The sequence below is a fragment of the Erigeron canadensis genome, chromosome 7 (assembly GCF_010389155.1).
Source record: "Erigeron canadensis isolate Cc75 chromosome 7, C_canadensis_v1, whole genome shotgun sequence".
Lineage (NCBI taxonomy): Eukaryota > Viridiplantae > Streptophyta > Magnoliopsida > Asterales > Asteraceae > Erigeron > Erigeron canadensis.
In genome coordinates, this window is record NC_057767.1 from 7,121,183 (window position 1) to 7,189,615 (window position 68,433).

The 68,433-nt window shown below is 32.6% G+C and overlaps 6 protein-coding genes across 8 annotated transcripts; 2 read left to right on the top strand and 4 right to left on the bottom strand.

Annotated features, from left to right (window-relative positions):
- Nucleotides 1-351: 351 nt before the first annotated feature.
- Nucleotides 352-1,519, bottom strand: LOC122608875. Its single transcript, XM_043781949.1, has 5 exons — nucleotides 1,422-1,519; nucleotides 1,097-1,335; nucleotides 666-1,013; nucleotides 429-567; nucleotides 352-365 (listed from the first exon to the last, which is right to left on the bottom strand). Exons 1-5 carry the CDS (start codon nucleotides 1,504-1,506, stop codon nucleotides 352-354), a joined length of 825 nt encoding a protein of 274 aa, XP_043637884.1. The 5' UTR covers nucleotides 1,507-1,519.
- A 7,262-nt stretch (nucleotides 1,520-8,781) lies between these two features.
- On the bottom strand, nucleotides 8,782-10,367 carry LOC122608876 (transcription factor bHLH84-like). Its single transcript, XM_043781950.1, has 4 exons — nucleotides 9,678-10,367; nucleotides 9,341-9,562; nucleotides 9,027-9,158; nucleotides 8,782-8,874 (listed from the first exon to the last, which is right to left on the bottom strand). The coding sequence occupies exons 1-4, from the start codon at nucleotides 10,365-10,367 to the stop codon at nucleotides 8,782-8,784; spliced, it is 1,137 nt and encodes a 378-aa protein (XP_043637885.1).
- Nucleotides 10,368-20,963: 10,596 nt separating this feature from the next.
- Nucleotides 20,964-25,631, bottom strand: LOC122608319 (adenine phosphoribosyltransferase 1-like). 3 transcript variants are annotated; one of them, XR_006325208.1, is made up of 7 exons: nucleotides 25,240-25,560; nucleotides 25,063-25,173; nucleotides 24,396-24,488; nucleotides 23,527-23,676; nucleotides 22,394-22,452; nucleotides 21,494-21,635; nucleotides 20,964-21,411 (listed from the first exon to the last, which is right to left on the bottom strand). XR_006325208.1 is itself a non-coding variant. In XM_043781413.1 (6 exons), exons 1-6 carry the CDS (start codon nucleotides 25,505-25,507, stop codon nucleotides 21,582-21,584), a joined length of 735 nt encoding a protein of 244 aa, XP_043637348.1. In that variant the 5' UTR covers nucleotides 25,508-25,560; the 3' UTR covers nucleotides 20,964-21,581. The 3 variants fall into 3 exon arrangements, 2 of the variants coding, with proteins under 2 accessions (XP_043637348.1, XP_043637350.1); XM_043781413.1 differs by having other exon boundaries at nucleotides 20,964-21,635; XM_043781415.1 differs by lacking the exons at nucleotides 20,964-21,411; nucleotides 21,494-21,635; nucleotides 22,394-22,452 and having other exon boundaries at nucleotides 23,596-23,851; nucleotides 25,240-25,631.
- Nucleotides 25,632-38,758: 13,127 nt separating this feature from the next.
- LOC122607395 (zinc finger protein ZAT10) lies at nucleotides 38,759-39,816 on the top strand. Its single transcript, XM_043780361.1, has one exon. The coding sequence runs from the start codon at nucleotides 38,866-38,868 to the stop codon at nucleotides 39,607-39,609; it is 744 nt and encodes a 247-aa protein (XP_043636296.1). The 5' UTR covers nucleotides 38,759-38,865; the 3' UTR covers nucleotides 39,610-39,816.
- Nucleotides 39,817-42,631: 2,815 nt separating this feature from the next.
- LOC122608877 (LOB domain-containing protein 38-like) lies at nucleotides 42,632-45,466 on the top strand. Its single transcript, XM_043781951.1, has 2 exons — nucleotides 42,632-42,818; nucleotides 45,123-45,466. The coding sequence occupies exons 1-2, from the start codon at nucleotides 42,632-42,634 to the stop codon at nucleotides 45,464-45,466; spliced, it is 531 nt and encodes a 176-aa protein (XP_043637886.1).
- Nucleotides 45,467-54,710: 9,244 nt separating this feature from the next.
- On the bottom strand, nucleotides 54,711-56,503 carry LOC122608527 (benzoate carboxyl methyltransferase-like). Its single transcript, XM_043781630.1, has 4 exons — nucleotides 56,418-56,503; nucleotides 55,787-56,200; nucleotides 55,259-55,516; nucleotides 54,711-55,164 (listed from the first exon to the last, which is right to left on the bottom strand). Exons 1-4 carry the CDS (start codon nucleotides 56,490-56,492, stop codon nucleotides 54,796-54,798), a joined length of 1,116 nt encoding a protein of 371 aa, XP_043637565.1. The 5' UTR covers nucleotides 56,493-56,503; the 3' UTR covers nucleotides 54,711-54,795.
- Nucleotides 56,504-68,433: the final 11,930 nt, after the last annotated feature.

A 68,433-nucleotide genomic window follows, 5' to 3' on the forward strand; every position in this document is an offset into this window, starting at 1 on the left:
AAAAGGGAAAACTAATCACTTTCATCATCACTATCACTATCACTACCCAACCGCTGTGTGGGGGCCCGTGACGTGCTAGGCCCAGCATGGGATGATGACGTGCTAGGTCCGGCCTCGAATGATGACTGGCTCCAAGGGCTACCCTGCGCGAACATATCATTGACGTTAAAGGACGGTGACTGCTGGGCTGGCAAGGGTTGCTCTATATCCTCGGGGAGGGGAACATTCAGTCCACGTGTTCCCCTAACCACACGCCCAACCACACGAGTATGTCCCGATCGGGTCCTTAAAGCGTCCACATATGTCTGCGTAGGCGGGGTATTGGGCACTTGGGAAAGTCTTTGGTGGGTATCAAGAAACCGCTCCTGTAGCACATGAAAATTAAGTTAATAATAACTAAAAATTAGTTATACTTAATATAAATATACCAATAAAATATCTTTTTTCCGGATTTGTGCAAGATTTTACATAAATGGGCCTAACTGCGTCCTGCACCATCCCATCTCGTCTCGTGTGGGCCCGCAAATAAAACTCAGGCGGCTCCTCACGTCGCCCATCATTATCTTCCTGTATATACATTAATCAAAGTTATATATATTTGTATGTGTATCTCTGTATAGATATATGTTTACATACGTGGATATAAATAATTACGTATAACTTACAGCGTAACGCCATTCACGCTGAGCGTAAGACTGCCGACCGTGAGTACTGACAAAATTATTTTGTTGCTGCCTGTTTGTCGTGTTTCTTTGAGCAGCAATCATCCGGGGCTCGCTGGTCCAGTAACCCAGTAGATAACTCCACACCTGTGGAGGCATCCCGTATGGAGGTTGACCCTCCAGTTCTGCCAGCCTTTGGGACCCACCCTTGTCAGTGAACCAAGTCTTCTTGAATTTTGCTTTTTTATCCCTGTAGATCTTCAGGGCATCCTGACGAATCATCCTGGTCACGGCCTCTCGTAACGGGTGATTTTCTGGGTGACCTAGATATTGTTCTAAGTAGAACCGTCTCTGCAATAGTACCAAGTAATAGTTAGCATCTACCATATTTTTTAAATGACGTATTTAAATAGTAAAAAAAGATAGTTTTATACCATAAGCCAGTCAGTAAGTCCATCCTTGATGGGCTGCGGCACCTGATCCCACGACTCGTAATTATGTGGGACGGTAGCGACATAGGTCTCCAAATAGCTCTTGTACCACTTGGCGTGGTCCCCGATTGCCTGCCACCTACTAAGATCGTTATTTAACATAAGCGAGATTCGGCGTCCCGAATTCTGAAACTCGCGCTCCAGATCGTTGTTAGCGGCAACAGCTCTCCCTGTGCTAATACCTGCAAAACAAAATAAAATAACAAATATATATATATATACATATGTAACATATATTTATATGCAACGTACATTAATATATACTTACCACCCGTACGCCTACAACCCCATTCGGGATTCCACCCCCAATTTGGAGGGTCGTTGCCACCATCTCCGCCGTGAAGTGCAGCCATTGTAACCTACATCAGCCGTCCCAATTTATAAAATAACATAAACAAACATAAAAGTCATAAAAAAGGTGCGACCTAAATTAACATATATTAAATACAAAATTGTTTTCCAAAATTATTATACCTAAAATGACCACTTTTTTGCAACTTTTTTTAAAACCTTCGTTTATAACATTAATACTAACCTAATAACAACTATATTAACAATTACAATCATACTAAAAAGTGTTTTCTAAGAATCATATTTTGAACTATAATAAACAATAATTATAACTACAAATGTTTTCTTAAAAATTTATGAATTTCTAAAAATCATATTATTCCTAACTATAATAACATAAGTAATATTTCCTAACTATAATACTATAACATTTCTATAACTAATACTTTCTAACATATATTTACTAACACTTGTTCCTAACATATATTTTATATAACATTAAACTATAACATTTATATAACTAATAGTTTCTAACATGTATTTTCTAACACATATTTTTTCTAACTTTTTTTTTCAACATATATTTTATAACAAAAATATATAACAATTCTATAACTAATAATTTCTATAAGAAATAAATATTTGATAACATTATTATATATTAAAATAGAAACAAGTATTTAAAAGGTAAATGAGTGTTAGCTCGTCTGAAAAATGGTTTACTGGAAAAAAGAGTAGAACAAATAACGGATGGCTGGCCGGAAAAAAAATTAGTCGCCGGAAAACGATATCGCCGGAGTAAACCGGAAAACTTTCAAATCTGTTTTCCCGTATATCAGTGGTGGAAAATAGGTTTCCTACAAAACTGGTACGCCGGAAAATATAATCGCCGGAAAAATGTCGCCGCTAAAAAAACGCCTGAAAATGGACTCCGGGAGGCCGGAAAAGGTAGGTCGTGTAAAAAAGAACGTTGATAACGATGATGAGGGGATAGATGGCCGGATTTGTGAGTTATACTAATGGAGAAGAAATGATTTTCTGGATAAATTAAAAGTTTTTACGGAGGAGAAGTAAAACGGAGAAGACGAATGGAACGAAAGAAGAGAAAGCTGCCTTGTTTATATCGACAATCGGTAGTGGGGGACCCACTATTTGCGGCGACGTCGCCGCTAATAGTGGGGTCCACACCCACGTGATTCGGTCTACTTACAGACGTTGACTGACAGAGGGGGCCCACTATTTGCGGCGACGTCGCCGCTAATAGTGGGTGGTCGGGTAACTACTTTTGTTACGCGCTTCGTTCTTAAAAGGAACGGATATTTGTACATCATTTTTGATAAATATATCACTACGTACAAACTATATAACTTATCATATCTCTTATTAATTGTTATAACATCATCTTTTGCTTACATGGCTTCTTAATATTTTATTACATGAATCCTTGATATATACTAATTTTGTTAATGTGATGTCATCTCTCTATTAATAAGGTTTAACTAAATTCATGTTTTTATATGTTACTCTTTTAACCCTATATTTTCAATATCTAAACAAAGTGTTATCATTGGAGTTTTTTAAACAAAGGGTGTATGAACAAATAATATAGATAATTATGTATTTCTATTTGTAAAGTTTTCAATTAGATGACTCGGGTTAAACCCGAGTTTAATTAGCTAGTAAGTCAATAATACACAATTGTGGTACATATATTAAAATAAATTGTATGAATATCATTTCCCTTCTTAAAACTCTTAAGTTTTGACTATTGGATTAAAATTAAGATCAAGATATAAAAATGATCTTTTAATATTATTGTTTAATAAAATCTAATAGTTAAGGTGTTTTCAACTTGACTCCTCAAGTTAAAAACAACTTAAGGGATGCATTTAAATGGTGTGTAAAAACTTCTTGGCCTTTTAGCTTGGAAAGTATTTCAACTTGTCACTTTTTACTTTATTGGGGTCTCAACAAAAAAGTGTCATATTTTGGAGTAAAAACCGGCTAAACTAACTATGTTGGGATTTTACCGGCCGAGACATGACATGTAGCAGGTAAAACACTTACTTGGCAGTCATGTGTACATTAGCACTCCACCTAACCCTATCTTTTTAATTATAGATATAGATATACATATATATAAATCAAAGCCAATAAAAACCACAAACCCAGATTTCAAAATCAAATCTTTATATGAATAACATCCTTTTCTTGAACACCCAGATCCAAAAAACACAACTCGCAGTCCAAAGCATTCAACTTTATGATACAAATCTTCAATTGTGATTATAATTTTTGGGCAAGAATCTTTGATTTGCAAAAAAGATGAAGAACAACTCGGCGGCCGGAAATGTAACCACCTTGCAGGAAAACTTATAATCCAGATTATTTCTTCTTTATATCAAAATAAAAAACGAGATTAACACCAAAACGCTCAGAATCAAACTGCAAACAAACCCTGACCATAAATTAATCCAATTGAAACTCGTCGAAAAATTTTGAATCTCGCTGGAAAAATTAAACTTACGATAGCTTTGTTGTTTCTTCGAGTTATGACTTAAAATTTGGATCAAAGTTCTCAGTTTCTCAATCTGCACAACCCTTAGCTAACAAAAATCGATTATGACATTGGCCGGAAAACTCAACAGCTCACTGGAAAAGTTAACCGTCACTAAAACTTGTCCTATCAGAAAATTGAAAACATGATTTTCTTCAGAGTACGATCGTGAGTACAACCTGACAATTTTCAGATCAATTTGATGAACAACGAAGAAGATACCGAAGAGAGAAGTTATGGAAGATTTTTGTTGATTTTTTTTCTTTTTCCTTTGGTTAACAGAGTACGATCTTGTACACTTTGGTTGTGTCGAGATTATCCGCGGTGTAGCAAGCCACCTACATCACCATCACTACCATCACCTCTTCCATATCCGCTACCATCATCACTTTCTTTCTTGATCCCATGTTCTTTTTCTTGATAAACGAAAAAATTATAGATATGGTGATGATTATGCTGCTTAGTGAGAAAAAAGTATAAAAAGGAAAAGAGAATCCAGATGTTAAATATATAGACAAAACTAGGGATGTGCACGGGTCGAAACCCGGCCCGATCCACGACCCGCGAAAGCATGAAAAATGGAACCGTGACCCAGTCCGTGAAGGTTCGGGTTGGGTCGGGTTCGGACGGGTCACGGGCGGGTTACGGGTTTCCTTAACAATTTTTTGGTTTTTTGGCTTCACCCGACCTCGCCCGGCCCAAACTGTCCAACCCGTGACCTGCGAATGTACTAAAAACGTGACCCGCAACCCGGTAAGTTAGTGTTTCAAGCGGGCCGGTTAGGGCCGGTTCCGGGTCAGGTCACGGGTTTTGGTCCAAATGCTCATCCCTAAACAAAACTATATAAAATAGATTTAGGTATACAGGAGAGAAGTTTTTTTTTTAGTATATATAGAAAATTAAAAATAAGTTGGAAAATCCATATAATTAATATGACTAAATATAAAAACTCGAAATGAAATTAAAAAGAAAAAATGACTGGCAACTTGATGGTAGACCCAACATAGTTGGTTTAGCTGGGGTTTTTTTTTATCCCAAAATAGGACTTTTTTTTGTTCGATCCTCGATAAAGTAAAAAGTGACAAGCAGAGACATTTTCCAAGTTAAAGCCCAAACTTCTTTTTAATGATATAAGAGTGTGTAAGAGGCTTTATAAAAAAAAACTATTCTCCAATAAAATTTTGAAAGAAATTTGAAAGCTTAAATTTAATTAAAATAAAATACTTTAAATGAAAGAGTTAATGAAAAGCTCAATTTTTATCAATCTATAACTTATGTATTAAACTTATTTTTATACTAATTTAATGTATTATATTCGACTTGGAGCTTTAAAAAGCTTTTTGTCTTTTTTTTTTTTTGAATGAAAACCTCAAAAATCTTTAAAAGAAAAAAAAAAAAACTTTTACATACACACTATTGGAGATGCTTTTAGTGGTGGAGTTTAAAAAATAATTAGACAGGCAATAGTAATTATGTTGTCAGATATAAAATAAATTTAATATTTCCAAACTACATAAATCTACATCATTGAAAAAAAACATGAAAGTTGTGAACTACTTGTGATCCTCAAGCCCGAACTAAGCTTTGCATTTGGTACACCAATACACCATACAAGTTAACTTAACAATTTCATCATTTAAATGATATTAGGCAAATGACGTTAACGGGTAAATGTATCTTAATTTTTTCTTATAGGTCTTCTACTATTTGAAGTGACAAATTTATAGGATTTTCTCCTTAACTGTAATGGTTCATGGTCTACATTTCGTAGTTTAAAGTACTGCAGGGATTAACTATTACTTGTATATTATAAGGTGCCTTATGATATTGAATACCGGCTAATTGTTAAAAAAAAAAAAGATTTTGAAGTATACATGAGATAATTGATGCTTAATGCAAGGTACGATATGATCTATTACTCATTTTGAAAATCAAAAAACAATAATTATGAAATCACGAAGAGATAATTCTAATATACTTTAGCATCAATTAGAAATCAACATACGTAAAAGCTAAATGACGTGTTTGGCATGTTGATATTTAGTTTAACTACTTCAATTTATATTAGTTTCATTGCATTTTAATTATCATTTTCTTGAGAAACATGTCAATTAGCTCTAACAAAGTCACTTTTGACAATAATTGTTTGATTGATAGTGATAAGAAACACACTATTTTTGAAGGTATGAAATTTTTCTCCAAATTATAATTAGCAGAATGACTCGTTGACATCATATTTGATATTAGTAATCTTATCAAAGGCTCTGGATGAGCCTATATAAACCTAACTTCGAGCTCTCAAATTTTTCTTCAAGTTCTCTTCAACAGAATGACTTGTTAACACCATATTTGATATTAGTAATCTTATCAAAGGCCCCGAATGAGCCTATATAAACCTAACTTCGAGTACTTAACTAATAATCAATTTTGCATTATATTTTAGTAAAAGCAAAAAAAATTACAAATCTCAAAGATATTTTAAAAAATGATTTTCAATTAAAGAAGATATCGATGAATATATTGTATGTCTTCAAATTATTGCACACAAAAATGGTGAAGAAATGGGTTATCTTGCGCTAAAATCAATCCTATGAATCATATATGGCGCATAACCAAAAAAAAAAAGTTTAGTTAAAAGATAAAGATACATTCTACATATTACATGACGGTTTTAGGTAATCCTCATAGCAAAATGGTGCGAGACAAATAAAGTTTTGCTACCAAAAGATTTATCATGTGCAACATGCTCTCTAGAGAAATTCATTGTCGGACCTTCACAAACTAAACTCATACAAAAAAATCCATCATTTTTAGAAAAACAATTTAACATGATATATATGGTATTTCGTAACCATTCACCTATTTCCCCTACACTTTTGCTTGCCATGTCAAGTCCACCTTCTCATTTCTTTCACCTTTTGTTTTCTCTTTAACCATTCACTTATCATGTGTACGACGCATTATTCAAATTTGATAAAACAAATAGCCAATCAAAATAAAACAACAATAAAAACCTTTAAAAAAAATAGAATGTGAAGTAAGTGAAAGCTTTCACCTATCTAAGCATCGCCCACCTTTTCACCATGTCATCTTTAACAATTTCACCTATCTATATTGGTGATCACCTATTCTCTTTTCACTTAGTCTTTAAGAATGGTCATGTGAGCCTGTTGACTACACAAATGTTACATTTGACGTACTTATGGCGCAAATCATACAATTGAGAACGAATTTCCTGAAAAATTTCTTGAAATGAGCATTTGAGGAGGTCACTTTGTCAAATAAGTTTTTGTTCCACAAAATTTGTAAAACAAGGTAATCCGGTAGTGCCACTACCGGACTCGCTAATCCACTTCGAATCCGGTAGTGGCACAACTGGTCTCGCGGGTTGTACACAGAGCACAGTAAGAGCAGCAGGAGCAGTAGGGTGATTTGACAATTCACTTCGAAACCGGGTATCCCACTACCGGTCTCGAAGGCTAGGTCACGACAAAAGACACATGCAACCTTCTAAACGAAGTGTATATATATATATATTATATATGTATATACATACATCATCATCATTCACCATGATATTCTCATTGTTTTCTCTCATTTTAAGATCACAAACCAGTTCCAAATCAGTGTCAAACTCATTCCCTAAAGTTACAGAAGCTTTCGTGAAGTAGTTTTCAAGTTACCATTAACGTCTACGAAGCTCTCGTTTCATTTTCCGTTCATATTTCCGATCACCAACACCTCAAATCACTTTGTATCACTTAATTACTTCATTTGTAGTATATTGCAAGTTACAACAAGTTGTTTCGTTAACTATAGCTCTCGTTTGAAGTTTATGTAGAAATATTGTTCATAAATTTCAGTTTAAGTTTGCGTGAAATATATATACACTTCGAGACCTGTAGTGGGAATACCGGTCTCGGACTCTTGCCTTTGTCTTCCTACCACTCGTCTGTCACACTTTGTCGGATGCACACGAGACCGGTATTCCCACTACCGGTCTCGATATTTGATTTTGACACCGGTTGTGCCACTACCAGATTCGAAGTGGATTAACAAGTCCGGTAGTACCACCACCGGATTACCTTGTATTTCAAATTTTTTGGAACAAAAACTTATTTGGCAAAGTGACCTCCTCAAATGTCCATTTCAAGAAATTTTTCCTAATTTCCTAGATAAACAAATTAAAAACGTGTGTACGGATAATGCATGAGATCGACTCGATCTACATCCCAACCATCAAACGACTATTATATATCAATTGGGATAAATGTAGAGCTTCATGTACCATATGTCCATATACAAGACGTAATCCATTATAATTCATTGCGATAGTGTTGTTACAATCACAATTAAAGGCTTATAATTCATGAACTTATTATGAATGGGGTGATTTTTATAGAGTTTGTCACAACATATATAACTTAGCTAGTCACTTGATGTAGAGATTAGCTAGAGACGTTGTTAACAAGTCTGCTGAGAGATGAGTTTAAAGTTCCCAAAAAGATTAACATCTATATTTACAACCATTATATATATATATCGAAAATTGTACACCCGCGCGCATCTGACAATTATTACGAGTATCATTTTGGATATATATCAGAATTCCATTTTAAGTTATAAACTAATCTTGTGATGATCCTGAGACATTCATCTTCTAGGTACATAAAGAATTAATTCCATGGACATAATTATAGATTTTTCATATTTCTCGCTTTAGTCTATGCTATGGTTATAAAATTCTTAATAAACTAAAGTTCAAAAATACTGATCAGATTTATAGAGTCTGGGCAATATTTTGGTAAAGACCCATGTCCATTCCATTGTAAGCAATGGGAGCATACATCCATTTATCATCAGAGCTCAACAACTGCAATCAATACAATATTAAAAAAAGTTATTAGTTGATGGTAGATACTAAGCAAGAAAAACATAAGAATTTTTTGTTGTTAGCTAGAGTATCATTTATCAATGGAGTAATATATATAGTTATTTCAAAAATAATGGATCTTAATTATGTACCTGAATTTGAAGCTTTAAGAACTTCACATATTCAACTGCTTCCTCAAGCATTGTGCTAATGTCAACCTTTGTACCATTTGGTACAAGGTTTTGAAGGATCCTTAGTCTCTCATTAATCCTTTCTCTTCTTTTCTACAAAATCATCAAATTTCATTGACGTTTAATTGCTAAATTGAGGAAAAGTAACTACTAATTAACGTTACATCAATGTGTTTGACATTTGTTCAAATTTTATTTTATTTTTTGTTCTTGCAATGTGGTTGTTTTTTTTTTTTTTGTCTCTTTTTGTTATTTGTGAGATCAATAGTACTTACTCTTGCATAGAGACTTTGAGGATCAGTCGCGGCTCCTCGACCAGCCCTTGTTTTCCCATTCGGGTTAAGTGTGACATCCACTTCTTGGGATTCATTTAAATCATCATTGGAGCTCCAATAACTTGAACTTTGCCCATTTCGTTCCACATTGTTGTCGTCGTTTTTAGCTTCTGTGTCGATCATCTTTTGCTTCTTCTTTGGTTGCACATTCTTCTTGTTTTTCTATATATATAATATACTAAATACATGAAGATTTTGTTCAATGGAGATAATATTTTATATGTTGTAACATGTTCTTGACCATAAACAATTAAATTTCATGTTCTCACGATTGCACATAAAATAATACACTTACGGTTCGAATTCTTTTCTTGAGGTTCTTATCAGTTTTCCCAATGTTGGCTTCAACATCCGTTGCATCGTGCATTTCAAGCTTCCTCTCGAGAGGTGATTCCTTGCTCGAAACAGGTGAATTCTTCGTTGTTATATCCTTCTCCGTCACATCGTGTGTTACATAGAGACTTCCTTGAGAAAAAACATGAGTTTTTGGTAGCGATGAGTTGTTTATCTCATCCATCATACAATATTGGATGGACATATCACACACATCATTTGATGATGAAGTAACATCATTATTAGAAAGAAAAAAAGACAAATTCTCATGATATGGGTACGAAAGTGAACTAGTATCGTCAGTAGCATCACTATTGACGAGATTGGGTATTGTTGTTATTTGAGCAACTTCGCTGCTACAAATACTATTTTCTTGGGAGAAAAAATGGTAAAAATTAGGATTACAATGCCCAGAGACACCGACAAAAGGTTCACGATCAACGAATGAGTCAGCATTGCTCGAATCATCACTAGCACACATGAAAGTGTTAGGAGTTTCGAAGTTAAACCCAATATCACATGGACTTGACATTAGCCCTTGTTTGTAAAACTGTTCGGTCGAATTTTCATCGCCATAGATCATTTTGCTCAAATTGTGCCATTCATTCTCAAAAAAGTTACTAAAAGACTCCATCTTCTTTTCTTGAAGGTTAGATGATGATCAGAAAAAAGATTTTGAAATGATTGAGAGTTTAAGGAGTAATAGAACCTATATTTATACCCATGATGATGAGGTAGAAGAATGTTAAGTGAGGATTGACTTCATTAATTATTAATTAATGAATTGCTAGTCATAAAATAATATTTATAATACAGGCAAATTCCAACCCATTAGTAGGACGAATCATATGTGCAACAGTGCAGGGGAGGCCCGGAGAGAGGAGAGGAGCAAACCCGACCTCCAACCTGGACACATTTTTGACAAAACATATATTAAATAAAATGATTTTATTATTGTTATAAAATCTCAATTGCTTATATATATATATATATTTAAATTCGCTAAGATCTAAGGACATCTCTTTTTACCTGTCTCGGCAAAGACATTTGAACTTTCAAGCCGCCACTGTTTTTTATGTGGAATACAAATCGATTTAGATTAGTATTGAGATAGAGTAGCTTGAAAATGCCTGATTGGCTTGATGAAATGTAGGTTGAGATTGTAGTTTCGTGGGCATGTCCAATTTACTACGAGTAATAAGTTGTGATTGTAAATTAGAATTGAAGCTCACTCACACAGAACTAAAAATTAGTTACTTAAATCCAACTATCTTGACAATATGCGATCTTAGTTTAGGTTGGTAGGAAATGATGGGAGGCCTCATCGTGGATTAAGTTTGACATTCTATTTTGTTTAATAAAGTTAGAAAGCCGCCATATGTCACCATGAAGTGAGTTTAAGTCTCCTCACATGCCCATAACCAATGTCATAAGATAGTGGTGGTAGCGACGGGTGCTCGCATGCTGCGTCGGTGATGGTAATGGTGATGGTGTGTCGGCGGTGGCAGTGGTGGTGGCGTGGTAGTGAATGTAAATTAATTGATTTAAAAAGGGTTAATATGGTTATTTAAGGGTTGGAGGATCTCCTCACATGCCCATAACCAATGTTATAAGATTGTTTCTTTTATATTAGACAGGTGCCCGCACGATGCAGTGGTGATTGTGGTAGCGACGATGGTGTGCCGGTGGTGGCAGTGGTGGTGAATGTAAATTAATTGATTTAAGAGAGGTTAATATGGTTATTTAAGGGTTGGAGGATCTATGTTGTAAGTTATTTCATTAAGGGTATTATAAGTATATAGGTGAATATGTTTAAATTAGTGAATAAAGAAAAGGGATAATATGGTCATTTTAAAGTCTTAATTACTTAAAGAGAATGGACTAGTTTGCTTTATATAATAATATAGATATAGATAGATATGGATATAGAAGTATAGATACAGATAATTAAACTACTTTCAATTCGTTGTTGAAATCAATTGAACCGATGGATCAGTTTTAAATTTACTAGTTAAACTTGCGTACCTTGAAAAAAAAAAGAGTTACTTTTGTTTAAAATCTAAACAATGTTACAAAAATTAAACTATAGTCTCCCATATACAAACTTTATATCTTCATAAAATAATCATAAACTTTTCTTAATTAAAAAAAAAACATTAAGCTTATATTTGATCTTTTAATTTTCATGGAAAATATCCCACAAGACCAATCAGGTTATAGACCCTGATTAGTGTTCTATGTTACAAAAATATATAAGTTTAAAAAATATATATTTATTATATATGTAATAATCATTTTTTTTGAACATATAAGTAATAATTAGTGAATGATACTTAGTTTTTATCATTCACAGTTAATTATGCTATAAAGTCTTTTTTTATGTTAAGGTAAATTTTAGACATGTGTATATATAAAGACTGACGCAAAACATGATATGTAAAAGCATTTCGAACATTGTTATTTGGTCATGAAATACATTTATGAATTAAATTTGTTAAATTTCAGTTAATATTAATACTAATCGACTACAAGAGCCACTACATATTTAAATTTATTTACATTATGATAGATATATATATATATATCTTTTTTAAAGGTACGGATTAAATATCACAACCAGAGAGTCCACGCTAGAGAGTCTGCTCACCCAACATCTAATAGGAGGAAAAACTCCTTGATAGTCTACCCAAAGGCACAACAACATATTGTAAAAATATCTTGCTTTCTAAAACTTGAACTTGAATCTCCCCAAATTGAAGCTTTTAATTATGGAGGGAATTCCTTACCATTGAGCTATATATTAACCCAATTGTTAAATATAGGATACATCATATATAATACTGGAAATGTACATGTGTAATATATCAACCCAATTGTTAAATATAGGATATATCATATATAATACTGGAAATGTACATGTGTAATGCGACAGTCTAAAACCTTTAAATTCGGCTTTATTGAATTACAGTATTACTTTTCAATGCATTCAATGAGTATTCTAATGAAAACGATTGTGTGTAACGAGTTAACACAACGATCATATTTATTCGGTGTATATAGATACATGATTAAGTTTAGCTGGTTAATGGGCTGAATAATCTTTTTATTGTATGTTTGTAATGTATGGTATCATGTTTTATCTTTTTTTTAAGGTGAATTTCGCTTGAAGTTTTGTGTCGCGATTCGACAGCGAGAGATTTAGCATACGTTATTTTAACCGTATCTGTTTTAGACTGCTCCCTCAAAGCGGAAATATCTATTTCAAATACCCATTGGACGGAAAAGCCCCCTACTAATCCAACCAAAAGCACGACGATTAATAGGGGTAAATTCTGACATCTCAAACCTGAAACTAGAAAAACCTAGGCCAAATCATCATATAGGGACACCTATATTTTAAAATTGGCTGAAATGAGATTTGAACCTCAAACCTAAAAGTCACACGAATTTCAAAACCATTACGCCATTTTTTATCTAGCTCCTAATTTTTATTTTTATTTTTTGTCTAGCTCCTAATCAGTTGTTTAACAGAATTTGTTATACTAGCAAAACTCAAAAGTTATTTATTTAATAGCTTTACGCGTTTACATTTTGTGGTTAAAAGCATCTGTACGGCTGTAAAAATATTCTGCTTCTCTTGGGGTTTGCACCGCCCATTGCACGATGACCCTTTAAATAATAAAATGATTTTATTCGATTATAACATAGTATAATAGATGTTCAATTCTTTGTATAGTTATAGCATCTCCATACTATGCTTACAATTATTTCATACACAGTGAAATATTTTATAGTGTTAGGGAGAGATGAAGAATGATGAAATGGATGATTATGTTTATTGATATATATAATATAAATGATTATAATTATAAATAATGGCCATGTAACTTAGGAATGGCCGAATGGGTAACACTATCTGAACGGGTAACACTATCGGTTTTGGGCATTACTACTACTCTACTAGCTATTACCGAGTCGTATTTTAATTTCAACACTCTTTCACAGCTTAGCTTACAACTTGTTTTTTGCACCATTTACAGCTTCTTTCTACGCGTTTTTCCATCTATATATATTTCACATCCATTTTTCACAGATTTATTTTATAGGTTAATTCCAACCAGTTTCTGGTCTTTTCCTGGTTAATTAATTGCAGCGTTTAAATGGCTTTTTTTTTTGATCGAAAAACAATGATCTTGAATGTGAACTCGTTAAACTTAGCGGCTTAATTATATGAACTCGAGCGTTAAACTTAAAGAGACAATGAATAGATGTTACATGCATATGGATAAAACATTTGCATAAAACTTATGTGGATAGCTATAAAAGTTTCTTTTAGACATTGACATTTCATAGTGTAAATATTATATGTTTGGTGTTAATAGGTGAAACTGTGAGAGGGATGTGGTGATGGTTAAGAAACATATAGACGTTGGCATTTCATAGTGTAAATATTATATGTTTGGTGTTAATAGGTGAAACTGTGAGAGGGATGTGGTGATGGTTAAGAAACATATAGACGTTGGCATTTCATAGTGTAAATATTATATGTCAAGTAGGGATGTGTACGGGTCGAAACTTGGCCCGACCCGGCCCGATCCGCGACCCGCGAAGCATGAAAATGTGACCAGTGACCCGGCCCGTGAAGGTTCGGGTCGGGTTCGAACGGGTCACGGGTTTCTTTCACAATTTTTCGGTTTTTGCCTTCACCCGACCCGTGACCACGAAAGCACTAAAAACATGACCCGACCCGTTAGGGCTTCGGGCGGGTCGGTTCGGGCTGGTTACGGGTCGGGCGCAAATCAACGCATCTTTTGCTCATCCCTAATGTCAAGTAAGAGCATCTCTAATGGTGAGCTTTTTCCAAAAGCTTTTTACTATTCTATCAAACATTTGATTCAAATTAAAAGCTTTTTACTCATTGGAAGTAAAAACTTTTTGTCAATGACTTATTTTTCCTCAAGTCATTACACTCTCTTTCTTATCTAATTTATTTCTTTTTAAAGGATTTTAAGTTTTTTAAAGACTTGATCCATTAGACCAAAAGTTTTTTATGAATTAATCTTTCATAAAGAGCTTTTGAAAAAATTTTCATTGTGAATGCTCTAAGATAGGGTGTGTGTATCGCATATATTTCGTAATCATGTCACATCCGTTATAAATTGGAGTAACACTTCTACCTAGCCCACCCTAGTACCTTACGCCTACATACAATGATGGTAGTTAGATATGTCACATAATCACATTTTTCAATAGTTATGGAGTTATGTGATAATCAAGGGTAGTGGAGTTATATGTGGTGGTCAAAGCTGGTCATAATAACCCCATAATGTTTATAAAATTCTATAGTTTTAGTACTATTTTTATATATTTATTTAGTTTAATGGTAATTGGCAATCCTAGACTGATGTAATTTAAATTTGTAGCTTAATATCATACTTGTATATATCATGAAAACAATTTGACGACCACAAACTAGAAATCCTGGCTCTGCTACTACTTTTCAAGGCATCTTATAAACGTCACAATGTCTAATAAATTTTAGGCAATTGCAACATCGAGACAAATGTGGTCACGTGGACTTAGGAGAGGCATCTAAAGAAATGCGAAGAATAGAATGTTTCGATGGTGGTGGCCGGTGGGTGTATGAGATAAGAGGTCGTGGCGCAGAAGAAATATTGTTAAGTGAAGGCGGCTCCATGTATTTTGGTAGACATGAAAATCCTCTTTTACTAATAAAGTTGAAAGAATTTTGACTCTTAAATTAAAATTAAAAAAAATGATTAAAAATTATTTTTAAATTTTAACATTTGATTTTAATATAATGGTCAAAATCCAATCTAATAAAAGTTAACATTATCTTTGGGATATCTTAATCCTTTTGTTAAACATATACACCACCAAAAGCTCCAATTACAACTAGTTCATGCGACAAGCTAATTTTAACAAAAATAACCAGTGATAATAATTAAACTAAAGGTCGTATATGTTCAAAACTAAATGTTAATTATTTTCAAAACAAACATCATAACGAGAGGTCTACACTATATTATCTTAACCGGGTTCATGCTAGAGAGTTCTCATGCCTAATAATTTATAGGAGGACAAACTCTCTATAAATCTGCCCAAAGGCGACAATTAATAGAAGTAAAACTCTGGCCTCCTCCTGTCTTGAACCCGAGTCTTCCAAAGAATAAACCGTATTGAAAGGCTTCGTGTGCCATTATGTTATCAACCCAATGATAAAACTAATTAATAATTAGCTTCATGAACCACGCTTTCATATTAGTTTAAGCATATCAAAATTATTCTTCAATTTGTTGGATAAAACCCAAATTTATTATTTGAGAAGACTCGTGTTGACCTTTATTAGTCAAAATAATGGAATAATGGTTAGTAAGTTGTTCACTTTGTGGTTTCTTATCAGGAGGTTATGGGTTCAAATCCTACGACATGTAAATATGGTGATGAGCCTTAACAATGTTATACCTATCTATACATGAAAGAGCAAACTCTTTAAAAAATCGCCAGGATTCGAAACCAACATGGGTGCATCAAAATTAAGGGTGTTAGCAATTTATCTGCTCTGCTTTTCAAAATAATGGAATAACAATAGACGAATTCATTAACTAAGCGACAGGCCGGTTAACAGAAGGATATAACCTTTTTATTATACAGAGCTTCCTACGCATTTTGAGCTGTCATTTAACTCAAGCTAAAAAACGCGACAAATCAAAGTCAATGAAGAAATAATACCCTTTTTTTAAGATGAAAAAAACCCCATGCAATACTAATTAATTCGCCTGACCATATTATTGTTCAAGATTCACAACTCTTATCCTATAATTAATTAATAAGTGTTATAACCTAATAAAAATAATTTATGTTATCTTAATTCTGTAACATGATTATGTTGTCTGATTAGGGAAGATTATGATATAGTTAACTATTATTTAAATATATCAATTAGGTTTATATATCTCTTCTCCACAACAAATTGCAGGGATGTATATGTAATTGTAGTCATTTTACCATATGTTGAAAGGGAATCCCCTTGAATATTTAATCCGAATGCACAAAATAACAACTTCAACGCGATCAATTGTTGTCTAGGTTATTTACATGTCATGATTCAAGATATAATGTGTCTTCAAGCTTCTTTTCTCTTGCAAGATACATGTTACATAGTGTTTAAAGAGATGATAATATTTTTAACCCGAAACCTATTTACAGGACATGACATGATCGAAGTTAACAGTTTTCGTGAGTCTTCGTGTTTGGAAGAACTGACACTATAAAAATTCATGTCTTATCGTGTCACATGTTAAGACCCGTTATGAAATATGTTACGACACAAATTGATCTGTTAAAACCCGTTAACCCGTTAGGAACATGTTAAAACCCAAATTGACCTATTTAAATATACATTAACAAATTTCTTAATGGGTTTTATCGTGTAACCTGTTAAAAATTGTGTCATGTTTATATATGGAAAAAATGACATGGTAGTTATCATGTTGTGTTCGATTTTAACCTAACGGGTTCGTGTCTTTAAAACAGGTTCGTCTCTTTAACAACTTATATATAACTTGTTATGTTAGATCTAATTTGGTGCACAACACCACTTAGGGTTGTAAAACCAACTGAACGTTCACCGAACATTTCATGTGCCAGTTGGCGGGAAGTTCGTTCGTTTAGTTAAATGAACAAACATGGAGATAGCCCTCGTTTGTTGATTAATAAATAAATGTTTCATCATATATCCCTAAACATTATGTTCATTTATTATAAAATGGAAGGGAATATGAGGCTGTTAGGCACCTAAGTTGGGTGAAAAACCCCTCACATACTTTTTTCTAAACTATAAAAATCATGGGGGCAAGCATTTATTCAAAAAATATTAGTATGTGAGGGGGTTTTCACCCAAGTTGGGTGCATAACAAATATTCATTTTTCTCTTACTATATATATATATATATATATATATCAATAACTTCAAAAAATAAATTCAGTATAGCTAATTCTTTTAACTCAAAACCTAAAATATTTTTCATTTTCAAAAGTTTTCATCCAACCTATTTTCTGCCTCCCAAGTTAATTTAGCCTGCTTGCTTTTGATTTCATTAATTAGTAAGTTTCTTGCTTTTAACCATTAAGAATGAATTTTTGGGATATTAACTTCTTCTTATTCGATTAAACGAATGTTTAATATATCATAACTGGAAACGTTCGGTAAAAAGGTTTAAGTGATGGATCTTTTTTTATATTGAATTTGAATTCTTATATGGTTCTTCATGAGTGTTCGTTTATTTGTATTTCGTTTGGTTACTATGAACATAAACGAGCAAACATGAAAAAGCCAATTTGCTAAATGAACAAACATTAACATAACTTTATGTTTGATTATTCATTCGTTAACAGTTCGTTTATTCATTCGTAAATCTTTCGTTAAGTTAAACGAGCAAACATAAACAAGGGTCGGTTCACATTCCTTAAATTCGTTTAGAGGCCTAACACCACTATGTCTAATGTTACATCACAACGTCACATGAACCCGTTTAAAAACAAACACAACATGAACCCAATACGTAGTAGGAGGAAAAACCCCCTAATAGCCCGTCGAAAAGCATAACACATTAGGGAAATCATTGACGTCTTAAACTCGAACTTGGATTTATCCAAATCCAAGCTCTCGCGGAGGGACTTTCTTACTAATGGGCTATTAATTTGTGGATTAGTGCATATTTAAATACCAAAGGTCGGTATTGTGTTCATTTTAATCTGTTAGAAACAACTTTTGCAATGGGATTGATGATCGATTGATAAGGTCTTTAATCTTGGAAGGATCCACCTAGGTTCGATCTCTACTTTCCATATTTGTGGAGGTAGATTAATAGGGAATTTTTCAAGAGTCATAGGTTTCATCCTAGACATACATATTATTTAGGAGTAGATTTAGATTAATGTTAAAAAAAAAAAATGAAAACAATAAAATCTATACCCGTTAGACATGAGTTTTGACCAACTAAAATATAGTGTTTGTAGTTTATAAATGATAAAATAAGTCAAACGACACAAAAGTCAACCACTTATATAAGTAACACATGAAGATAAGAAATATGTAGAGGGCATATGTCAACTCATAATGAGTTTTGACTCGCAAAATTTTAGTTATATTAGTTCAAATTAAAAATGTCAAATATTTTTTATTGTGATTTTGTCAACCAAATCTCATAATGTTGTGATGTCAAACGAATTTGAAATTCATTCCATTTTGCTTGAGCAAATATATATTCTATGTTATAGAATTGTCATACGTTCGTTGTGTTTGAAAGGGGAAAACATATACGCTAGTGGTGCATATTTTTCTTTCTATAATCCAGTTATTATATATATAACAAAAATCTTAACTTTAGTTTTTTTTTTTAAAGGTGTGAATTACTTACGAATATCGAGAGGTTTAGCTTACGTCGGACTAAAGAGTCCCCTCGCTGAATAAATCCCTAACTTAAACTCTCGATGAGAAATCCTATCATCCAAAGATTTGGAAGGGAAAACTCACCCCAGCCCATCAACATCAACTTTAGTTAAGTAATGATATATTTGACTTATTTGTTAGGTAAAAAAACATACATAAAAGTCTCGTACTAAGGCCTTCTCCGTGAATAAAACAAAAATAGTAATAATAAAACTGAAGGTTAAAGGCAAGAGGGAAAGAAAAAAATGCATATCAGCCAAATTTTGGAGTATATTCATTCACTATTGGAGGGCTGGTCGTTTACTTCATTCCTCATACTTAATCAGTTCTGAAATCATTTATTCATAGAGTCGCCTGATTAGTTAGTAGGACAACAAAGAGGGCTTAAAACCTTAAATGAGTGAAATTCCCTTGGTTACCCAAAACGTTTTCATACAATTTCTATAAAAATTGAAGGCATAATGTACAACTGTAACAAGGTAAGCAGCTAGTGTTAATCTGGTGTCTAAAATACTGTTGTTATAATCACAAACAAAGTATCTTCCCAACACATCTTATGATCTTGTTCATGTTGTGAAGATTTCATTCTTTTTTCAAGTCAAACTTATATAATTTAATATTTAATATCACTAATATTATACAATATGTGTTGACTTGTAGCCTTGTAGGGTATGTTTGGTTGATAGAATGTAATGGACAAACCATATGGAATGAATATGGTAATTGAACAAGTTATTACTAGTATTTTCATTATCATATTTTAAATTTTATTATTATATTTGAATTGAATGAACCATTAGTTGAGCAGCGTCAAAGTTTTGAACTAAAAGTTTTGGGCGCAATTATATGGACTGAGTATAATTTGTTGGTTTTCAAAAATTGTCTAACGATAATACAAACTAATAAATGGACAAATATACAATCACTCATATATCAAGTATAACCCCTTAGAAATAAACGTTTACATCACTGAACATAAGGTCTATAAAACAAAATTAATTGAAAATTGTTCATCGCAAAAGGTTATCCTAAAACTTAGCCAAACATCTTCATTTGAGGGAAAAAAAAGTAACTCCCAATATCAAGAAAAATAAACATAAAAAAACCCTATTTGTTCTAGTTGTTCGTGTCTATTTATTTGTTAGGCTAACGAACTAGAGTTAACATACCCTTTGTTCGTTTAATTCGTTTGTAAGTTGTAACAAAGGATTTTGAATACACAAGCTAATGGGAATGAATAAACTAATAGGAATGAATCATAATCTCACTTACATTAGTTACTCCGCATTACTTTTAAGCTAAGCCCAATGGGTTAGCCAGTTTAGAATTTCAACCCACCAACAATGATTAGTCCTCCAGCAGCTCATGCTCATTTGGGTTAGAATATGACCACATCACCACAACAATAATACTTAAAATTCAAAATTTTGATCCTTTGTAATGCTAAATTGCTAACACACTTTTACCATTCTAGTCTAGTCGTATGATATAATCACACATTGAAGAAACTAGCACCTTAAAAGAACGAAACAGAAACTGGTCAAAACCGGGTTTGACCAAAATCGGCGTTTGAACCCGGTTTGGGTATCCTACTATTGGGAACCGGTTTGAACCCGGTTTGGCGAAACTGGCTTGGTAAAATTCTTTAACAATGTATTGGATACAAGTGTGGGCACCTAAGTGATAATATGATAATGCCATCTGAATCAAGGTTGACAAGATTTATTTACAAGATTGAAGTCACAAGAACAAATGAAAATCAAATAATAAACATGCTATATCAAAAACTTAACCATAATGAGGTGTTCAGTTATAAACATCAACAATGGAGCAAATACAAAATGGATTTAAATGGTACGAGTTGAGTGATTGATAGATTTAAGTTTTATGAATAACACTGTTATAGCAATATACATACGTAAGAAAACTAACTGATTGTTACCTAAGGACATGGCCAACAATGGTGAATATTGGTCGGTGACTCGGTGGTACTGGTGATGACACAGGGAGATGGAAGGTGATACATCACTTCCTTATTTGATGAGAAAAAGAAAGTGATGTAACAATTGTTGGAGATCTTTAATCATGAAAACGAATTTGCAATTCAGAATGAACCAAATCCACCAAACATACCCGATAGACTTTCTTACACCAGTAAATAAACTCTTCAATGTCTAAGGAAGAAAAACCTTTAACTTACAGCCTAAGAATAGTAAACTCAGTTTATAATCATCAACAGAATGTAACAAACTCGGTTAATGAAATTCTTTGATAGGAAACTTAACTGTGAAAAGGATTTCTCTCGACCCAAGGATATCATCCACAGAATCATTAGTCTAATATCAGTTGAAGCTTCTGAGAAAGAATGGAAGATCATGTTGAGCTTACGAGCACAAATAATGGCTTGCCTCCTAACCGGTCCCGGCCCTGAATTTGACAGATATTAGTACATTACAGTAGAAGAGTGAGTAACCTTTTGCAGTCGAACATGCAGTTTTATAAAAAACCACCAATGACAGCGAATGGAATGGTTTGTTGGTGTAATCTTGCACTTCATAATAGATGTGGCAAATCGAATAGGTCAGATGAGGTGAGTAATAGGTCACGAGACAGGGTAGGTAATGGATCACAACTACTTACTTCTATTATTGGTTCAAATGGGTCAGGTAATAAGGTTATGCTATCCATGATTTTCTTTTAGGAGGTTTTGTATGCATAAAAATTCACTTATTGTTGGCTGTGGTCTTCCTCAACCCATTTAAGCCTTTTCCTTTTAGCTATATTTAATCAACCCATCGGGATAACGGGTCATAAGACATGGTGGCTAACATGTCATAACAAGTTGATTTTAGTATTGGTTGAAACTGACAAGCTTATTGGGTTATGTTGGCCAGCAAACAATCTGTTTTTCTTTTAGAAAGTTTTGTATGCAATAAAATTCACTTTTGTTGACTTCAGAGACATTAGACAAGACATAAGCCATTCATAGGTTCGCCGAAGATACCATTTTGGAATACAATTCAGATCAATATATTCCGTTATTGGAATTGACGGCCATGACTCCACGTATGTATCAAGTTGCTTGGAGCTATATCAGAGTTATGTAGACTTTAAATTGAATCTCGCACTTGTAGGATACCACATCAAAATATCTTTTAAAATGTAATTATTACAAGAGGTTGTACCTTCAGATCAGGTAATTCAATGACACAAGCACACTCGACTACATTCGCTCCAACCCGTTCTGCAGTATAAAACCAAAGCATCGGAAAAGTAATATAAACAGTATACTACAACTTAATCATATCAACTAACTCAACTTTCTTCACAACAAAACAAGTAATTTCTTCGCAACAAAACAAGTAAATGTCATCCCAAGATTTTATTCCATCTCCTCCTATTAGTATTGAACTTGACCCTGTTTTATGGGTGCTTAAGACCAGGTTCATGCACTTTTCCTACATTTATAATTTCTTCGGCCACAACTAGCCGTAGATTACTTCGGGTTACGTAACGGTAATAGACAAACGTTTTTTAAAAAAGTTCTTATGAAAACAATGTAAATATGTGGTCTTAAAGGTAGAGAGTCACCAAATGTGTACTTTTAGGGCATAACTCTTAAATCATCTTTATTCAAGAAATTTAATTTTCATTGAAAATGATAGAATTCTGTAATAACATATGATGAAGAAATTTGTTATAAAAATTCCAAAAACTTTAGGCCAACAGTAAGGCTATCTCCAATGGGGTGCCCTTGGATATCCTTTGCCATTGAAGTTTGTTCAAAACTAAGAACTTTTTGAAGGATGCCCTCACCTAAGGGCATGCTCTTACCTAATATATTTTTGTTTTTAGTGGAAATAAAAGGATATGTAAGGATACGTAAGAATGTTTGTATGGTTAGAGATAAAATTATAAGATTTGAAGGATTTGTCAGGATGTATAAGGATTTGTAAGGATATGATGTGCCTAAGGGCGTCCTTAGCATTGGAGATAGCCTAATTTGAGTCAATCTGAACAGTTTTGACTATATGAAAGATCACTCCTTTTAATTTGAGAAATTACCCAACCACCCCATTCATTCCATCCTAGTCATAACTCAACCATGCGAATATGAGACATCAACAGCCTAAACCCTTAACGGTGAGGGGCCGATGGCCGATGGATCTGCTAAACTTCTAAAACATGCTAGAAGGAGATCTTAGTAATTGATATTTTCTCTTTTCAATATTAAACTTGACCTTAATAGAAGACCCGGAAAGCCTAGGGTGGATGAAATGCTAGAAAATTAAATCACTGATCAAAGGCTTAAACTTACCAAGTAGCTTAATTGCAGCTGCCAAAGTTCCGCCAGTTGCAATTAAATCATCTATAACAAGTACACGTTCTCCGGCCTCTACAGCTCCAACATGCATCTCCATTATATCCGTTCCATACTCCAAGGAATACTCTTCCGATATAACAGCTCCTGAGAAGACAATAAAAGCTCATGGCATATTACGATACCTTGATCTTAGAGAGTCTACCACAGATCCGTGATGGAACAAGTTATAGTTGATCGTGCTCTATCGAAAATTTTAACCACGGATGATATATACATCTCAGCATACATGGAGGAGTCACAGATGGCAATATGTGAAAACCTTCAAGAACATCAGAAGAAGACTAAAACAAAGGCAACGATCATCATTTGTTTTCACAAACTTAATTCACACGGAATTAAGAAACCTAATAAAAGCAATGATGTTTGTATATGGATGTCATGATAAACGGCAATTGCAACAGGTCAAATATAAAAATTCAGATTACCATAGTAATAATGTTGTATTTGTATAATATACGCATAATAGATTAGAACTTTAGCAAACTTTTGAAATGGAAAGAAAGTGTTTGTGGGTCAAACTGACCAGGCTTGGACCGTTTCAACCACCCATATCAGAAAACTAGGTTAAATGTGTTTGTGTGTTTTCAGAATTCAAATAAATCCTGTACTTTGTTTTTAACTATTTTTTTATGTTCATCGGCATAAATCCAAAAGTACAGTTGCAAGTTTGCAACTTACAAGGCTCTAATCAGATGTATGAGGGTATTCTATAATGTTTAACACAACAAAGCCAATAGACTTATATATAAATTATCATACTTATATTGAGCTGTTGAGGTGCTTCGAAGGATCTAACGACGTACCGGGTAACTTGTTGGGTTTTCTCATGGGAACAAACTTTGCACCAATAGCCAATGCAATTGGAGGACCAAATATGAACCCTCTTGCTTCAACACCTGAGCATTATGTCACCAAAATCAGCGAATACTAAAGATTTCTCAGGGGGAAATCAGCTAAACATCAAGCAACATAATGATATAATGTTATAGACTAATTCGACGCTTGCGTAAGCAACATATAATGAGGACCGAGGAATCTATGGCAGCCATCAAACAGGAACATATTACATTGTCATAGTATATCTACTGCCTACCTACGTTTCTAATCTATGACATTTGCCCTATACAAAAAGTAACAGGTTTGAACTTATCAAAACAAGCACAAACGAGAGGTGATCTGTACACCATCTTTTTTAGCCGTTCACCACCAAACATCTTCATATTATAGTACAATGCTACATCCTAAAGAATATTTGGTGGTGTACGACAAAATAATAAAAATAAAAAATTGTTGTACAGGTCATCACCCAGCGTCCCAGCTCAAAAGCATAACAATAAATAAATAAACAACTATACAAATGAAAAACCAAGATTCAAATTCAAATACTAGTATTTACAAAATCTCACATAAAAGAAAAAAGTTAACAAAATATTGACTAGACATTAATTAAATTAGTAAGTATTGCCTTACCAGCAACAACAGAGATGTTTTTGTGTTTGTATCTTTCAACGAACAAATCAATCGTTGACTTAAATGCAACAGGATCAAGCAACATCGTAGTTATGTCCTGAAACATTATCCCTATACACACACATAACAATGATTAGTATATATCTTTAAAAAGAAAGTGCGAGTGTGTGAGATTACCTGGTTTAGGGAAGTCAGGAATGACGCGAATTGAAGATGAAATGCGAGAAATACGGTCGTCCTTGATGATGGTGACGTCATGTTCGGGACTAGATGACATCATGTTTGTGATCGTACGGGCGGCGGTGGTGGTGGGAGAATGGTAGCAGAAAGAGTGGATTGAGGGTGGTTTTGGTAAAATGACATAATTGCCACTGGATAAATGTCTACTTATTTGAAGGAGAGATGAATTTTTGTTAATGGTGTTGAAAATGGTTTTCTTAAGCATCTTTGAAAGTCGATTGGTAGGTGGGTAAGTGGGTTTGTCTCAAGAAAGTAGAGTTGGATGCTCATGTTATAGGGGGTAATTTGGTCAGTTTCATTTTTATTTAATCTCGATGCCAAATTTTCATAACATTATGTATTAGTCAAATAGTCACCCTCTAGGTATAGATCTCTTCCACTTATCTCAACTTGAGGGTTAAAGACTTAAAGTTAGGAGAATCTTGTCTTTTAAATCAAAATCAAGAGTTAAGATAAAAAATTAAATATTGAATCTTCCTAACTTTGATTTTAATTTAAAGGTTTTGATCTTATCTTAGGTAAAACTAGATTTTAGACTCGTGTCCAACATTAAACATGGGGTTTACGATATTTTCAATATTAAATTTTCATATATTTAAACCATAAAAGCTTATAATTTGAAGATATATGGTTCCAAGTGTTTTACTTTGTAAGTTGTAGTACAATAATCACGTAGTTATTCCATAAGGCAAATGCTATAATAATTTCTCTACTATAAATATTTTTGAAACCAATTATACTCCTAATGTTATATTATTATGAAAAATAAGCAACAATTAAAATATAAACAAACTTGTGATCATGTACATGACTTTTAAGTATACGTATTTGATCATGATGCGGGCCCTTAACACGAATAGGTTTATTCTCAATCACTTATCATATGATAACTATTGGTGGCTAAAAATATATATAAATTAAGTATTCAGGGCTAAAAAGTGTAAATTAATGATGGAAAACGATTAATAAGTCGGAGTCAATTTGATAAATTTGAGCGATTTGATTAGTTAATAAGTCGTTAGGTTTTGAAATAATTTTTTGTAAACAATATTTCATATGTTGAAATTGTTTTAATATAAATTTAAAAAAATTCTCTCAAATTAATAACTAAAAATAAATATAAATCAAGTATTCGAGGTTAAAAAGTGTAAATTAGTTATTGAAAACAAAAAAGTGTAAATTAATGAGACTTTTTCTACAAATTAATATAAATACTAATATATTAATGTATTTGGATAATGAATATTAGGATTTTTAACTTATAGTTAATCTAAATGATGACATAAGCGAAAATCAATTTGATAAAGTTGAGTAGTTTGATTGATTAATAAGTCATTAGTTCAACTGTCTTATAGTATATATATATTAAGATTAAGATATGTTATTTAAAGGGTGATTATGTATATATATATTAAGATTAAGATATGTTATTTAAAGGGTGATTATGTGAAATTCAAGAAGAGTTATGTATATTAAATTTAAATGTTTAATTTATAACTTTTTTAACATTACAGTACCTAAGAAAGGGGCGGACGCAGTGGGTAATGCCCCCAATAAACCAATGTGAAATACTTGAGATGTGAATTATTTTCTAACTGATTTTGGCCCAAAATGGATTATGCCCTCAGCCCAATTTGTGAATGCCCTCCCTGAGTAAGGATAAAGAGTAAGGATAAAGCTAGCAAAGGAGGGAAGTAGAGATATTAATATGATGGTTTATTTATAGCTCTTAAGTCTTTTTAAATGTTTTACTAAAGAGCGATGTGGGAGACATGACAAATTCATTGTTTTCTTTTTGTTGTTGTTGACCACAATTTAACTTTAACTATATATGAATAAATTTATCTTAAGATAAAGATTACAAAATTTATGTTTTTTCAATTACCTGCAAATAAAACGATATAAAGATTACATAAATATTTATATTATTTTTTTGGGTTATTGGCAGATGTATTGATTCGTGTAAAACAATAACTAACATAAAACAATTTAAAAGATTGTTCGGAAAATCATTGTGTTTCATGGTTCTATACCAATAAATAATAATTTCATCATAATATTTGATTTTATCTCATAAGTTTTATATACTTGTTTTGTAAACTCTTGAACTTAGAACGGCGGTGGCAGGGGAAATGCAAGGTCACATCCTGCCGTCATAGCTTGCCTCCCATTGCTTCGTACGTGACAACCCTTAAATATTATTGATAACTTATTATCTTTTTTCTACTTGATGAGTTTATTATTAATAAAATAAAAAATTATCTTTTATTACTGTTGTTGCAGTTTTTTTCAACGTAGTAACATTACCGCTCTTTTTGTACCGCTATTAACAAATTGTTTAGCTGATATTATATCGGTATATTTAGCCATTTGTCGGCTACTAAAATTTTTTTGCCCCCTGTATATCAATATTTTGGATCCGCCACTGACCTAAGATATGTTAAGTCATGCAGTACGGATCATTTTCTTTTATTTAATTTTTAGGTAATTAGTAACCTTATAATGTAATTTAAATTTATAGTTTAAATTTACGTTTTTTAAGTATCAATTATGGCTTTTTTTTCAAACATGAATCAATTATGACTTAATTAACTTTTATGAAATTAAGAAAAAAAGTTTCACTTAATTCATTTGTAGTTTATTTTGATATATTCACATTTTTCAGATTGAAATTGTTAATAAATACTTCAGAAATATGGGTTCACTTGATTTCCAGTAATATGGTTCTGTTGGAACATATTATGCATTGGAACCAATGCATAGTTTTTAGTAAGCAAAGTTTTTTTTATCAACTTTTGTAATATTTGAACAGTAGAAAAACGTGATACCACAAGTCGACAACCATAACTAAAAGGATATTATAAAAACCATTGGGTGTTTGGTACGACGGAATCAAAGAAGATGAAAATGTAATAAAGAATAAATATAGTGAGAAAGAGATTGAATTACGTCATTTGGTACAAGCGGAAAATGAAAAATACAAAATTTTAAATAAATATTAAATTTAATACATATAACATCATTAAAACAAAAAAAAAATTTAATTCTCATCCTATTCTCTACAATTTATAAAGAATGGAGGGAATAGAATCGATTTTCACTTTTCGATTTTCTTTCCACCATTTCTATTCCATTATACCAAATATTCCCTTAAATTAGTATGAGCCCTTTTTGAGATTTCTTCTGCCTTCACATCAAAGTGACTTTCGTGTGTGTTTTTCTGAAGTATTTCACACGTTTATTAAATGACTTTAAAATACATTTGTTGTAAACGAATATTTTACGTACTATGTAAGCCATGACCTTATTTGCAATTTCTTCTAGATCTACCATTGTGATATCTCGAATCGACAATTTCTTGTATAGTTGTATACTTATTACTAGTCTTAATACAGATAATGTACGGATTCACTATATATAATTGAATTTTTTGTTAAGAAAATGGAAATTAACATGCTTTGTCGGATCTTTTCAATGATGATAATTTAATAAGAGACATAATCATAATAGTAATAATATTGAAGGTTACTACAAAGTAGAGATAAGAAAAAGAAAAACCGGTACTAATACCAATAGCGGTTTCGATATGAGTTTGATTTTGAGGCAAATCGATGATGATTTTAGCTTAATATTAGATTTTTGACCCGTGTCCGATACTGGACACGGGGTTTATGATATTATTAATATTAGATTTTCATACATATAGTTTACAAAAGCTTATAATTTTGAAGATATCCGGTTTTAAGTGTTTACTTTGAAAGATGTAATACAACAACCACATGTTCGTCATTATTAGCTGAAACATCTTGATGAAATAGTTTGTCGTAGTCATTTCACAAGGCACATGCTACAATATTTTCTTTATTATATAATTTTTTGAAATCAGTTGTACTCATAATGTGATATTATTATGAAAAATAATTAAGAACTAAAATATAAACATACATGTGATCTTGTACATGACATTCAAGTATATGTGTTTGATCATGATACGACCCATAACATGATTATGTTTATTTTCAATCATTGTTCTATGATAATTAAATAACAATTAGGATTGTTTTCATATTCATTGATAATGATTGACACTCTTGATTTGAGTGACAATTGTAACTTTAAAAAATTAAATATAAATAATTTCTGTAACTTTTTTTAAAAATTAAAAAAAAAAAAATCGTCTCAAGTTGATGGCTAAAAATAAGTTAAGTATTTAGGGTTAAAAAGTGTAAATTATTGATGGAAAACAAAAAGTGTAAATTAGTGAGACTTTTTCTACAAATTAATATAAACATTAATATAATAATAAATTTGGATAATGATTAATAGGATTTTTAATTTATGGTTAATCTAAATGATGACATAAGTGAGAGTCAATTTGATAAAATTAAGCGATTTGATTGGTTAATAAGTCATTAGTTCAACTGTTTTCTATAGTATATATTAAGATTAAGATATAACATGACACACACTTAGATAGTTAGATTTATAATAGAATACTAGTTTTTAGACCCGTGTCCAACACTGGACACGGGGTTTACGATATTATCAATATTAAGATGTTCATACATTTAATTCATAAAATCTTATGATTTTGAAGATATATGGTTATCAGTGTTATACTTTGCAAGTAGTAATACAATAATCACATGTTCTTCACTGTCATTATTAACTAAGACATATTGATGATATTGTTTGCCGTAGTTATTTTAGAAGGCACGTGCTACAATAAATTCTCTATTATAAGATTTTTTTAAACCAATTATACTCATAATGTGATTTTGTTATGAAAGATGATTAAGAATTAAAATATAAACATACTTGTGATCATGTACTTAACATTCAAGATTTCAAGTATATGTATTTGATCATGATGCGGGTCCATAACACGAATAGGTTTATTATCAATCACCTGTCCTATGATAATAAGATAACAATTAGGATTGTTAACGACACAAGCACCCGTACGAACTCACCACAATTAGAATATGTATCCTTGACTCCTATGTGGCTAAGTAGCATGGTACTAAGTATACGCAATCATGATTTTCCAACATATAACGTTTCTCCGAGTATCCAATCATGTCTACTAATTTCCATAAATAACAAGCTTGATTACCATATATAGATTGCACAGATAGGATGCACACATAATACCTATTATGTATGCTATATGAGGTTCTTAGGTTATAGTCTAGGCAAATCCACCTAATTCTCTATAACCATGGCTCTGATACCGATCAGTCACACCCCGACTAAGGCGGAAAACTCGGGTGCGACGCATAGTACACGCGTCATGGATGTTACGTAGAGTGACGAAATGAATGCTCAAATTAACTCACATTTCATTTAAATTGAAACATAAACATACAACATAAAATCAATATCCAACACGCATAACTAAACTCCCGCGCAGGGGATAGATCACTTAGACATAATGCCATTGTCTAAACATATAGCAACAATAATAGTCACATAAGATATGCAGCTCCAATTCTGGGTCTGCTAAAGGCCACCATGCTATCCTCCTTAACCACTTTTAACTTGATTAACTTGCACACCTGAAAGGATACTAAAAAGCGTCAACACAATGGTTAGTGAGTTTGTAAGTTTGAAATCATGCTTGTTTACTTGAAACCGTTTGTTTGAATTAGTTTGTGCCGTTAAGTATGAATACGAGAGTAACAATGTACTAATACGTGTAAGTGTGCCCTTACAGTCATAAACATGACCTGGCTAGATTGAATAACAATGCGTGCCCTTACAATCATAAACATGACATGGCTTGGTTGAATAACAATGCGTGCCCTTACAGTCATAAACATGACCTGACTAGTGTGAATACCAATGCGTGCCCTTACATTCATATAAATGACCTGGCTAGAATCCTTTTAGAATGTATACAATATCATACAGTAATCTAATAGCCATCGAATAATAGTAGTGAAAGCAGTTATGCCATTATCAACAAGGAACACACAGGATATCATGTAGTACAGTCTATAATCGGCAATATAACAGAGAATCCATAGTATAACCGAATATGAAATCAAATGTATGCCCAAAAAGTGAAACCGATTTGTATCCAAAATAAGTAATAATAAGCGTTTCCAAAATATGTAATCATAAGCGTTTTCCAAAATATGAGATTTCACAAAGTCATATCATATAGTACCAAAGTATATACGTTTTACTATAAAAATGATTTGTATCCTTTCAGCCCCATGAAAACATGTGAAAAGGGGATTACGAAACTCACCAGAGTGCTAGCAACAAGATTAAGCTACGCAAGATATCAGAAGCAAGTAATCGGCACACAACAATCTGTTTCAAGTTATCAAAATTAAGTATGTGTTCATCATAGGTAAACGTGCTCATAACGTGCCGCCAAGTGTTGACTAAGTTATCCAAAAGCGTACTAGTTTGACTTTGACCAGATTTTACAAGTTTGACCAAAGTTGACCAAATCGACTAAAGTTGACCAAAGTTGACTAAACCGACCAAGGTTGACCAAAGTTGACTAAATCGAGGTAGTAATCAAAATCCGAGGTCTTAATTGAAAGTTGAAGTCTTATATTGGTTTCAGGGTCTTTTTGCAAATTTAGGGTCTTAATTGAGAGGCTGATGTTGAGAGGCTAAACTGAGAGGCTACAATTGAGAGGCTAGTAAATCTTGGGTAGTATTTCACTAAAAGACAAACTGAAATTGGAATAGTGAACGGGGTCGCAGATACGGGGTCGCAAATACGGGGTTGCGAATTACGAGGTCGCAAATACGGGGTCGCGATCTACGAGGTCGCGAATCACGAGGTCGCAAATACAGGGTCGCGAATTACGAGGTCGCAAATACGGGGTCGCGATCTACGAGGTCGCAAATACGGGGTTGCGAATCACGAGGTCGCAAATACGGGGTCGCGAATCACGAGGTCGCAAATACGGGGTCGCGAATCACGAGGTCGCAAATACGTGGTCGCGAATCACGAGGTCGCAAATACGGGGTCGCGAATTACGAGGTCGCAAATACGGGGTCGCGAATTACGAGGTCGCAAATACGGGGTCGCGAATCACGAGGTCGCAAATACGGGGTCGCGAATCACGAGGTCGCAAAATACGGGGTCGTGAATCACGAGGTCGCAAATACGGGGTCGCGAATCACGAGGTCGCAAATACGGGGTCGCGAATCACGAGGTCGCAAATACGGGGTTGCGAATTACGAGGTTGCAAGTAAATAAAAAGTTATGATTGATCAATAAGCTATTAGGTTAGTTGTTTTTTAATATATATAAAGATAATGATTAAGATTAAGATATATGATCGTTCATATTGTTGGATATACATTAGTTATTATTTAACTGGATAAATATTAGACATTATTCTATCGGATATATATTAGTTATTATTATTTACTTATTATATTAAAATTATTAGGTAAAACGTGTAAATTTGTGATGAAAAACAAAAAAATATAAATTAAAGTCAAAATTGGAAACAAAAGTCAACATTAAAAAATCAAGAGCTGTGATTGGTCGATAAGTTATTAAAGCAATTGTGCTTTAGTATAATAAAAAGATGCTAATTTAGATCATGATAGCTATCATATCGTTAAAATAGTGATAAAAAATTATATAGGCAAGAGTATATATTTTTAAGATCACGTAGAATATTTTTTTATAATATTTTATATTTAATAGATAAATATATGGCAACAATACTTATGATAATACTCCGTAATATAATAATAAGAGTTTAATGAAATTAGATATATATATTTTTATCTACTAAATAAATAATAGTTTTTAATTATATATATGGTATCCTAAAAAAAGGTTTATTAACATAGATTAAGAGACCACATGTCGTTTAAATAGCGTGCCACGTGTCTTTTAAAAAAAGTTACAATCCTGTTTTAGTTTATTAGTAGATACTGTTATATTTATCTCACATGGTATATAATAAAAACAGAAAAATAATTACAAAACTACGTATTTTCTTAGGAGTATGATGCACATCATTTTTTTGCATTCATATGAATTATAACTACCAATTTATTATATCACATCAGAACACATAAAACACAACTAATAATATAAATAAGTAAAAAATTTTATTACATGTGTAAAATTTTAGTGGTGTAGATATGGAAGATGTCCTATAAGATTGATGGTTATTGTGACTGTTTCTAACCATGCCAAATACGCACGAGTGGAAAATGAAAAAATTCACTCTAAATAAATCATTGTTTACTTCTCTTTTAAAAATGTCACATGTGGCTAAATTGACACTATACCTCACCACCAACTAGTGAAGTCTATGAATATTTAATAACATTAAAAAGAGTGGTCCAATTTACAGTTTTACACAACCCCACAAAATATAAAAACAACTAGATACATGAATCTAAACATATATGGCTTGTTGGTTGGTGCCGGCTTTGCTCTATCGGCCTGGCGTCGGCTAACTCGGTTTCAAGTATTTGACTTCGACCCGGTCTTAAGTCAAGGTCCACCAACAATCCTGCCTTCCTCGAAATGCTTGTGATTCTCTTGTACTTGTACATGTTTGTTACTCATTTTGGGTGTGGTCGAATGAATTATACTAAATTTAAAAATTGTTTTTTCACATTATTTATAACTTTCATTTAATTTGGCCAAACAAAATGAGGAGTGATATTTATACAACAAAATTTAGCAATCTACAACAAAAATACAAATTATTTTACGCAGTGTACAACTGTACTATGCATAATTTGTTATAGACTGCTAAAATTTGTTGCAACAATATCACTTTCCAAGCAAAATATAATGAATTCTGACTTTCTATTTAGATGCTTGACTTTAACTTGTTTTACTAGCTAGGTAATGATGACGTGAAATATTGTCATCCCGATATGATTAAAGTTATTACTCCGTATTAAACATATGAATTTAATTATAGGTATAAAATTTCCCTCTAAACATATAATTCATTTAGGTAAATGATTGATCTTTTTAAATACTAACTTAAAAATCTTTCTAAAATTTTATGGATGTAACAAGTGTATTCCACTTAATTTTTTTGTAATCTTCCCTTTGAATTTTCACAAGTCATCATCCAAAAAATTAAAACGATTTTTAAGCTAATAAATTAAGAAGATTAATCATCCCCATTCATTTAACTTTGGTATCTACACTTTTTAGATTTTTCTTAATTGTCAATAATTAATTGTTAGTAATAAATTTTTAAATTAGTAATTAAACGCATCGGGTCGGGTTTCAACCCTTACACATCCCTACTTGAAACTTGTTTGGATGTGGACCCTAAAATGTGTGTGTCTTGAATTCGGCAAGTGATGAATGTTATATTTTCTTGTGCATTACATGTTGAAAAACAATGTTAATGTTACACTAATATGACACATGAGAGAATGATGGATAGGTAGTACGAGACATGAGAGGTGCACGAAGAGGAAAGAAAGCGTCGTGACGATATAGTAAAGGGGCAGAGTATGGTGACTACGGCCACGACTGGCCGGATAGATAGATGCACGGTGGCATTGTAGTAGTAAGTGTAAAATTTGGGAGATGAGGTTAAGAGAGTGTAGTCTTTGGTTTGGCTGTCTAAAGAAAATTGTGATGCTTTGAATTGGTTCGGTTATATGCATATACCAAAATAAAAGTCCACTACTGTACCTTTAGCGACGTTGACTTTTGGTTCACATTTACAAAAATCAAAGATATATACATGTTCATTCACACACAAATTGACAAATGTTACTTTTTAAATCTCAACTCATCTAGATAAAATCTTGATTACCAACTTATTGGCAATGCAGAGTTTGTTGGTCAAACTCATTGTTCGACTTCACTTAATTAATATCCTTAAAATATAGTAGACTTTTCCAGCACGCTTTAGAACTTTCTTTGAATTGGTCTTTCACAAACTTTTCCAAAGCTATTTACAAAGCTATAAAAGAAGTAAAAAAATTACTAAATGAATATATATGAAGCCACAATACTAAAGTGAATACAAGAATATATAAATGATGGTCTCCATATAATTAATTGATTTTTTAGAGATACACAAATTACAAAAAAATTTATTTAATTTTTGTAGACCTTATTTTTTACCTTGTATAAATGTCGAATTTTTGTAGACCTTTTTTTTTTTACCTTGTAAAACTATTTATGTTATAAATAACAATTTAATCAACCATAACCTTTAATATTATGATTAACACGTTGTAATATATTAGGTATAAAATAACAAATATACTTTTAAATAATTGTTACTATATATTAATATTAATTATTTATGAAATATTATTGTCAAAATATATATAAAAAAAATACAAATTAGTTATAACTTCACATTTATAACCTATGTAATCAGTTAGGAGTATATAATAATCCCATACAATATATATATATATATAAAATACAATTTACTTATAACTTCACATTTATAACCTATGTACACAGTTAGGCTATCTCCAATATTAAGGATGTCCTTAAGCATCCTTTAGCTGTCACATCATATCCTTACAAATTTTTAAAATCCTTACAAATCCTTAAAATCCTTTAATTTTACCCCCAACCATACAAACATCCTTACATCTTTCACATCATTACCCATTAATATAGGTAGAAGGTTATGGACATCCAAAACCATATCCTTGGTGAAAGATAAATAGGCTATGGACAAAGAATGACAAACATGCTTCAATGTTATGGACAAGAAAGGACAAGAATGGATCTCAACAGATGTGCACAAACTTCTCAATTGGAGATAACCTTAGGAGTATATAATAATCCCATACATCACAAAAATATTTTATTTTACCATAGAATATTGCATATGTGCTATTAGGGTGGACGGAGTCGTATGGGGAGGGGACCGGTACCGGGTCGGTACCGGATGGAACACCGCTCCGACCCTCCGGTACCGGTGGGTAGGGGAGCGTAGTGGGGAGCGTGGTGCCGGATCTCGTGCCTTTGAATTCGACCGTTACAAAAAAAAAAAACAAACATGGGGCCCACATCCAAACGTCTCTCCCTCTCTCTTCCTTTTTCTTTCCTTCTTCTTTCTTTCTTCTTTCTTTTTTGTTTCTGCACTTCGGTTTCTTTTTTTTTTTTCTATCAACACACAAATCACACACACAAATAAGACACACAAATAACACACACATGTATCTATATTTTCGGAATCATGAACCCTTTCTTCAACAATCCTTTATTTCTTGACAATCACGGCCCAACACCCCCAAATTTCCAATCGGACTCGAGTTCATCCGACGAGACGGAACGGTATATTAATCTATTCACAATGGCGCATTATGCGATTCAACAAGGTGTCCGTGATACTGCCTCCTCTTCAAGAACGTATACAAGACGCGACGATCGTGGTGAGTCTCACAACCGTCTTTTTCGAGATTATTTTGCCGAGGAACCGAAATTTAATGAGACTTTTTTTAGACAACGGTTTCGTTTGAGTAGACGGTTGTTTGTGAAGATAGCTTCAGATTTGGAAAATAATTTTAGTTTTTTTCAAAGGAAGATCGACGCTCGTGGTAAATGGGGGTTTTCGGCTTTACAGAGATGCACATCTGCAGTTCGCCAGTTAGGATACGGTAGTAATCCCGACAGTTTAGATGATTACCTAAATATGTCGGAAAGATCGTCATGTGACACCCTTAATGCTTTTTGTGATGGAGTCATTAAGTTATATCGGCATGAATATTTGCGTAGCCAATGCGTACTGATACGCAAAGCATTCTTGATCATCATGCGTCTTATCATGGTTTCCCCGGCATGTTAGGTATATCTATACTTAATATATATATATATATATATACTTAATGTATATATGTATATAAATATTACGCAGTTTAGTTAATAATGTATATATGTATACATATATATTACGTAGTTTAGTTAATAATGTATATATGTGTATATATATATATATTACGTAGCTTAGTTAATATTTTCGGTTTAATAAATGTGTTTATAGGGAGTCTTGATTGTACACACTAGGCTTGGGATAATTGTCCAGTAGCTTGGCGTGGCCAGTACACACGAGGTGATCATCACGGGCCGACGATATCGCTTGAAGCAGTTGCATCACAGGATTGTTGGATTTGGCACGCATACTTTGGTGTTGCCGGTTCAAACAACGACATTAATGTGTTGAACCAATCTCCTTTGTTCAATCCTTTTGAAGACGGCACAACACTGTCGGTTCCTTTCACTGTAAATGGAACTGAATATTAGTACTCGTATTTTCTCGTGGATGGGATCTACCCAAGATATGCGATGTTTGTGAAAACGATTTCCCATCCAACCGGTGAGAAAAAAATTCGATATGCTAAGGCACAGGAGGCTGCAAGGAAGGATGTGGAGCTAGCTTTTGGTATTATAAAAAAAAATGGAAAATACTTAGAGAACCGGCACGACAAATGGAAGAAACCCCCATCCGTAAGATTATGTATGCGTGTTGTATTCTTCATAACATGATTTTAAAAGACGGGGACCACGCTATAAGTCCTGATTACATTCCAGATCCCCCGGTTGCGCCACAACCATCAGATGAACGACTGTTTGAGATACAGAACCCAAACGTTCACGAGGATCTTAAGATGGATCTCATTGACCATATTCATCGCACATTCATCCCGAGCATCGATCGCTAGTTTATTTATGTATTGTGTTGTCGTTTCGTTTAATATTGTAGTTTGATGTTTTATTTTGTTGTTTGTTTTATATTTAATATTTGTATTAGTTTTAATTTATTAAATAAAATGTTTTAGTTTTAAAAATAAATAGAAATAAAATTAAATAGAAAAAGGTGGGGAAGGGAGGGGAGAAGTGGTGAAGTGCTCCTAGCAATCGGGGAGGGGAGAGGAGGAGAAGAAACATCGAGGAGGGGAGGGGAGGAGTGGGTACCTTCATTGAAGGTAAGACAACACGGAGAAGCTTCAGTGCCGATTCTAGTCCATTCTTTTTGGGATGACGTACTCAACTCCACTTGAACTATGATACCACCACTTGTCATCATATATCTAAAAGAAGAAGATACATTCAACCCCTAACTTCTTATCTTTATCCTACTAATTATATTATCTATTTATTAAAAGTCACACCATATTTCATTTAGAAAAACTAACCATAATAAAACTTAATTATATAGAAATTATTATATTCACAACATGCTTAAATGATCATTTCTTAAAATTATTAACAATTGTTTAAACGATTATTAACTACAACCATGTACTTAAAAAACACCTTTTTGTAAAAAGATAATAACCACACTTTCCACATAAAACCCACATACAACATGTGTCATCCACCAATATATTCAAAGAAAAGAATAAATTAGTAAAAACTAATTTTATCCGCCTACTTTCCTCAAACTTGTCACGCAACTTCCTTTCTATCACCCGTCACCGCTATAACCCTTCCCTTATATACTTCACTTATCTCCCACACTATCTTCACTCAATTCATACATAAAAATATCATATCTCTCTCTTATTATTTCTTCTATATTAAACAAACTTGCTAGTGATCAAACCATCAATCATCATCTAATGGCTGTTGAAGCTTTGAATTCTCCAACAACGGCAACTACACCTTTGTTTCGACAAGATTCCGGCAACCATCTAAAGTATTTGGAATCATGGACTAAAGGAAAAAGATCAAAAAGGCCACGTCAACCAACAGAAGAAGAGTATCTTGCTTTCTGTCTTTTGTTACTAGCCCGTGATGGGCGTGATAAAACAGAAGAATTATCACGCCCACATAAACGGGCTAGCTCACCACCTATGAGTATTGTCCCACCGCTACACTTACTTCATAAGTGTAGCGTCTGTGACAAGGCTTTTGGGTCCTACCAAGCTCTTGGTGGACATAAAGCCAGTCACAGAAAAAATAACCCAGATGAAGTCGAAATTTTATTTAAAGCTGGGGCTGAAACTGAACACGTGGTTGCACCAACAGCCACCACGTCATCAAATAGTGGGACACATGGTGTGATTAGTGGAAGAAGTCACGAGTGTAATATTTGTCACCGGTCATTTGCGTCCGGACAAGCTTTAGGTGGACACAAACGACGTCACTATGACGGAGTTATCGGTGGCGGTGCTGCTCGTGCCGCCAGCGGTATTACGTCATCAGAAGGCGTTGGGTCTACCAATAGTCAACGCGGGTTTGACCTCAACCTCCCAGCGATGCCGGAATTTTTTCCTGGATTCATCGACGAGGAGGTTGAAAGCCCGCACCCGGCGAAGAAGTCTAGACTTTCTCCAAAGTTAGAGATAGTCACACATCATTAAAAATTTTTATATTAGCTTATTGCGTATTTAATTTAATTTACCATATACAATTAGTTTTTGGGTGTTTTAGGAATTTACATTATTAATTTCTAGGGGATTTATTATTAAAAATTTGTTAAGAGTAGGATTCTTTGTACACATAAGTAATTCTGTGTAAATAATTGTTGAATTTGATGAATATGAATTGGATTGATTGATTTATTTGTATAATTTGGGTGGTGGATAATAAGTGTTCAATTATTAACCGGAATTGTTACGCGTTTGCAATAAAAAGAATGCGTGGCGTGTAAAGAAAAGACTGCTGTGATATCGGTGTATAATTTTAACTTGTGTTCTAATCTCTGTTTTCTTTTCTATCTTCTTTGAAATGAGATACGTAACCCTCGGCAATGTTTCGACCAGCGTTTAATGTTCTAATATTGGTCCAACCGTTTTTTTTTTTTTTTTTTTTTTTTTAAAAATCTAGCCGGTTCAATTATGTATGAATGGATGGATAGCTATCAGAGGGCTGGAAAGTGTTGTTTAGGTTTCGGATTTCAAACCGTGTCAAAACAGGTCGACTCTGTTTTACTTGTTAAAAGTCAAACAAAAACAACTTGTATTAAAAATTTGCAACCGCCCCTAACTGCCATAGTTTTAAGGCGGTCAACAGACTTTAAAAGGCATACTAAATCGAAACTGTTTGACTCTTTCTAAAAGGTTGAAAACGAGTCAAGAGGGCGAATAGCCTGAACACAAATTATCCTTCGTATTTCCTTTCTAATTTAAACGTTAGCTCGAATTGAAGAAGAGTGATTAGTGAATCAGCGGTGTTCTCTAGTTTAAAACAAACAGAAGGGTAAGTAACACTCATAATTGTCTTGTACGAATTTTTGGTATTAATATTTTGACGGTATATAATGTAAGTTAAAATGTAGATGATCTTACTTCTATTAAGGTAAAGAGGTTGCTTATGTTATATTTATATTAATAAAAAGCGTCTTTTGCCTTTGCATGCGGTAAGAATCGAACACATAAAGTAAGGTGTTAACCACTTAATTCACCCATGTAATTTTTCTTTTTGTTATTTATAATTAAAATTAATTTGTTTAATAACTTTTTTAAAAAAAAAAAAAATACTTTCTACAAGTGCAAGTATGCAATCATACTGTAACTTTAATAATTAATCTTTTAATTACTTAAAATTAGACTAGGCATTGGGCTTACATCATAGTTGAACTAACTTTCACATATAATAAAAAATAACCTTAATTAACAATTGGAGACGTTTCAACAATTAAATCAAGTTTAAGTTTACTATCAAATCAAAAATGATGGTATCATATATTTTTTAAAACTTTTTAGATATAATTTTATAACTTAATAAATTCAAATATGGGTATTATTAAGAAAAGTAATTCCAAACACTTTATAACTATACAAACTAATCTGTAAGGATTTATAAAAATGACAATATTATCATTTGTTAAACATCTTATTTATGTTTGCTAAATTAAGATTTTATAAAAGTTTAACATGTTATTAGTTATCTCTAATATAAAAAATTGTAAGTAATATCTATGTTTAACTTTACACAATTTTACAAAAGTCATATTTAACATACATATCTTAGTAATAGTTTTTAATACCAAATATTTTTTAAAATAATAGTATTGGGTTTATAGCCTAGTAGCAAAAGGAGTCTTTCAATAAAAGCTCGGATTCGGGGAGACCTGAGTAGCAAGGTTTACTCCTATTAATTGCCGTGCTTTTGGGCGAATTAATATGGAGTTTTCCCCCCTACGAGTATTATGTATTGGGTGAGGTGCTCTCTACTAGAGTGGATCCGGTTAAGACTACATAACCTAGACACCCGTTGTGATATTCGATTCACACTTGTCAAAAGTTTTTTTAAGATGTCTTATTTAAAACAATTAGTTATATAAATTATAATGAAACTTTATATGTATTATAGATCCGCATAATAATCTAGTTTAAAGATTAATAATAATTGGATTTCTTGGTACAAATGGCGGATTCCTTTGTCACATATAAATATAAGTAACAAAAATGGATGAATATAAATATTCGCGAAAGCACGGAGCCACTCGAAAGTCGAAACCAGAGTTCGGAGCTTGTATTCACCTCGATTGGAGATTTGGAGTTATATTCTCCTGATGATGTTTGATACACTTTTCATCACCTTTACGCCTAAATTTGCTATTTGCATACTAGCTATATATATGAAAGTCTTGAAACGTATCTCTTGTAACATGTATTAAAGAAGCACTTCTATTATTTGAAAAAGTTTTAAAACATCTGATTGTCAAGAACCCAAAAAATGTAAGAGGAACTATCATATCTTTTTATTATCTGTTGTTTTAGAATCAAAGTTTATATAAAATTATGTAATTCTCTTTAATAATTTCAGTATATTCGAGAATAAAATCATTTCAAGTTGAATTCAAGTTTAAACACAGAAAAGGAAGGCAAATAATACAGTAGTTGAATTAGTTATGGTATCTATAACGACAGATCGATATGACTACTTTCTTCTTACATTGCACTCTCTCATTGTTTATTTGTTTTGGTTGGAAACCTTTATGTAAGCAAACTTTTTGTACCTTTAGATATGGGCAACAAAATTGTTTACATCTTACATCTCTCATATCCTACGTACTTATTTAAGAATTCGGTATGGTTGTCGTTGTTATGTGGAATCTATACCGAGTGACAACACTTGTACGTTTACAGCTCCAAATATAAGTTATATATGAAAAGTTTAAAACATTATTCAAGTTACATCATGCTGAATTTGTGAAATAAGGATAATAATGTTACATTCCAAAAATAGTAACTACAATTTATTTTTACCCATCAACCCCATCCAATTCTCACAGATGATGCCAAAACCAACCTCTTACTTTTTACTCAAAATCTTTCTTTTAAAGAGTCTTTCATCCTTAAATTCTGCCTTTCCCTTTGATCATAAGAAACCCCCCTCTTTCACATAAGCAAAAAAGACTAGCAGAAGATAATCACAATGAGTTGCAATGGCTGCCGTGTTTTACGCAAGGGTTGCGGCGAAAACTGCGTGCTAAAATCGTGTTTAGAGGGGATCCAATCACCTGTTGCACAAGGGCATGCCACACTCTTCCTTTCCAAGTTCTTTGGTCGTAGCGATCTTCTCAGTTTGATCTCTGCCGTTCCCCCTGGCCACCAACGTACTTGTATGTCCACACTATTCCACAACTCGTTTCATTTGAATGTTTTGATCATGCTTAAGAATTTCATCGTGAAAATTTTGCATGTATATATACATAGTACATTTTAATTTACAAAATACATTGTTTTCAATTGTTAGCACTAGATCAAAACACCTCATTTTGCAATATGAAAATGCAGTAATCATATGTACATAACTTTAATATGGAATCCTTAATTTTCAAACAATGTTTCAATTCAATTTCAAATACTTTTTTCTTGCCATGTTTAAGTTTCACATTTATTATGCCCTCCAATTTTGTCAAACATTGCTTTGAATCTGCATTTTTACTTGTTGTCATTTATTTAATACAAGGTATATATACTACAAAAAATCTCTCTATATAACTAAGAGAGTATATGATTTTACTTATGTGTTACTCTTCTTCACATAAGCTTTTATCCGTGTCAATTTCATATAATTTTGTGTTTAGAAGTTTACCATCTCAAATGCCATGTTATCATCAAATAACACCTCATAAATCTAGGTGTAGTTATACTAATAAATATATACGTAGGTGTTGTTTTAAAAATTGTGTTGAAAGGAGGGATCGAACGTAGAAATCATGAATTAAGGGGGCGCATCATCTACAAGTTAATTATCAACTCATTTGTTATCCTATCATAAAAAAAAGTAGTAATATAGGTTGACTAAAAGTTAACATAGAGCCTCTTATTTTTATATGGGCTTGCCCAATTCCAAGTCTCCAACTAAAGGATCCATTTTAGTTTTCCCTTTAAATTACATTTCAAATGATTTTCGTTTTTATTGAAATTATTTATATCTATGTCTCTATATAATTAAAAAATGATATATCATCCTACATGTAATATAGGATTCTAACTTTTACTTTTAATCATAATAATAATTATTTTTTATTGTTATATTATTTATATAAAAAAAATATGAGACCAATTATATCTCATTATTGTACGGTTTAACCAAAAAATTTAATACACTTCGTTAAAAAAGTATGATTAGTTTTCTTCATGAGAAATTTAAATCTATACATATATAAATCCCTAACTGTTTCAATTTTATTTTGTCACATTGGTTTTAATGCAATTTTGGTTATATATCATATCTCATAATATTATTTTTTAAACTTTCATTATTGACAGAAATTATCCATGCATCATACAGGTTTAATCTAATAGTATATATACATCATTTATCTATGTCATTTTTACTTCTTGACATGGAATGACAAAAAATGGTATCTATATCTATACTACAATTTTTTTTGTTATTTATTTAATACAACGTATATTGGAGTCATAACTCGAAACATACCATTTTAAGAATACTTCGGTCTTAGATTTTGAAGTTTTAATTATTATTACCATTAGGCATATATTTTATCATTTAATATTTATAATATATATATATATATCTATACTATATTATAAAAAGAATAGCCCCATGTTCAAAGTTACATGGGATAAAATGTCTAAAATACCCTTAATGATATATTACATTATTAGTCTTTAATCTTTTAAAGTATCTCAATTAACTCTTTACATTAATTACTTTTACATCAATTATCTATATCACTCGACGCCGCCTCTACCATTAACAGTCGTCCCCCACCAACACCGTCGCCGCCACGAACACCGCCGCATAGCACGGGTACCGTGCTAGTATATATAGTAATTATATATATATATATATATATATATATATAATTATTACCTTTTAACCAATGTACCAAATGAAGTTATTGAAATTTGTTTTTTAAGCTGACGACGACTATGCACAACTAAATTTATCTTTGTAAAAGCACTCATCATCATTATGCATTACGCGAATATATACTACTAAATTTCTAATAACATACATAAAGAACAAAAAATTATTAATAAGCAATCTCATAAACATTTTTTTCTCCAAAATATTTAATTGGTTCATGATGTTATTGCTAAGTTGTTTGAATAAAATCATCTAGTATTAAATAATAAGATGTAGAAATGACCAAACTCTTTTTTATTATCCATATGTGAACTTAATTTCACAAAAATCAAAGAAGAAATACATATATGTAAAAGGGTAAAATTGCTATTTTGAGAATAAGTAAAGTTTATCGTAATATTTTTTTCTTTATATAAATCGTTTGGCTATTTTTAGCTGAATTACTTTAGAACAAAAAAAAAAAAGTGTCATCCATGCATTGTTATGTTTCGATTTTTTTCCCCTTAGTTTTATTGTTTATGGTTTTGTATAGTATTTAACTAGAAAGTTTGTATGTATTGTGCATCTCTTTAAACATTAGCATTGTTCCAATCACTACTCTATGAAGCGGCTGGACGAACATTGAACCCGGTGAATGGTGCTATGGGACTCCTTTCCACTGGAAACTGGCACCTATGCGAGGCCGCCGTACAGACAGTGCTTGATGGAGGTTCCCCGGAACCTCTTGACGATGAAAATTTGATCCCAAAATTTGATGAAAGTTCAAATACTTTTCAAGCTAATGGCGCGTGGGGGAGGATGTTAATAAGCAATGATGACGAGAACTTTCCTTCCATTCCGGTTTACGATGATGTGGCGGAGTTGGGTGTGACTTGCCGCCATGGTGATGGTGAAGAGCCGAAGTTGTTAGACTTATTTAGATAGGGAGGGGGTTCTCTAAAAGTTATCCCAACTATGATATGATGTGGAGATGATTATATTTAATTACTAAATTTTTAGACTAGATGATGCTTCTTTGTTTGTGACCTTTTTAATTATACACAACAAATTATAATACAGAACCATATATCGATTTATCTAGTTTTTGTATACTCTAAATTTTATGTCATGTCAATATTACTTTTACATATTTCATATTATCAATATCAAAGGTGGTGTATGATGCTACTCTTTTTCAATCGACTTTTAGTTTTAGGTTTTTTTTTTTCTTGGACATTGTCTTAATATATACTCGTATATATATATTCTCTTGATCGAGTAAATTTGAATTTCATAACATTAATTTGGGTGTGAACATATTTTATCCAAGCCAACGTCTAAAAAATTATATTTTATATTACCTTTAATTTATATAATTTGAACTAAATCAAAACTTGGATCAAGTAGTTAACAATCTTGTCTTGAAGGACAGATAGACATCATGGATTCGATTCCTACTCTTGTCAAGGCCAGACTTTTTTTTTTTTTTTTTTTTTTCTTTTCAAGCTACAACTGGTATTCGGAGTTTTACTTTTTATAACTTGAACTATCTTAAAATTGAACGCGCAGTCGAGCACTTACTCTAATTACATGGGCCGTGGTTAAAATGTTAAGTAATCAAATTTATATATTAATAAAGGTCAAACAAAGATTGGGCTCCGAAGGAAATTATAGGCCCATGCAGTTAATCAACGCCAACTCGCCAAGTCTCCAACGCCTCTCGCCTTGCAATTTTGCAAGTTGCAACGTATCATCATTAATTTATTTCCATGTACGAAATCTATAATCATGCCCGTTCAATGGACGAGTAATCATAAAATACGTAAATCTTATAATAATTTTGAAACAAAAAGTGTATTACTAATATCACAACTTAATGTATACAAAAGCTAAAAAGAAACATATGAAAATTAATACCATTATAAATATTGATTTCAATTAACTTTTTTTTCCCCAACTTTAATTAAATAAAAAGAGAAATAAAAAGTGTATGACCAATATCACAATTTAATCAATACGAAAGCTAAATTAGAAACATATGAAAATTAACTCCATATAAATATTGATTACAGTTTACCCTTTTTTTCCAACTTTAGTTAAATAAAAGAAGAAACAAAAAGTGTAGAGTATATAATTTGAAAAATACATACTAATTCATTAACAAAAACCATCTCGAACGTTTTGATTTTTATCGGGTTTTTCCACTCTGAAACAATCCGTACATGCACGACACGGAGTCGTAGATGATTGTTAACATGTGTTGGCTTAAGATCTTCAAGATGAATTAATGTAGTCTTATTTTTTGTTGTTGAAGAAGAAGCCATAATAAACCTATATTGGACAACAAATTAAATTAAAATAGATATAATAATAATAATAATAATAACAACAACAACAACAACAATAATAATTACATAACTAATAATAATAATAATTTAAGTTCATAATAAATTTCTTAAAAGTGATGATTTTTAAGAATTAAAAAGTCGAACCTTTTGGTAGTCGACTTGTTTTTTTTTTGGTCGTAGGTTTTTTTCTTGGTTGAGAATATGTGAGGGTTTTTTCCCTATGTTGTATATGTGTGTGTGTATATATATATAATATAATATAATATAATATAATTTTTGAAAGACTTTTAAGGATAAAAAGATTGTTGTACTAATAATAAGGTCGGCCTTTAGATTTAATATTTAACAAAATATTTAAAAAAATAAAGGATTAATGAGGAGGGAGTTTTAGGCTAAAGGAGGGGGATTAGGAGATGAAGACGATGATCGGTTTGAGAGAGGAGAAAGGAAGAAGCAGATCGGAGAAATCGAAGTGTGTGTTACTATGCGTAGATTGAAGACGAAAATGGTTTTTGTTGTGTCGCATGAAATTACATTATTACCCTTGAAAGGGAGCGCGCATAGTAATCAGATTATAATATGAGCCACTCAAATTTTTGATCCGGCGGACACAAGCTGGTCCTAGTGAACCTAAATTAAATGTTGGTCTTAGTGTCACACCCCCAAAATACGGGTCAACGGGTGGGGCGTGACTTCTATAATATCACAACACAAGAGTATAATGAACGACACTAAACGTGGTTGTTTTGAAAACATGCATTTTATAAAACAATATTTATTCAAAGATCCAAAGACATTACATGAAATGGAGTAGTCTTAATTTGAAATCATAAAAAAAAAAGACATTTGATCTACGAATCCATATCCTTAACAAAAGATGGAACAATAGAAGGCATGGTGGGTAGGGTTTTTATTCAACAAGAGCAAACGAACAACCATAGCAATCTGAGCATGACAACATTTAATCACCTGCAATACTTACTAAATTGTGTCAACATAAAGTTGGTAAGTTCCGTAGGTTTTACAAAAACGTTTAGCCATGAACCACAAGACATAAGTTAACCATTGCTTTACCACAATGAAGGTAGCCATTGTTAAACAACAATGCTAGGAATGTAAATAGTATACATCTATATAAGCTCATGATACGAAATTGACACGTTGTTATAGTTTTGCCTCCCGGTACTTGTTCAAGGTACTGAATGTTTACAAATATGTATCACCCATTGGGCTCCCAGCCGTGTTATGCTGGGTGGAGTGTGTTAACCCAAATAGCGCTATTGAACATATCCACGTTTAAATCCATAATTAACGTATCATGATTGTGAGGACTTGTTGCGAAGATAGTAACTTATAATAGCCTTGTATACCATTGTGCATGTACTTGTGTTCATAAAAGTAAGAGTATGTATTGCAGCCCAAAATGTATAAGTAAGATGAGGCTAAGGAGATCTCACCTTTAGTTCAAAGTAGCAAATATTAGCAAATAGAGAATCCTCTTGAATGTGTTAACCTATAGAAATAATATATAAACTTGTCTTAATAAACTATACTATTATTTCCTAAGGAATTTCCCTCTTTTTCCAAATAATATTGTTTAATGTGATTTTAAAAAAAAATGTTTCTTTATGTGATAATGGTAGGGGTTGACAACGTGCTAGTCGGAGATGGCCTTTTCATGGGTTTATATATATTTATATATATAATAATAATAATTGTATAATATAATAGTAATATAATAGTATTATGGTTGTTCTCCCATACAACCTATACACGTGAAATGACAAAGAAGTATGGTTGTATGTTGAAATAACTCATAATATGATGTGACCAATTTATATCTATCGCCCACATCGTTATTGACCATTTTATTAAGTGTTTTAAGTTGATTTTATGTGCATTTGGCGCATTTATGGTTTTTGTTAGTGTTTTCAGACTCTAAACAGGTTACATGTTCATTTGGCACATTTTTGGATGATTTTTGGTCAAGTTATTGATTCATGAGATCGAAAGAGTTGATTAAGTTGAGAAGATAGAAGATTTTGGCAAGTTTACAAGTTGAAAGGAGGTGGTCGTGGATTAGAAGAATTGGACTGCGCCGTAGTTGGAGCATCACCAGCCCACTGCGCCGCAGTCAGCTAGTGGAATAAAGAACATTCCGTCAGAAGATCTGGACTGTGCCGCAGTGGAGGTGACCAAAGCCCACTGCGCCGCAGTCAGCTAGTGGAATAAAGAACATTCGGTCAGAAGATCTGGACTGTGCCGCAGTGGAGGTGACCAAAGCCCACTGCGCCGCAGTCATACATGATGAAAACGAGTCCCAGATCAGTGAATTAAGATTGCGCCACAGTGGGGGCATTTCTCGCCCACTGCGCCGCAGTGGGAAGACGGACCCGAAGGGTTTTGGCCGATTTTTGGCATCAGCTTTGAGGAGGTATAAATAGAAAATAAAACCTAATTCCAAAGTTTATCAAAAGTCTTTCTAAGAGCTGCTCTACAAGAGATTATTTCAAGGATCAAAGGCTTGATTTTCATCATCCGATTCATTGAAGATTCACGGGCACCCACTTAGATCGTATCTAAATTATTGTCTTGAAATTTTACTTTTCAAGAACGATTGGTACATCATGTTCTTCCTTTATTTTGATTGTTATTTTTAATTAATCATGTGTGGCTAAAAATTCAATCATCCACCTTGATGAAACTAGACGAATAATGTGATTGCTATATGTTTTAATTTAAGAGTTGTTTTCAATGGTCGTTGTGTCGAGATCTTGATGATTTAATTTCTTTTAATACATTATTATGATATTGGTGGCATGTGTGTTCTTCGTTAGTGGTACTAGTTGGATGCATATGTGATTTTCAAATGGTTGTTTGTCTATGAGCAATTATCACCAGTTCATGGTATGATAGTGAATATCATTTTAATAAAAAGGAGTCATTTTGTCAACGTGTTTTATAACGGTTGGTGGTACCACATTATTTTCACATAGGTACAATCGTTAATTCGATAGTCAAACAAACTAATTGTTGGTAAGGTTGTCTAGGCATTGGTGGTACCGGCTTGGGTAATTTAACTAGCAACTTAGGTTATCGGGTAATTTGCTCACGGTTGGTGGTACCACGTGAGCACCTTAATCTTTTTACGATTATCTTTTCAACTCAAATGAATTCGGTCTTATTTGAATGCAATCATGTTTGAAGTCTAGTGAATTCAAGGTGGATGATCCTTATTAATATTGTCTGAAATTTTTCTTTACTTTTATGTGTTTTGTCTTTTAAATTTATTTTAATTTATTTGTCAAAGTGAGACTTGAAGCAACACCTTGTTTTCTAAACCATTTTACCAAACAACTAGTTCAAACCAATCCCCGAGAACGAACACGAACTTACCTCTTAACTATATTGCATACGAACGAGTCCACTTTCCGGTAGTGTGTAGTAGTGAGTTTCAAGGTATTACTAGTTTATAATTTTTGAACTCGATTTAGCACATCATAATACATCCGCAATCATTCTCCCTCACAACCTATACAAGTGCACCGTTTTCCATAATAGGAGTTGAGCAATTGTCAATTAGGTATAGTTGGGAGTTGGAATAACCACGTATTATAAATATATGAATATATGTCATGAGTTGGGCATGGTGGGTCAAATTATAATAATAATAATATATACATATATAATATATACATAAGTATTTAATGGGCATTTATCTAGCACATTTCTCAAACTTTACCAACCTAGATTATCACAACCAATTATATCTTCAAGAAGATAATCATTATGTTTAGGTGTTATGTTTCAAAGGTATTATTTGAAATAGAGAACATTTACCTAGGAACTATATAACGTGTAAATGCAAGAAATGATTATTAGCTTAAATAATTAGTTAAATTAATTAATTATGTAGGTTTCCCAATGAAAATAATTTTAATCATGCCAGTAATATAATAATAGCCAAATTTATTCTTCTCTTGTCTTAAACAATGATTAAAGGTTTGAACCCAAAAGCCAAACATCAAAGATGTATAGACAAATCATTGAAGAGGATTTAGAAAATGAAATGATAGAAAAATATGTGGGTTTTCACCCATTTGAAACTCGACCAGCCCTTCATGGAGAAGAAGGGTGGTCTATTCGGATTCCACGTACCTTGTTCTTGCTCCAAAGATTAAGATCTAGTGATATACAGGTGTATTTTATGATTAAAGATGATGTTTTTATTATTTTACTTGTTAGATCCAAAAATGCTAAGAAAAGTTAGGTTTTTCTTATTTTACACACCTATGAAACCACCTTTAGCCTTCCATGATCAAAGATTATTATTAAGTTGATATTAGTTGATTTGTAAAGATTTAAGATGGTGGTTTTGGGAGTAAAGAAGCTGCCGAGATTTTCAATTAGAAAAGGAGAAGAGTTTGTGAGTTTTATTTGTGGTGAAGTGTGTTAAATGATAAAAGGATTAAGTGGTGATTTTTGAGTTGGTTTAAATAGAGATAGGAGTGGTAATTAAAGCAGCATTTAAAGATTAGTCCATGGGGAGGAGTTTTGGACAGCTCAAACAAAAAAAGGAAAAGAAACAACAATTTTCTAGATGGTAATTTAATATCAAAAGTAATTGTGTTTAATTAGTTGATTTAAGGAATTTGAATGTAGAATTAAAATGGTTTAGGTGTTGTGTAGGGAGGTGGTGGTCGTCGCTTTGCAAGAGGGAAAGAAGAATGTTTTTTGTTTTGTGGTAATTAGAAATGAAATAATTATGTTATGATTAATAGGATTAAAGGTGGTTTATCGTATGTAAACTCATAAAAGAAAATTAACAAGGTGATAGGTTGAGTGTTTGAAGATGTTTTTGTTAGTCTCAAACTCTATAATAGATGAGTACTGAAGACACTTCTATATCGATGGTGAGTTTACTTTGCAACACGTTCATTGTATTTGGACGTGACCAGTCGCAGTGAACAGTGTACCAGGTTAATTGGAGTTATACTTATTAAGGTGACAAGAGTAAATAAGTAAATACAATGCAATAAGTGAATTACAAGTAATGTAAATTGGTGAGACAATATGTAATTTTCAAGTGTATTTTATTTATTGATTGTTAAATAAAATACAAGGTTGTTACGGAACCAAGATAATACACGAATGCAAATATCCTAACAACCTATGAAATACAATTGATCTAAACTTGGAAATTCTCTTCTACAATCGAAACACTTAAAGTTGTGAAATGTTCCTTTTAGCGATTGAGAGAATATTGCACAAGTTCACCAAAGATATTGCAAGTATGAGTGTTTGCAAAGTTGTTTTGTTGCTTGTGCAAGGACCTCTATTTATAGTCGATGGTTGAGCATTGGGATCTCAACTTCGACGTACAAATATGGTTGACAGCACACAAAAGTATTAGTAAGTAATTCTTTGTGTGTGAGTTAAATAAAGTAAGACAAAAGGTCACTTTATTCAACCACTCTACATCTTTGCACTTTTATCCATAGACAAGATTATTATCCGGGCAAAAGGATGTAGTGTAAAAGGTCCTCCTCGTAATCAGTGTAAAACTTTAAGTGCACTTACACTGAAGGATCTCCAGTTGATTAATCTGATTAGAATGTCAACTGGGCTTTGCTGCCATTGCCATTCTCTTTCTTCCACTTGTTGTCTTTGACTTCAACTGGAATGTCTTCAGATGTTATTCTTCAGATCTCAACTAGAGGAAGTTATCAGTTGTATAAACTGCACATTGCAACTGGACTTCAAATATTTCGGACAATTTTTCAGTTCTCCAGATGCAACTAGAGAGCTCCAATTTTCAGCGAAACTGGACCTAACAGTTTTGGACCGCTAGGATGGACAAAAAGAAGACAAAAATCTTGCTTATAAGATATAAATCATATTATGTTTATGTTCAAATGTGGTTTGGTTTATATATTTCATGAAGGGCCAATTTATATATGAATAACATTATGAAAATATGTTTCTTGTTTCTATAAGTATTTACTAATATTTTTCATGCAAAAGTGGTCAAGTGAATAACATATATATACTGGTTTAATGTTTTACGGATAAGTATTTGCACGTAAAAATTAACTAGCACAAAATCTCACAGATAAGTATAAATATATACATACTCGTTAAAATAAAAATCATCCTAATGTATGGTCAAAGAAAGTGGCTTCTCCCGAGTCAAATGAACCCGAATTTGCCGGGTGTCACATTCTCCCCGGGTTATAAGAAATTTCCTCCCAAAATTTTAGCTTGTGTCGTTAGTAGATGTAATAGTAACATATTTAATGTATATATACGTGTAATGCATATAAGTGAGACAATTGTAATGGTATAATGACTCTCACAAATAGGTAATAACAAGTTAAACATGTAAGTGCATATTTCATCATATCATAGTTATATGTAGCACATAAGGGTTTAGGTCGACATTTCATGTTAGCGTTATTTCAGGTTTTGATTAGTTCCGATGGGTCTATTGTAGGATGGCATAAATCGATCATGACATGGTGTTTTTGTGCATTTCTGGAATCTAAACTCAATTCCAAGAAGTCCAATTTCCATCAGTAGTGGTTTAAGATCGTGAAAGTAAAAAAAAGTTAGTCAAAAAGGCTTTGGTTAACTTATTCAAAAAACCTTCAAAATAACATTTGGTTAACTTGTGAATAAATATGCTCACGTTTTCGTTTACATGTGAACAAACGACTATATATATATGGTTTTGAAAAAATAATTCTTCTGCAACATATATTTTTATAACGTTTCACATTTAAATGAAAAAAAAATACAATTCAATAAATAATTTAAAAACGTATTCGTTCATATGCATATACATCATATCTATATGGCATGAAAGGAATAAAGTTGGTGAGAAGTGAGAATAAATTGCAGGTTTTCAAAATAAATTTTGCATTTTTATAATTATGTTTTGAAAGAGCAAATAATTTTTGTTTTGAAAGAGCATGTATGTACATGATTCTCTAAAACTACGTTTTTATTACAAATAATTAATTTTTTCATCCAAATATTTTTTTAAAATTATTTATGTTATACAAAGAATCTAATAATTGCATTAAAACGTGACAGATCCCAAACACCTTCTTAGTTATTAAAAAAATTGATATCTGATGATCAATTATCATGTACGTGTTTGTTAGTTTGTTTCTTTGTATTTTTGAGCGAATAAGTAACTCCTATTTTCTTGTTCCTAAATTTTAACTTTTTCTTAAGACGTATGTCAACAAATACAGCCGCACACACCTCGTATATTAAAAATAATTTGGAGTTGAAAATCCGATAAAAACCATATATAGATGGCATATTGTAATCTATATTTATATCTAATTTCACATCATTATTATTAATGTTTGCCGAAAAAATAGCCTTCACTAAAGAAAGAAAATCATAGCAAAAGAGATATCACCCAAATAAATAAAACTTGTAATTAAAATAAGCAGATTAAATATTCCTCGATACGGGTTAAATTATAGATCGAATATTGATTGCCTAAAGCTATGAGCAGATCCATATTTTTCATTTATAGTTGTTCGTTCATACGCATATACATCTATCGCATGAAAGGAATAAAGTTGGTGAGGTTAGTTATAGCTCTCAAAAAAATTGATATTTTTCTGTGTGTGTTTGTTTGTATTTTTGAGCGAATAAATAACTGCGTTTTTTTGTTCCTAAATTTTAACTTTTTCTTAAGACGTATGTCAACAAATACAGCCGCACACACCTTGTATAGTAAAATTGATAATTTCTGTTGAAAACCCGATAAAAACCATATATAGATGACATTATTATTCACATTCATATATATAAATGGTAGATAATGACAACAATGCACCACATCAATGTAGAGGAAACTTATCGTAGTACAAATAATTGAACAAATGATATAGATATCAATATTGCTCATTTTTTAGTCAGCGAAATGACTATACCAAAATGTCTTGTTTTCTTGTTAACAAGATGTTTAGCCAAATGTTGCCCATACTTCTCAAATAGCGCCTCAATAATAGAGCTTCCGAAATGAGACGTTAACAATGGTTCCGCAATCGCTCTGATTACTCTGGCTGCGTTTATCGCGTGGATATAACTGGACTCACTTGAATCCTTCATACTTGTGTAATCTGTGTCATATGGATCCCAGTTTACTTGAAAAACGTTTAAGTTATCAAGCGAAAATGATCCCTCATTTTTAATATGATTCCTAACTTCATCCTCACATGGAAGATAAAATGGCATATTGAAAGCTATAATATCTAATTCTTGAACAAGCCCCTGTTGTAGTTTGATTAATACATCATTAATCAATATTCATTATATCAAATGAAAATTTAGAACGGATATTCGAGTAAAAATTTATACAACAAACCTCTTTGGCCATGTCATGAAGTGATTGTGCTAGTAACCCCCAATGAATGCAACCATCCTCACTAGTCGGATCGCTAATACTTCGTGCAGGAAATGTCAAAACCATTTGGCCACCGGGGACTATTTCTTTAGAACGCAGTTGTAAAAACTTTGTGAAGTCGGATTGGAATTGTCCCTGATATGCGTGGATCACTTTCGGTGGACTTGCTTTCGCAATGTAAAAATTTAGTGCATTGTTATTTCCTATGCCTTGTGGTACCTATAAAACATTTTGTAATGAAGAAAGTTAGTTCATTATCAGGGTGATTTATTTTTTGGAGTCTAGTCGTTTTTTTATCTAATCAACTTAATAATAAAGAACTTATTGTTTTCAGTCAAATTTGATGTTATTTTTACTTAATAGACAAAACTAACCGTCAATTATCAATTTTTTAGTTAATACATACAGACATCAATATTTATACATTCAGACACTTAATACATTCAACACCTAATTACTAAAAAAGGAACCGGGAATGATTATGCAAACCTGAGAAAGCCATTGGACACTATAAGAGGAGTACACAATGTGCAAACTTTGGTCCGGAAAGAGTCTTGTATAGAAGGAACCAGGAACCGCTGAAACAAAACAAGGCCCGAAATTTTCTTTCTTGCCTTTAGTTAATTTTGTATAAAAATCAGGTAGCATATTGAAAAGGTTATTGAAATCATTTCCATAGAGATCGTTTAAGCACACTTGAAACTGTGGCGCTTTACGCTCATTTTCTGTATACATGTCATACACGATATCGATAATGCTAGAGACAACCAAGAGAGTGTTTTTGCCAGAAGAGCATCCCATATCTGCTATCTTAAAACATTCATCTTTGAAAAGAATATCTTGATTCGCAATACCCTTTATTGCATGCCTTAGAATTGGCAGCACTCTTCTTATTGCAAGTTCCTGAAAGAATATATATTAGAACACATACTACACCAATTGATCGAGACGTTTGGAACTGTTTTGGATTAATTTTATAAAACAGAAACATGGATACTACTGGTCAGTCTCAGTCATGAAACAATAACAATAGATGTAGTGAACATGATATGTGTATATAGTTAATAAATATAAATGTGGTGAAATATATATATATTTAATTGGGAAATGGAAGAGAAACCTGAACAAGTGAGTTATTGGCGTAGCTTGATTCTCCATCCCCAGTGTTCATGCATAGAATGGTCTCAACTTTCATGGTTAATTTCTCTCTTTCAGCTTTGCTTTGTAGTTGTGTATAGCTTTTTAGTTGCTATAAATAGGCCTGCCACATGCTTACATACTTACATATATATATATATATATATATTAGAATATGATCACGTAAAATGAACGTATGTCCGAAAAGTATTTAAGCCTACGGGGTCACACCTCAACGTGAATGTAACTATAAATTGATTAATATATTAAATGTAATTTATTAATTAATTTGATCACGAAAAACTAACGGAGGTTCATTAAAAGAGTTAAAAGTTAACGGTACTTAACTAACGGACTTAACGAAGAAGAGTTGGAATTATGAAACAATTAGGAAACCCCTCTAGAATGTTCTAAGGGGGGGACCGTCGAAATAGGGTTCCCAAAACCCTAAGACTTGGCCATTAAGTTTCCTAAGCCTATAAATAGAAACCTATGTTTAGTTGTTTTGCATACAATTAAATCCAAAGGGTTTTTTTCTCTCCTCTCTTCTCTCTCTCTCTCTCGGCCGAAAACCAACCCACAAAGGGTTTTGATTTTCGGTTCTCTTAGCTAGGAAAAAGGGTTTTCGGGTTAGCTAGGTATTCGGGTTTAAACAAAGGGTTGTTCGTGATCACGTACTAGCATACATACGTTCCAACGTTGAGTGTGCAATCGTAGAGAGGTTAATTTAAACCTTGTTCTTGTTTTAATCTCTCCATTATAAGGTACATCTTCTATACTTTGGTTAATTAATTAAACTGCATAGATCTTGTCTTCCGTTACGTGCTTTGTGATTTGTTGTGATAAATAGTTATATAACCCAACAGTGGTATCACGAGCCTACTATGTGTGTTTTGATTACCAAAAGATCAAAACTTGAAGGGGGGTTAGGGTTCTTGATTATTGAATTTTTCGGCTATATATATATATATATGTATATATTTAAATTGATTTTGTAAATTAATTACATTATTTAAATATGAAAAAAGTTTTATTTAATATATATATATATATGGTTCGAGATTTTCCAGAAAATAAAAAAAAAGTTTTTTTTTAGGGTTCCTAATCCAAGTTTTGATTAAATTACATGTTTATGTGATAAATTGTATGAAATTATGTGTTGTACCTTTAATTTTAATTGTTAAAAAGAAGTAAAAATCATGAATTTTTCATGCAAATCATTTATGATTCTTAATTAGATATATTGATATGAAATCTTGATCATTAGGGTTAATTATGCTAGATAATTGTATAATTAATTGTGTGACAATGTGAATTTTTCGTATAAACTTTCTGTTTTGCGACAGTTTACTAAAAAATTCATATCTTTTAATCCGTAATGAGTTAGAGGTCGTGCTTTGAACTGTAGATTCTCAACACATAGGGCTAAAACTTTGTAGTTCTAGTCGAAATCTGAATCGGACCAGAAACAGGTCTAAACGGGTCGTGAAGCTACTGGAATTTCCAGAAAGCTAACTATATGTGATTATATGATAATTGTTTGTGATGTACATGTTTAAGGCTTACGCAATCAAGGCAATTTGATGTATGTGGTCCTTTTCTTTGAAGGGGGAGCCGGATTAGACATAAATAAACAATAGTGACATGTTTAGGTGGCCTACCATAACTCGTTGCATGCTTAATAGTTATAGTTTATAATTTTGCATATTTATTGAGATATAAATTGTGATGTAAAATTGTTTTGAGAAAAGATAAACTTGACTAAGCAATATCGAAATAAGAGATTTTTTAATAAAATTGGAGTCCTACAACCTTGAGATACACCGGCTCACCCATTTGAACAAACTCTAAGAGAGGTATAAGCCGGATTCTTGGACTCATTCATACCGATGTTTGTGGCCCATTTAGACATGTGTAAAGAAAAGGAGCTAGCTAGTTCATTACTTTTACGGATGATTTCAGTCGTTATGGTTATGTTTACTTGCTTAAACATAAACATGAAGTCTTTGAAACATTGAAAGAGTTTAAGAATGAAGTTGAAAATCAACTCGGTAAAACCATCAAGATTCTTCGTTCGGATCGAGGTGGTGAATACTTAAGCCAAGAGTTTAAGGATTATCTTAAAGCATGTGGCATTGTCCAACAGCTTACTCCTCCATCACGTTCTAAAAGGGCGGGTTTTTAAATCACGTTCATCGCATACCTTTGCCCTTGCACTTTTTTGTGCGCTCAAATGGAGCAACCGAGCTCTCTTGTGTTGCTAAGACTATACAAATGATTTTATTAAATATTATGTTTAGAGGTGGTGAATACTTAAGCCAAGAGTTTAAGGATTATCTTAAAGCATGTGGCATTGTCCAACAGCTTACTCCTCCATCACGTTCTAAAAGGGCGGGTTTTTAAATCACGTTCATCGCATACCTTTGCCCTTGCACTTTTTTGTGCGCTCAAATGGAGCAACCGAGCTCTCTTGTGTTGCTAAGAGAGGTATAAGCCGGAGTGCGCTAGCCTTCTAAAAGGGCGGGTTTTTAAATCACGTTCATCGCATACCTTTGCCCTTGCACTTTTTTGTGCGCTCAAATGGAGCAACCGAGCTCTCTTGTGTTGCTAAGACTATACAAATGATTTTATTAAATATTATGTTTAGAAGATATGCATGAATCTTCTAAACATAACTTTTTGATCACATATCAAATTGTATGACCCAATAAACTTAAGTCATTGCCATCCAATTTGTCAAGGACACATGGGGTCGTTGTTTTACTCGCTGGTACACAGTGGTGAAATGACGATTGCATGGCAAAACCCATTCACTGGTACACAGTGGTGGTCAATTTTGCACGTTCTTAGTTGGACGACTTAAAGTGAGTTAAGCGGTGAGACCTTGACCTGTGGCAAAAGATGGGACAAAACATGATTACAAAAGATCGCTTGATGAATCGAGTGTCTTACGTAGGTCCCATACTTTCTAGGAATTGCACTTGTAATGCAAATATCGATCGTCACTTACCTTTTGAGTGCAATTATTTCTAGTAGATCAACTGATGAAATGGTTGCATGTCAATTGGATCCTAGCCTTGATGAAATTAATTGTTTATTCCATAAACATTTGGGTAATTAATTTCTTAAGGATTGATTATCGAAAATACTGATTTTTGAACTTAATCTGTTTTGTAGATGGCGATGAATCCCTCCACAAACACCAATGCTTTTCGGCAAAAGATTGAAAGGAAAATTCTTTCTGGACAAAACTCAAATGATCTCATTCATAGACTGAGAATAGTTCTAAATAACTATGAAGTCCTTAATGAGGAGAGATCAGTTGTTCCTGGAATTGGTGTTGCAACTAATGAGTTGAGTGCAACCGATACTGCGATTGGAAGGCAATATTTGTAAGAATTGCATAAAGCAATTCTAAGCCTACAACACAAGCAAGGAACACCGGTTGGACCTCATATACTGAAATTGAAAATGTATTTTGAGGAATTGGAAAAACTGAATAATGCTTATGCTCCTCCATTTATGATTGGAATAATTCCCAAGTCACTTTCTAAAGACTTTGAGAATTTTGTGAGCAATTATCGTTTACATGGAACGGGTAATACCGTTACTGAACTCCATGCCATGATAATTGAGTATGAAAAACTGCTTCCAAAGAAATTTCCAGCACCCCAAGTTCTTGCAAACAAAGGGGGAAAAGTCCAGAAAAGAAAACAATCAATTGCCAAGGGCAATGAAATGCCTTTAACGAAAAGGGGTACAACGGCTAAAGACCAGAGCTGTCATCATTATAATGAAGTCGGGCACTGGAAGAGGAACTGTCCTAAGTATCTTGCCGAGTTGAACTCGAAGAAGAAGAATGTTAGCGGCGCTAGTACTTCAGGTATCTTCACAATTGAATTATTTTCCTTAACTAAGCGTAAATCATGGGTTTATGACACTGGCTGTGGAACTCACATCTGTAATGAATTACAGGGGCTTAGGAAAAGGAGGAAGCTGAAGCCCGGAGCTTTGCAGTTGATAGTGGGCAATGGTCTACCAGCAGCTGTTGAAGCAACTGTAGAATTTCATTTAGTTCTTCCTTCCGGTTTAATTATTGTTCTAGACAATTGTCATTATGCACCTTCTATTACTAGAGGTGTTATTTCAGTTTCTTTGTTGAAAGACAACGGATTCATTAATGTTTTTAATGATATTGGTATTTCAGTTTCTAAAAAATAATGTTCATTATTTTGATGCTATTGCTTTTAATGGTATTTATGAAATTGATATGCGTGGTTGTGATTCAAATAATTCAATGTATAATGTTAGCAAAAGAGCCAAGACTGACTTGGACTCTACCTATCTTTGGCACTGTCGTCTTGCACACATTGGCAAAAACCGCATTGAAAGACTTCAACGTGAAGGGATCTTACAATTGAATGATGAATCATTTGATAAATGCGAGTCATATTTTTCCGGCAAGATGACACGAAAACCCTTTAAGCATTCGCCAGAAAGGGCTAAAGATCTTCTTGGACTCATTCATACCGATGTTTGTGGCCCATTTAGACATGTGTAAAGAAAAGGAGCTAGCTAGTTCATTACTTTTACGGATGATTTCAGTCGTTATGGTTATGTTTACTTGCTTAAACATAAACATGAAGTCTTTGAAACATTGAAAGAGTTTAAGAATGAAGTTGAAAATCAACTCGGTAAAACCATCAAGATTCTTCGTTCGGATCGAGGTGGTGAATACTTAAGCCAAGAGTTTAAGGATTATCTTAAAGCATGTGGCATTGTCCAACAGCTTACTCCTCCATACACTCCTCAGCATAATGGAGTGTCTGAAAGGAGAAATCGAACCTTGCTAGACATGGTGAGATCAATGATGACCCGAACAACTCTCCCATTTTCGTTTTGGGATTATGCTCTAGAGACTGCTGTACGCATTCTCAATATGGTTCCAACCAAGAAGGTTGACAAGACACCGTACGAATTATGGCATGGTGATGTCCCTAATTTGTCTTACTTAAGAGTCTGGGGATGTGAGGCACTTGTGAAGCGCGATACGCCTGACAAACTTGAACCCAGAACTACTAAGTGCATTTTTGTTGGATACCCTAAGGAAATGATGGGTTACGACTTCTATGATCCCGCTAAAAACACTGTTCGTGTTGCTCGATATGCTGAATTCTTTGAAAAGAAGTTAGTTTAAGAGAACAGTGGGAGGATTGTAGAACTTGATGAGACTCAAGAGAAAGATGTGTCACCTTCTGACGATACTAGCAATCATCAACTTGGGGGGGAAAATGTTCAAAGTGATGAACCTCAAGTCGATGATAATGAAGCGATTCGACTTCGTAGGTCCGAGAGGACAAGACGTCCTACCGAAAGACCATGTCTAATGGTAGAAGAAGACATTGTTGAAATTTCGTGTCGCGATAGGTCTAACATATGTTGTTTTTTTTCTAACGACAACGTATGCTAGACCCTCTGCTGTCGAATCGCTTTTTAAATCTGTAACACCCCGAGCTAGGCACAGAATGCTATAAAAAAGATATAGCATATGCATGGAATTATCGTAGAACATGAACTATATGGAAAAGAAGGGATTCAGAGAATCCAACCTCAACAATCAAGCACAAAATGCATAACGCAAAATAAAGGGCAAATGAATCCTGGATCCATGTAAGTCCAAGCCCAAGCACAAGCATCAATCAATCAAACATCATGCATTCGCTTGATAACCTGAAAAGTGTACTAAACAAAGTGAACACTAGGTTGGTGAGTTCGTAGTAATGGTTCACAAGTAACCATTGACAAATATCACGATAAGTAAGGTAAGTAAAGGCTTACAAGTAGCCTTTACAAGGCTCAACATCATCCAAGATATGTAACTGAAAGTAAACCTCATCACATAGCAAGCCAATAATATATCAACAATAATGAGTGATGCGTGTCACGCTTATGCATGAGTAATATCAACATCAAAGAGTATGCAAAGCAATAAGGAATGCATAAAGTATGTATGTATGCGACATGATCAAGCAATGCATGAGTGTAAATCGTGTATCTCTCAACCATCATCAAAATATGCAAGTCCCCAGGGGAGCCTACGACCTCACACACGCTTCCCATACAAAAGGGATGCGTACGTTCTCGCTCATGTTTCCCATTAGCTTGGGGGCACTTGTGTCTCATCAATAACCATATCAATACGTATGTGTGTTTACGTTCCCCGGGGAGCGAACGGCCTCGCACACGTTTCCCATACAAGAGGGGTGCGAACGTTCCCGCTCACGTTTCCCATTAGCGTGGGGATACGTACGTCTAATCCATAACCAGCAATGTGTGTTACCTCAATCACAAGTCCATCAATCATCAACCAACCAAAGCTATACGTACATACACTTAGGAGGATTCTACTATCAACTAGTTCTCGATGCTTATATATAGGGTCACCCGCAGCATTCCCACCACATCTCAAACCCTTTGAAGGTATAACCGACTTCCATGTATGTACATCTATCCTAAATAATCACAATATCACAATCATATGTGTATTCAACCAAATATGTCAATCAATCCATTATTCAATCAATCAAGACCATCCATCAATCAAACAATCAATCAAGACTATCCATCAATCAAACAATCAATCAAGGCTATCCATCAATCAAACAATCAATCAAAACTACCCATCATTTAATCAAACAATAAGTCGTCAATCAAATTAACCAAACAATCAAACAAGCACGTATGTGTACACTTTTCAGCCCAAATCTTAATTGAGTAAGGAGCTACGAAACTCACCTGACGCGTGCAATACAATCCCAAGATGAAAGAAAGTAGAATCGACGTCCATTATAGCTAGCTGAAACATATCATACATGTATCACATTAATCCTAAAGCATATCAAGAAGTGAGGTCCAATCAATATTGATATAATACTGCTATAAAAGCTTTATTATGTCCATTTTATAAGGCTTTGATCCAACTAAAGTGGAATCATTACGTTTTGTTTCACAATGACTAGTCGGGCATGACCACTGTTGCTTAATCAAGACTTTTAATTTGTTCAAACTATGTTCTGGACTCAGAAGCCTATACCATTAGAAAGTAGACTCAATTACGCATCCGTGGCCGCTTGAATCGTCAAAAACGGACTTACGGTTCAAAAGTTATAGACGTTGTAAAATGTTGACAGAAACAGTCCTTAATGACCGTTACAGCCTGTAACGGGCGTTAAGTCGCAGCTCCGAATTTTAAGCATGAAATTGATGAACCGAACATCAAAACTGAAGCTTTAAACTTTACCAAAATGCATTACAAGTATAAACAAGCTATCATATCTACTCTAAACCAAAACCTACTTCCAAAATCAAAAACCCCTCTTTGAAAACCTAATTTTTGACTTAAATGCTCAAGAACACCAATTTTGACCCAAACCTTGTAACTAGCTAACAATCCAAGACTTTAATTCACATAAACAAGTAATTTGAGAGTAAAAACACTTACCAATACTCTTTGAATCACAAATTTCGGATTTGGAGCTAGGAGGTGAAGAACACTTGCAACCAAAAGGAAAGGTTGAACTTTTGAGTATTACTATTATGATTTCACAAGTTTCTAACAATTTTTCTTACAAAGTTAATCTATAATCTAAAAATTTGAAGAAAGAAGAAGGAGATATGATGATGTTCTTGCAATTTGGGGGAGGAAAGAAGAAAGAGGGAGATGAGAGGAAGAGAGAGAGTTTTTGTGTGTTAGAGAAAGAGTTAAGGAAGGAATGAGAAGTGGGAGGGGGTTTGGGGGGTTTTGTTCCACCCAAAGCACTCTCGCAGCTAGTTCCAGTTTCTCCCGACAACCGATTCGTTTAGTTTAAACTATTAACTCAAGTATTGTTCAAATATTTCATTGACACAATATTACATATTTTTAAATTACGCTCTTAATGACTATTCACATGCCTACCTTTTCATTACAAGAGTTTATTTACTTGAATTTTACTCATTCCTACCTTTATCAGTTTGCTAGTGTTGACCGGTCAAAATGGCGGGTTTACAAAATCATTGGCTTAAAGCAAAATTCACCTTTCAAACTAAAAATAAAAATTAATAACTAAACATTAGGTATGAAACTAGCAATATTATGCAAACGTTAGGTAGTATTTAAGTAGTTAGAAAACGCGATATTACACTTTTACTCCTCACGTGCAAGTCACGTGGGTGGTATTTTAACAGCAATTAAACGGTGTTTGGTTCCAGTATGGTTCGAGTGTAGTTTTGGAAAACATTATCTATGATCCGCGTAATATCAAAAGGAAAGGTATCAAACCAGCAATATCGCGCAAATATTAGGTTCCATTTAAGTAATTAACTCTAAAATAAATGCTTAAAACATACTTGTAATTATTAAATTCTATCCTTTCAAGTGGTTGAATTTGAAGCATTTTTATAAATGTAGTTGATTTTGTTATTTTCCTCTAAAATGCACAATTATTTTTGTGTTACATATTCAAAAAGCAAAAAGTTTTAAATATATCAACAAACTTAATTTTTATGGAAGTAGAAGGTAAACAATTTCGAATAGGTTGCATACACTTTCGATTCGTTTGTCTTTGTGGATGATAGTTGTTTCATACCAAGTCGCTAGAGTCTTCTACAGTTTTTAATTTTTATGCTCGTTCAAAAAGTGAAGTTAACCAACAAATAAATTTCAGTTTTCTAAGAAAAAAAAAAGCTGGTTTTGGATTTTGGGTAAGTTTTGATTTGAATTTTTCAAAAATCAAAAGGAACATAGGGGTTTTTGTTATTGTGATTATAAAACAGATTTTGCGTTTTCAAAATAAATTATGCGTTTTTTAAACTGCGTTTTGAAAAAATAGGTAGGTATATGCTTCTTTAAAACTGCGCTTTCATAACAGATAATCACTTTTTTACGCAAACAATTTTTTAGATTATTTGCGTTTTACGAACGTAATAATCAAATAATCACTTCAAAACGCAATCACAAACACTCTATATAATCGAACATCAATTTTTTTTGGTTTTTGATTCAAAATATTTGATTTTTATCAAACTTTTGTTAATTCTGTTTTTACCTCGCTAGAAATGAACAAAGTTAAGAAGATTTGAATCAAATATCAAAAAATTACAAAATAGTCATATATATGCATTTTGTTTGTGCATCTTCTCGGTACAATTGACCAAACAAGAGGCTTTAATTTGTTTCTCCAATTTATATCCAAACAAAATTACTAGTGGCCTTGCTTTGCTTCAGCTTCATCGGGTCAAAGCATACTTTCAATATGACGTGCTTCAAAATAAATATCAATCTTTATAATAGGGGGAAGTGAGTATGGGACATCCAACTTGTGTAAAAACCTAATCGTATCTTGTTTTTTTATTCCATAAAAATCAAGGACCTTATCATCTATTCATTAATATTAACATATTAATATATGAGAAGTTTTTATCCAACTTAAGTGTGTGACAACCTACATCTATTTTTCCTTATATAATAATATAATGTGGTTAGGAGAATTTGCGGTGCTTTCTTGGTTGTCAGGATGACGAGGCTAAGCAGATATCCCTTTCGTCCTTTTAAAATTTTCAAAGTTGTTAAAGTCATGGAAGTCTTTAGAGTTTTTTGTTTTTATTTTTGGGTTGGATGCTCAAAAATCAATGCGTATTTTTGTGAGAACGGAAAAAAATGAATCAAAAGTCATTGAATTAATAAAAAAAAGGAAGCTAAATAAAGTCCGTAAGACTTTATTTGACGTGCATAAAATGATTGTACATTTTCATATTAAAATTTCACCGTTTGAATTTTATGATAAATATATAACTATTTAATACATTTTAACAAAAAACCATTAGGACTTTGTTTAATAAAACCTTTCAAAAAATAATTGATCAATTTATTTGAATCGGCGACCATAAGTTGGTTGGTCATACAGTAAACGCAATTGAATTCTTTTTAATTATCTAGTAATTTAGGTTTCAAAAGTCTAAGGTTGGTATTGATCGATTAGTTAAAGATATATATTCTTTTGTTTGTGAATGCTAGTGAGAAATTAGATTTATTCGTTCACACATCTTCATGGATGCATAGTTATCTTTAGTTTTATCTCTACCGTAACATTATTTTCTTGACTTTTTTTTAGAGTAGAAAAAAAAAAGTGATAAAATCATTAAACAAATTGTGTTCACAAATTTTATGTTAAAAAGAAAAAAATAAACAAAATGAAAGCAAAAAAACTTCTACTTGTTTTTTGGCCGTATTTCTTTTCAACAAAAAAATAAACTTATTAAAAATAAGCCAATGATGACTAGTCCAACTAGTCAGAGTTATCTCAGGTTTTACTCAAGTTATTAAATTCGATCTTTAGGGATGACAAGTCTTTGGATTTTTTCCTCTGAACACTTGTAACCGCTCATAGTCAACATCTCGTTGTCTAGGGTACGTGCAAGGTTTCACCATTATACGGTGAGGTTTTTCTGATATCGCATACCGACTGAATATTCGAAAATAAATTAAAAATAAAATGAAATGATCAAGTAAACTAAAAAACATAGCATTATGCTCTATTGCTCTGTAACATGGGTGTATACTGTCACTCACATGAATCATGAATGAATAGTATTTAAATGTCATTCACACCAATTCGTGAATGTATTGTGCCTCTTTTATGATAGAACATGAATGATTTTGCAGTTTTATATTGAGTAATTGGATTATATCTGACTATCTGAGCATTTATATATTCAATTCGACTTCGAATTTTATTAATTCTAATTAAATGTTTTTGCATCAATTATCTGTCAAGTCACTCAAATAATCAACTACTTACTTTTATAGTTAACGTTTTTATTTCCATGTTTCAGGTGATCGGCAGTAAGGTCGATAGCTTAGCTAAAGAGCACAGCTTTTGATGCCCTGTTTTGAAGCTTGTACCATTACGTGTCGTAGATATATAATCCTGTATTGCCTCGAATTAACTTTGTATCTTTTGTAATGAAATTATAGTCATGGATGAAATATAACGAGATGGCGTCTTGTAAATTGTGTCAATATAGCAAATGTACTAAATTTATGAATAAGGAAAATTGTAAATAAAGATTTGCACAAAATATTTCATTTCAAAATTTTATGCAAAAACTAAAATTATTTTATGAACGTTCATGATAGTCCTATTAACAAAGCCAACTTGTAAATATAAGTAAAATATTTAATTTAATATAACCATAAGGCAGGGGTGAGTAAAAACCGAACCGAAAAAATCATAAAAACTGAAAAATCCAAACCGAAAAAAACGAAAACCGAAAAAACCAATGATTTTTGGTTTTGTTTCTCTAAAAACCGAAAGTTATGGTTCGATGTTGGTTTCTAATTAAAAACCGAGCCGAACCAAAAATATATATTGTTTACATTGTTTTATATTTATATCATTTTATTACAAACCCCTACCATAAGGATTTTAGTTGACATGCGTAAAAAAAATTATATATTTATATTAAAAACTCAATTATTTAAATTTTATGATAAATATATAACTATTTGATATATTATAATTATAATATAATGGAATCTTTTGCTTTAATATTAGGCATTTGTATTTGTATTCTAATTTGGCTTCTGTATAGTTGGCACTTTGGTATTTAGGTTTGTTGTTACCAGGGTACTTTATTTATAAAATGAGTTATGATGACTTATTTAATTAGGTGTAATAAAATAGTGTAATAACAAAATAATTTATTAGTTACTTTTGTAGATTTTATAATTTTGTACTCCATCCGTCCCAATTTAAATATCCAAATTTGAATGACTGAGTTTTTATTCTCAAACTTTGACCGTAATTATTTTTGTTTGTACAACGTAATATATATCTAATGAAAATTATATCAATGAAAAATACATCTAAATCTCAATCTACCAATATATTTTACATCAAAGTATTATATAATACAACAAAAGAAAATACGGTCAAAGTTCAAAAAAAAGATTTCAAATA

What these genes read in the sequence shown, in the direction of transcription:
- LOC122608527 (XM_043781630.1), bottom strand. Translation starts at nt 56,492, where the DNA reads ATGAAAGTTGAGACCATTCTATGCATGAACACTGGGGATGGAGAATCA. An exon ending in CCAATAACTCACTTGTTCAG is followed by an intron (nt 56,201 to 56,417) that starts GTTTCTCTTCCA and finishes ATATTCTTTCAG; the next exon opens with GAACTTGCAATAAGAAGAGT. An exon ending in TTCATGACATGGCCAAAGAG is followed by an intron (nt 55,165 to 55,258) that starts GTTTGTTGTATA and finishes AAACTACAACAG; the next exon opens with GGGCTTGTTCAAGAATTAGA.
- LOC122608319 (XM_043781413.1), bottom strand. Translation starts at nt 25,507, where the DNA reads ATGCTTAAGAAAACCATTTTCAACACCATTAACAAAAATTCATCTCTC. An exon ending in TCCTGACTTCCCTAAACCAG is followed by an intron (nt 25,174 to 25,239) that starts GTAATCTCACAC and finishes GTGTGTGTATAG; the next exon opens with GGATAATGTTTCAGGACATA. An exon ending in AAACATCTCTGTTGTTGCTG is followed by an intron (nt 24,489 to 25,062) that starts GTAAGGCAATAC and finishes CATAATGCTCAG; the next exon opens with GTGTTGAAGCAAGAGGGTTC.
- LOC122608877 (XM_043781951.1), top strand. Translation starts at nt 42,632, where the DNA reads ATGAGTTGCAATGGCTGCCGTGTTTTACGCAAGGGTTGCGGCGAAAAC. An exon ending in CCCTGGCCACCAACGTACTT is followed by an intron (nt 42,819 to 45,122) that starts GTATGTCCACAC and finishes TTTAAACATTAG; the next exon opens with CATTGTTCCAATCACTACTC.
- LOC122608875 (XM_043781949.1), bottom strand. Translation starts at nt 1,506, where the DNA reads ATGGCTGCACTTCACGGCGGAGATGGTGGCAACGACCCTCCAAATTGG. An exon ending in GACTTACTGACTGGCTTATG is followed by an intron (nt 1,014 to 1,096) that starts GTATAAAACTAT and finishes GTACTATTGCAG; the next exon opens with AGACGGTTCTACTTAGAACA. An exon ending in AGCGTGAATGGCGTTACGCT is followed by an intron (nt 568 to 665) that starts GTAAGTTATACG and finishes ATGTATATACAG; the next exon opens with GAAGATAATGATGGGCGACG.
- LOC122608876 (XM_043781950.1), bottom strand. Translation starts at nt 10,367, where the DNA reads ATGGAGTCTTTTAGTAACTTTTTTGAGAATGAATGGCACAATTTGAGC. An exon ending in CCGTAAGTGTATTATTTTAT is followed by an intron (nt 9,563 to 9,677) that starts GTGCAATCGTGA and finishes TTATATATATAG; the next exon opens with AAAAACAAGAAGAATGTGCA. An exon ending in CTCAAAGTCTCTATGCAAGA is followed by an intron (nt 9,159 to 9,340) that starts GTAAGTACTATT and finishes ATGATTTTGTAG; the next exon opens with AAAAGAAGAGAAAGGATTAA.
- LOC122607395 (XM_043780361.1), top strand. Translation starts at nt 38,866, where the DNA reads ATGGCTGTTGAAGCTTTGAATTCTCCAACAACGGCAACTACACCTTTG.